The sequence below is a fragment of the Uranotaenia lowii genome, chromosome 2 (genome assembly GCF_029784155.1).
Source record: "Uranotaenia lowii strain MFRU-FL chromosome 2, ASM2978415v1, whole genome shotgun sequence".
Taxonomy (NCBI): domain Eukaryota; kingdom Metazoa; phylum Arthropoda; class Insecta; order Diptera; family Culicidae; genus Uranotaenia; species Uranotaenia lowii.
In genome coordinates this window covers 274,328,015-274,400,103 of record NC_073692.1, presented here as the reverse complement: position 1 = coordinate 274,400,103, position 72,089 = coordinate 274,328,015, and the positions used below count along the sequence as shown (strand labels likewise).

The 72,089-nt window shown below is 35.7% G+C and overlaps 1 protein-coding gene across 1 annotated transcript; it reads right to left on the bottom strand.

Moving 5' to 3' along the window:
• Positions 1 to 13,521: 13,521 nt before the first annotated feature.
• LOC129742673 (uncharacterized) lies at positions 13,522 to 18,828 on the bottom strand. Its single transcript, XM_055734599.1, has one exon. The coding sequence runs from the start codon at positions 18,826 to 18,828 to the stop codon at positions 13,522 to 13,524; it is 5,307 nt and encodes a 1,768-aa protein (XP_055590574.1).
• Positions 18,829 to 72,089: the final 53,261 nt, after the last annotated feature.

The window sequence follows — 72,089 nt, the reverse complement described above, 5'->3', positions numbered from 1 at the left end:
AAGCCGAACGGAGAGATCAAATTGTGCACAGTTTTCTTGAAAATCCATTGTTGTCGGCATCGAAGCTAGCTAAACAGCTTAAAATGCCCAGAAATACCGTATGGCGTGTTATCAAGCAGTACAAGGGAACATTGACGACGGCTCGGAAGCCGCATTCGAAGCGTCGGAGTGAAACTGTCGACCGGAAACTGCGTGGGAAAGTCATCAAGGCCGTCAAGAGGAATCCCAATCTTTCAGACCGCGATTTGGCCAATAAGTTCCAGGCCGCTCACAGTACGGTGCGACGAATTCGTCTCCGGGAAGGAATAAGGTCATTCCGAGCCAGCAAACAGCCAAATCGGACGCTGAAGCAGAACAATGTGGCCAGAATCCGTGCTCGAAAGCTGTACGACCAAGTGCTGACCAAGTTCACCGGATGTAAAGTCTGCTTCATTTAATATTGGAACACAAACAATTGCGTGTAGTTCAGTCATTTATTAACGAATTCATAATTTGTTTTCCATACAAATGTAGCATTTTCTTTACTCTTTCATAAAAAAAAATTAAAAAAATTACTCATTGCTGTTTCGAAGAAATTCTCGTACTCCTACTCGTAAGAAAACTGTGCACAATTTGATCTCTCCGTTCGGCTTCCATGGCGGTTGTTTACAAAATGCTATCGTTTGGTGTTATGACATAAATACATGGTGAAAGGTAATGAATTTCCCAACACGTGGGTGAAAAAAGTTTCCAAATCCGTCCACTAGGAGCGCCACAATGAGCAAAAGAATTTGTTCCAATATTAAATGAAGCAGACTTTAACATGTTTGAAATCTTGATTAAATCATGCTCAGCTTCTTCAACTTTACTACACTATAAAAACGAGTTCAAATACGAAAAAGATCAGAATGAGGTTCCAGATTCTTATCCAGATACTGTTTCAATAATGAAACATGCTTCAAAATCTGATTTTAACTAAAATTTTTAACCTCTCTCTAAATTTTTTTCCGGAACAAGATCACGATCCTAATCTATATCTTGATTCAGAACTTGATTTCCATTGCGATGCTCAAAGCTTAGTTCATTTAGAAATGGGGCACTTTCTTTTGCTTATAGCTAATTTCCTTGTTATCGGACATACACAATTTTGACAGCACTTTTAAATATTAAAAAAGATCTATCCAACTACGTTTTTCAAAATTTAAAATCTACGCTTTTTTGAGATACTTATTCCGCAAGAGAAAAAGAAAAAAACTGCACAGCTTCCTTCATAACCAACCATAGAGTGATGGAAAGGAACGAAAACGCTAATAAAAATGTCCTCAAAGTTCAAATCATGCGTTGGAGTGAAGTACATTATAAGGTCACGGCTCATACAAAAAAATTTATTTTTTAATAAGCGAAAGCTTAAGTGTAGATCGCTGAAATTCCCCGCGATTTTTCTCCGATAAGCTAAAGCACAGACAAACGGACAGGACACTCTGAAGAAAATCCGTTATTTTTTTTTCGCAAAGCGACTACACTACCACCTGTTGACGACATTGCCAACCAACATCGCGATTCTTAAAGCTATAATAACATACAAGCCATGACATCTTGGAATTTAAAACTGAGGTGAAAAAGAATGATGTAATAATTTTCTAAGAAAATTTTGGTTTTTAATTCACCGTGATTGCTGTTATTAAAGTCATAAAAACAGGTTGACCGTCCCGGAGATCACAGGTAACGATAATGAAATTCATAAGAGAAACATATTGATAGTACTTTTATTTCAGCGTCTGAAAACAATTTATTCATGAATATCATTTAAATTCGAGCAGAGGGAAAGATGCATAATCAAAGTCAGCTCCAACAAGCGATTGGAACTTTTCAATGAATCGGAAGTGAATTTTTTTTGTGCATGAATACTATGTTGAAAAAAAAACAAAATGGTGTTTTTGATTTCCGTGCATTTCCTCTAGTTTTAAATGCTCGGCCAAAACTATTCGGGATCTGTGTTAACATTTCATGCAAGAATCTCAAACGTGTTTTTCCAAACAATTATGTTTTTAAAAAGTAATTATGCAGGCCACATTTTGAAGATTTTAAGATTTCATGAAAATAAATTGAAACTCACATTTTTCACAATTGTGTATTGATGGATTTGGTTTTTTTTATTTTACATAAAACTTTATTTCAAAGGTTTATCACATGTTTTGAATTCTTTTCCTTATTTTCCTGTTGAATGATTCCTATATTGCTCGAATGAAATCAATCCGCCTTCTGGTAGCAAGTACGGCTAAAAAATACTTCGCGCCTTGCACTTCACGAAGCAGGCCCGTGCGAAGGACCTTTCAAAGGGGGGGGGGGAGGAGGGAGGGGTTTCGAAATTCAAATTTAGTCAAAAATGATAACAATTCCAAAAACACACAATAAATAAGGAAATTTATTTCAAAACCGTTTTCGCACTTATTATTATTCCCGTTGTTTGATCTACTTTCAAGACTGAAAAAGCAAAAATAAAATTACCATTATTATTACACAAACTCAAAAATAGTGATTCTACTGATAAAATAAATCAAAGTTCTCAAAACAACTCAAAATGATCGTTTCAAATCAATGCTATTTCCGGTAAGTCATTGATAAATTATTCAAAATAATGTTGCTAATCCTGAACTAGAAATTAGCTTGAAGATAAATTCTAAGCAGTCTTGTTTTCAAATTTAAAACTTCGGACATAAATGGATTCTTATGAATTAATATTGAATAGAATTCATAAAATATATTATCAAATTAAAAAAAAAACTGAACTCACAAATAAATGTCGGATCAGGTTAAAAATTGGCCATGATTAAAAATTGTTTGAAAAATGATAATGATTGTTATTATTAATCACCTAATTTTACATTTCTTTTCTTAGTTTTCAATTGAAGAATTGATTAAAAAATGTAATATCATGAATTTAAAAAAAAAATCATGATTTAAAGTGTTAATTCTCGATTAAGAAAAATGTTTATATTGAAGTTAGAAGAATCTATATAATAGTTGATAATTAAATTTTATTTGATAATAAGAAGAAAATATTTAATTATATTTCAAGAGTTCAAGTGATCAAAGTCACAGATAAAACCTTTTTCTATATTTAAATTCTTCCAGTTATTAAAATAAAAGGCTGAAGAAGTTAGGAAGTTCAAAATAATAACTTTATGTATTAATGATACATCATGTTCAATCAGGCCCGTGCGAAGGACTCGTCCATGGGGAGGGTTTTCGAATTTCAAATTTAGCTAAAAAATATAGCAATACCAAATATAAACAATAAAAAAAAGGAAAAAAAAACTCTAACACCGTTTTTCACTCATGATTACCACACAAACTAAAAATAAATTGGAGTAATAAAAAAATAAATCTTTCAAATCATACCAGAATGAAAGTTTTAAATTTTTGGTAAGTCATTGATTTTTTTTTCTAAATTTTGTTCTTTATTCTGAACTAGAGAATTGTTTCAAAAGAATTTCTAAGCACATTTAAAATAAACGTTTCCAAAACACAGAGCTTAAAAGAAATCTGGATTCTTTAATAAATATCCAATCAGTTAAAAAACTTACCATGATTAGTTCTTAGGAAAATGTTAATAATTGTTAATTTTTATTCATCTTAATCAAAATTCTGTTCTTTATTTTCGACTGAAAGTTGATTGAAAAATTCAGCTGTAGTTTTTTGAATTTTAACAAAAAATATTCATCCCCCATAAAAAATGTGAATTTTTGATAACTGAAAAAATCAATTCGAACTTTGGAGAATTTATTCAATTATTGATGGTTTAATTTAATTTGATAAAAAGAAGAATAGATATATTTATTATTATTTGGAAAGTGCCAGTGAAAGAAGCCAGAGAAAAAAACCTATTTTTGGAAAAATAAATAGCTTTAATAGTTCATTTTTGAAGTTCAAAATAATAACTTCATGTTCAATTAAACTTACAAGGAAACGTTAGAAAATGGGTAATTTCATGAATGATCAATGAAAACTGATAAAAATTGAAAGATAAGAAGTTCCAAGTTACAACAAATATTGTAAGAACAAAGCAAATACAAAGTTAGTTAACATATCGCATTAAAATTAAGATTAAAGTTGCTACTTACTTCAAAGCATTTTTCAAACTTTTAAAGATAACCTTATTAAAAAATCATGATTGATTCATAAAAGACGATTTTATCTAAAAAAAAAATGATGAAAAGTTTTTAAATTTTCAATCACAAGTTTTAAAATTTAAAATTACAACCTTTGAGTATTTTGTCACTTTCGATTGAAATATTGGGTCCTGGAAAGAACAGAAGGTTGAAACTTTGATTTTCTTATTGAAAATTAAGACTTAAGGGCTTATGCGTCAAGTACACTAAAATTCAGAATAAATAAAAAACAAATTTGTTAAAATTATTTTCTAAAATATAAATATTTCGACTAAAAAATTCGGCAACTTAAAAAAATAATTGGAATTAAAAACTGCACTTTAAAATTCCGTAAAGTTATTGGAAAATTCAAACAAAATATGAAAATGAAAAAGATAAGTTTTCTAAAACATTTCAGGAGGTTAAAAAAAACCTATTAAAAAATTTAAAAAGTTGAAAAAATAAACACGTTTCACCATAAGAATTTACATAATTTAATTTAAACTCAAGGCAACAGCATTTTGGTGCTTTTTTTAAATGATTGATTTGGTAGATTTTAGGGTTATGAACTCGAATCTTTTATCAAATTTAGTCTAACCCGTTGAATTTTGGTGATAAGGGGTTTTAAAATGTATCAGCCTCTGTGTAAAAAATCTGATTCTTATTCTGTTTAGCATACTTCATCCAATTAAGGTATATTATTATGATGAAAATGATGCATGATCTAAAAAATGTAAAACTCAACAATAAAAAAATAGAATGATATTATCACAAGTACTTTTAACATACTGAAGAAAGTGTAAACAAAATTTGATTTCATTTAACAATTTTTTTGAAACCTGCAAAAAGATGTATTCTTAGAAATATCTAAAATTCAGTTTAGTTTAAAACTTCATAAAAATTTGATAAATGAAAAAAAGTTAAAAAAAAACATAAAACTACTAAATACTTGAATTCTTGAGGAAAGTTGATAATTCATTAAAACTTTTAGTTTTGAATGATAGGTTTTTGATATGAGTTTTGTAAAATCATTGCAGAAATTTCTCATATACTTTTTTTCTTATTTTCAAATGTCATTTTAATAACAAAAGTTGAGAGAAATATTGCATATTCAGATTCAAGGTACCGAAATAAGTTTAAATTACCTTTTTAATTTATTGCACCTCCGAAAAATGTAAATTTTGTGGCTTTTTGTAAATTACCAATTAGAAAAACAAAAAAAAAACACTTAATAAAATTTAGTCGAAATTGGTTTCATGAAGAATATTTAATATCAGCATAACATTTGTATTCAAATAACGTTTTCTTTAAATAAAAAATGGTTCGTTTCAAGCTCTGTTCTTATTTAGTTACACTTCTTAATCAAAACCTATTTTGAAGGGTTTTTGTATGTCAAGATTTGAGTTCCTATACAAAAGAATAATTGAATTGCAATTTAGTACTGAATTTAAATTCGTAAACGTCGAATAGTATCGTAGATCGAAATATCTCAAGCCAAGGGTGATTTAAGAATAAATTCCGCCGGAGGCGAGAAAAATTTCTGACTTGCTTGTTAACACTTATTTTTAAATACATTTTTACATCCAATAATTTTCCATCACTTCGAAGAAAATTTTACTTGGAAAAAATCTTCATGGGGGGGGTTAAACCCCTAAAACCCCCCCCGTTCGCACGGCCTTGTGTTCAATTACACTGGCAAATTACAGATTGTTAAGTGACCAATGAGAAACTAAAATAAAAAACAAAAAAATCCAAGTATTGTTGTAAAAATCTAAAGCACAAAGATAATAAATATTAAGTTGCTCCTTTGAATCATTTTTCGAACTTCTAAAGATTAACAAAAAATCATGATCGATTAAAATGCATGATTTTATACGATGAAAATAAATAAAACGTTTATAAATTTTCAATCGGAGGTTTTAAAGTTAAAGCACTGAATATTTGTCGCTTTCAATTGAATTATTTGGTCCTTTTAAAGAGAGAAGGTGGAAATTGTGGTAAAAAATTAGATTTAAAGGCTTCCAAGATTACGTTTTCAGAACAAAAAATTCAGAGTAAAAAAAACAAACTTTTTAAAATATTTCAATCAACTTAAAAAGTTAGATTCGAAAATTCGATAAATTTATTTGAAAATTAAAACAATATACGCAGATGAAAAAGATTCTATTTTTGCTTTAAAAAAGCTAAAACTTAACTTGGAAAAGTTAACAAATAGAAAACCTCTATAACTTTTTTCGCAGAACTCAAAATAATTTGTAGTCTTGATTTAATACCTTTATTTTAAAATATTTTTTTTGTTTAAAAGTTTTGTCAAAAAAATGCAGAAATTTCTTCCATACTTATATCAAGGGCACCTAAATTAATCAAAATCAGCTTTAAAATTTTTGTGAATTTTGTGGCCATGTGCAATTTCTCGAAAGGTTTTCGAGTGTGATGTTGAGCATTTAGAAGATCAAGAAACACAAAATAATATTGAGAATGGAATTGATCTTGAAGAATATATAAGGACGATTTTTTGTAAATCAAAATTTTTAGTAATAAAGTAGAGGATACAAGGTTCAAGATTTTGTTTTGCTTATTCTGATGACCATCGTGGGTGGGATACATGGCTTCCAACTTGTTGATGTAAAAATTAGTTTTCGTATTAATTTTGAAGTTTAAATGGTTGGTCACCAATTCTGAATCTGTTTGGTTACACTTCTTAATCAAAACTCATTCTAAAGGCGAGGTAGAGTTTTTGTATGTCAAGATTTTAGTTTCAAAACAAAAGATTGATTGGAATGCAAAAATTAGTTTCAATTTGTGAACGACATATATTGATAATTTCCGGAGGCGAGAAAAAAATTCTGACTTTTTTGTTAACACTTATTGAACACCTTTTAAGATCAAGTAATTTTCCTTTACCACGTTGAAAATTTTACTTGGAAAAGATATCCATGGGGGGGGGAGGAGGTTAAACCCCTCACACACCCCCCCCCCCCCTCCCCCCCCGTTCACACGGTCTTGTCACGAAGATTATATTTTCTATTTATTTTTTACCCGATGGAAATTCCCTCAGCAAGATTGCGAAGGTTGACTATTTTAAAAAGAAGAGCCCTATTTTCACTCGCAACCCTTTGACACAACTCGCAGATAGTTTCTCCAAAAATGATTTTTTTTTTAATCTTAAAACTTTAAGTCTTCTACGACTCTCGGGGGACTGCGCGGGTTACAGACATACATAAAGCATGCATCATCCAAAATCTGGACGCTTTGTTTATTATACCATAGCGCTCCTAGTAGTCTGATCAGGAATGTTTTGACAGAACTTTGTTTCGAAATGTTTCCTCTATCAGTGCTGAACATTTCATAACGATTCGTTTTGTTCCAATAAATTTACACGTAATGGAAGCCGCGAGGCGAAAATTAATATTGGACACCCACGTCAAAAACCCGACGTGTTCTGATTAAAAAATCGTGAAATCTGATTTTGGGCGGCTTCCTGGCAAAAATTTTACAAAGCCATTGGTCAGGGTGATGTCCCCACCAAGTTCAAATTCGTTTTTGCCGATAAGTTGGCAAGAAAGCGCTTGATCTGGCAAGGTATTTGCAGCTGCGGACGAAAAACCCCGGTTTTGTGAACCAAAAAACAAATATTGGAAGATGGGAATTAATGTACCGTTTATATACTTTATTTTATAGAATTATTCGATAAAAAAATACTTGATTTATAGATTTTATGCAATGATATAGTATGCAATTTTGTTGCATGCAAGCTTTCGTGCTTTTCATTTGTTTTTCGCATTATTTTTTATCATCCCCACCCCTCTCGCCATGTTCCAACTCCCAGTGACAAAAGAAGAATTTGAAATTTGTTTCGGCCTTAATATTTTTTTTTATTTTTTCATGAATTATAACAAGATTACCTTCATTTCCTTTACATAAAGTATTTCTATCTAATGAATAGGACGTATCTTTAAACACGCATTCGTAAATGTCCCATTTCTAAATGGACTAAACTTTATTCTGATTCTGATGCTGATCCTCATTCTGAGTCCTAAGATTGGATTCTGATTCTAGATTGATTCTAATTGACTCTGGTCCCGGACCCTGGATAATGATCTCGGATCCGCATCGAAAATCTTTGTCCAGGATCATTTTATTTTTAATTTTTATCTTTTACGCTTTATTTATTGAGGGATGTACCGTTAGTTTTCACCCTAAGTATGGAATTTACCATAAAGCGTTTCCTTAAGTTGGTCATGCAAGGCAGTGCAGTTAACTTAAGAAACTTCAAAACTGTTTTCTCACTTTCCTTGTTGTTTTTAGCAGATTAACGAGTCCTTATTCGAGTGAAATATCTGGTCTTTGGAATTTGAACTTTCTACAGTCTAGAAATGTGTTTAACTGTTATTTTTACACCGAATGCTGTACCTGATGTGGTTTCAGTTAGTTCTTGAATGTATTTTTGGGTAATCCTGGTGTGCACATTTCTAAACCTTGTGAGAAATTTTTGGTCCTTCTTCTGCTCCACTCGCGTAGTATCGTTTCTTGTTCGTTTTGTTCATGTGCCATTCACAGCTGTTAAGGATGATGATTTCGGATCCTGCATCCGGATTCTGACCTAGGATCCTAAGCGTTTTCTTTCGGTACATTCCCCAACGTTTTTTACAGTACGAACTATTAAAACGGAAAGTCGGAACCGGAAATTTATTTTGTTTGTTTTTTAATTGACAAACGAAAATTTTACGCTATTTTTTACAGGCATTTTTGGTTATTTTCAATCACTTCGCATTTTTATCTCTTATCTCTTTTGTTAATCCATCGGCACAAAATTCGCATATTTGATCTCGAGCGGAACTAAATAGCTCAATTCGACGCACTTCGGAACAGTTGATCAAGCTGTTTGAACATGGGTTATTTCCAACCAATTGTTTTTTTTTTGTTCAGTGGAAAGATCTTGGTTTCTGCTTTGAATGATGAGCTGTTTTACTGACTATTCTTCGTGTAATTGTGAAAACTTCAATTAAATGTTATAAACGGTATAAATTGGCCAACAGAATTTAATTGTTTAAAAATAACTGGCTTAAATGGTTACCAAACGTTCTCTTAGACGGCAAATTCAAACGCCAAACGCGAAATTTGATCAGCCTAACCTGCGTTTGATATTTAAAATACATAAATAGGTAAGCAATCAAGATTGCAAGGATTTTAGGGATGAATCATCCAAAAGGATAAAAATTCCAGAAAAAAAAATTGCAAGGATTTATCGGGGCTTGCCCGGTTTTTCAATAAAGAGAGCAATTTTCTGGCCAACTCCTTCTCTTCTCTTTAGAGAGAACGACTTAAAACGCCTGACAGAGAAATCCGAACTGATAAAAGTGTGATTCGCACTCTGTTCTGTTCTGTTTGCGAGGTGTACAACGACCCTTGCTGGGTTGCATAGCTTTGCTTTCTGCGTTTCAATAAGATAGAAAAGCAAAGCATTGGTATGACATACTGACGCTATGAATTTCACTACGACCACTTTTCTACATCTGAGAATTCTTTGGATCGTCTCTTTTTTTTGGGAACCATTGAGAGCTTACCAGACTAAGATCCAGATTGCGAGAATGCCGGATATACATCAGACAAAATTGCTTTTTTCGCGGGAACAAGAATTCATGAGGATTTTCTCACCGATTAGGATATTATTTAGTTTATCATCACTAATATGAACGGACCTTCGAATTATTGTGCTTAAAATCCGAAATCACTGCTTCAAAACAAGAAAAACAATATTCCTATTGGATATTCAACTTGTCAAAGCACTTTGGCATCAGTTTTGTTGTGATCTGCTGTACACGCTCCTTTATTTTAACTTAAAATTAAGTTAGACCGAGGTTCAAAACATAGTTCGATTCTATGAACTTAAAGTTAAGTACCCTTTTTCCTCGAACTCAAAATTGATCCCTTTTTTCCTTCAGCGAGGGAGCAATGCTGAATTCGACCTTATGAACTAGAAATTGAACTCTCTTTGTTGGACTGAAAACACTTAGCGAGTTCATTTCAAACCGGAACAGCAACCAACGAACACGACGCAAATTTTTGTCGATCCGGAACAATTACCGGAAGACTGAATCTTCACAATGGAATGTCCACCGTGTCACGGATGTTATTTCCTTCCCGTGGAAAGTAACATCCGCAAGTTTTCTTTGACCGGGAGTGTCAAAACTTTTCACCGGTCTGTAATTGTAATGCAATGTACCGGAACAGCAACATCCGGGTACAAAACAAATTTAATCATCCTTTAATTCCCTGAAAATAAGCAACCCTCAAGTAAAAAGGATAATTTTGAGTTCGGCTGCCGAACTTCCTAATGAGTATGCCTATCAGAACTTAGTTTTGCGATTGCCCAGACAAACTCAAAGTTGAGGGCTGCCACTGAAGTGCTGTATTGAACCAAAACTACTTAATTTTTTATTTAAAAAAAGGAGCGTGTACCAACTTACCAAAAACAGGGATGCAGTTTTGTATGTGTGGTGTGGAGCACATCTCTCAGATTTAAGCTTTTTTTCCTCAGATTTAAGCTGTTTTAAGATTTGAGCTTTCATCTCCTATGCACTCAAGGCAAAAAAAGCTTAAATCTAGATCGTAGATCTACGGATTTTAAGAATTTCTACGGAGCTACGGATCGGATTTCCTACGGATTTTCTGCGGAGTATTGAAAAAAATTCAAGGGATTTGCGGATAAATGAAACTTCTACCTGGCGACAAAAAAAAAATAAGGCATCAAGTTTGATTTTGCCCAAAATCAGTACATTTTGAAATATTCGTCAAATCTACGGATTTGAGCGGTTTTAAATCTGGCATCGCTGATGTCAGATCTGCGTTTTTCATGGAGAGTAAATGAGAGCAGGTCTCGAGTGAGGAAGCAAACCAAAGCAATGCTTTGTCGCCTCTGTATATTAGCACTCTTATAGGTAACATGACATTGAGAATATGATTCTTATACCATATTCGTTTTCTCAATTCGCTTAGTTTTGAACTCTACCATACAAAAACGAACATAACTCGTCGACAGTGCCTATATCTGTATGTATAAATCTGAGGAAAAAAAGCTTAAAAACGAGATTCACCAGCACTCATTTAAAAGATGTTGGTCATACATAGACAAATCCTGTATCGTTGCCGGGGCCTGACCCCTGCACAGACCTCTGCATTGATACAAGATTTGTCTATGTATCGTGTGACCAATATCTTTTAGCTAAGTGTTGGTGAATCTCGCTTTTAAGCTTTTTACTAGAGATGTACCGAATATTCGGTCGGCCGAATATTCGGCGCCGAATACCGCAAAAAACTGTTAAGCCGAATATTCGGCTCACCGAATAGTTGAGCTAAGTATTCGGCCGAATAGGCCGAATAGGCCGAATATCTACTACAGACTTGTAAAATTTTCCAAATGATTTTGGATAATTTGTAAAATATCCAAAAGTAATGTTGTAAAAGCTACACAATCATTTAAAACTTATGGTTTCAGCAATACATCTAAGGTAAATCCGCGTATCTTTCAATCGTACAGGAGAATGCTGACAATTATCGCTTTATACTTTGATTATAGTTTATTCCAGATTTTCTGGATATATTCAAGCTTACCCATAAATCCAGTAAACATTACAGATAAGTCAAATCTGGCCGGGATGTCCAGATATTGTTTAAAACTTCCCGAATTTTGCTCGGTTTTATTCAGATTATTTGCTATATAAAATAATTTTTTATTTAAAATTTTAGATTTTGTGTTCAATAACAATTTTTCAAAAATTTCAAAACAAACATAAATTTTGCCTTTTTGAATTTTTTTTTTCAAAAATCGTCCTGAATGCCTGACCGTGTGTATGAGTGTGGTTGAAATTATGGTATGCTTAAGGTTAAAAATCATCTTTCTTTTCAACAACTATTTTGAAGATATATTGCTCAAATTTGACCTTCATCTAATTAATATCAAAGAAGCAAATTCAAATAGCTTGGCACCTGTTTCGACATGTTTTGTCCCAGATTTATCAAGAACGCAATCTCTTTGGGGATAAACGCCTTAGAAGCTGCTAGTCATCTGATGTCTTTTCAGTTATTGGTGACATTTTAAAAAATGAGAAAGATCCCTACTTAAAAAATATCTTGTTATACATCATCCGATAATATCATCTGGTTTGAAATAATCGACATGAGGGGCGTTAATATAGAAGAAATAGAAAACATTGAAATAATCGCTAAAGTTTTTTCATTAAAAACTCAATAGAATATTCAACCGAATATTCGGCCGAATATTCGTTTGGCCGAATAGTTGAAAAGGTCAATATTCGGTATTCGGCCGTTCGCCGAATACCACTATTCGGTACATCTCTACTTTTTACCCTCAGATTTAAGCTTTTTTGCCTTGAAAGCATAGGAGATGAAAGCTCAAATCTGAGAAAAAAGCTTAAATCTGAGGAAAATAGCTCAAATCTGAGGAAAAAAGCTTACATTTTTTTTTATTATTATTATTTTTATTTCAGTGTTTCACCGTCCATTTCCAGATCAATTCTGGGGCACTACTGATGCAAAACTGGGCGCATGAACAAAAAAATTAACAGCAAAATGTGCAAAACTGGTAGTGACCAAGTGAAAACCTGGACCTAAACGAATGCGCTATAAGATTATTGGATGAAACTTAAAGTCAGTTTTGCTGCAAACACTCTTCAAAGTACAAAAAAATAGTTTTTTGTCTGCTTTGTTATATACTTTTTGTTGGGTACCTGAATCCTTGGATGGTTCGATAGCTCAGGTTCGGAGCAGGCACCAACATCGACCGAGTGGGGATTTTGAGCAGTGGTTTTTTGTGCACTGTACAGCACTTAACGGCAGCCACAGAATGTTCGGATTCGTTCAGCAATAAGTCACACGGGTTTAAAAACTTAACACACGATTTAATTACAATAAATGACTTTAATAACCACAATTTACATAAAATCACAACTCTTTAATTTGACTTAATTTATTACAAGCTACTATCTAAACATTCAACATAGATCCTTAATACTACGTCCGAGATTGGAGATGGCCCAATCGCAACTAACTGATCATCTCCTCTGTTGACTACCAGCATCCCGATGGCCTGGCTGTTGATCGACGTAGATGACGTCATAGGTCGTCGGGTCCAGTTGAGATGATCGCTACTATTCCGCTCTCTTATCAGTTCTTGTTATCATCGGTATTCGCTTTGTCCGTCATCGCGGCTATCGGTTGATATCTCACGGGTGTGAGATGTGATATGGGAACCTCGGGGTGATATGTCCACTTCGCTCTCCAACATCCTCACCCACCCAGAAATGCAGTTTCTGAAAATAGAAGAAAAGAGAACCTCTTTGGGCGGGATGGGGGTGGATTCCGGGATGGACTATGGTTGAATCTGCTTTGGCTCCTCCGATGGTGTTGGGTGACCCGTTTCCTCGAATTTCGGCAATATGCAGACTCTCTCGATCGGCCGTTTCAATAATCCATTCGCAGTCCTGATGGTCACGACTCGTATTACACCGTCTTCACCTGGGTGTACCTTAACGATTCGTCCCATCTTCCAGTGAATCGGTTGTTTGTTGTCATCGCAAATGATGACAAGCTCATTCACAGCTATCGGTGTGGATGGTCGCCAACGTTTTACTCGGGCCTGGAGCTGGCACAAGTACTCGCGTTTCCATCGGATCCAGAATTGCTTTCGTTGCTGCTGGATTTGCTGCCAATAATTTAGCCGATTTATCGGAATTCCGTCGTGATCTGGTTCGGGTGATGCTCTCAAGGAAGACCCGACCAAGAAGTGTCCCGGGGTGAGTGCTTCCAGATCGTTCGGGTCGTCAGAAAGTGGTGTGATGGGTCTCGAGTTCAGGCATGCTTCAATCTGAACGAGAAGTGTTTGCATGTCCTCGATCGATTTTGGTGTGTCTCCGATGACCCGTAGCATATGGTGTTTTGCCGATCTAACCGCGGCCTCCCAAAGACCGCCAAAATGTGGACCACCAGGTGGGTTAAAGTGCCAATTGATTCCTTCCGAATCACAAAACTTGGTTATGTGATCCCGATGTTGTTGTGATTTCAGCTGCTGCAGGAATTCCCGCATTTTGTTTCGTGCCCCGACGAAATTGGTTCCGTTATCGGAATACAGATCGGAGCACAACGAACGCCGCCCGATGAATCTCCTCAGTGCCTGCAAAAAACGATCGGTGGACAAATCCGACACCAACTCCATATGGACCGCCTTAGTGCAAAGGCAAATAAAAATAGCTACATAGGCTTTAGTAGCTGTTCTCCGTGGACCTGGTCGGATGTAAATAGGGCCAAAATAGTCGACCCCAGTTTTGGAAAATGGACGAGAGATGGTAACCCTAGATGCCGGAAGATCGCCCATGAATTGCTGAACCGGTTTAGGTTTGGCTCGGAAGCATTTGTGGCATTGGTGTACGATCTGCTTGACGACATTTCTCCCTCCCAAAGGCCAGAACCGAAGGCGAATGTTGCTGAGCATGAGCTGAGGACCCGCATGAAGCAGCCGAAGATGATATTGCTCGAGGATCATTCTGGTGAGCCGATGTCGCGCTGGTAGCACGATGGGGTGCTTGGATTCTTCTGCTTCTTCCGATTTGCTGAGTCGTCCACCAATCCGAATCAGGCCACTCTTGGAAACGAACGGATGAAACCAACGCAGCTTGGAGCTCCTAAGAACAGTTCCATCCTTGGTGAGTGATTTGAACTCTTCAGCAAATGTTTCTTGCTGAACACCTCGAATAATTTGGATTTCTGCTTCTTTCAGCTCCATCAAAGTGAGTGGTCCGCGCACCGTCTGCTGAGGAGATTTTCTAAGAATATTCATAAGACGAAGCCACACTGCAGTGCTTCGGATGAGTTCGTTATAAGAAGAGAATTTAGCAATAAAGAACTCGTTAAATTCCCCCCTCTGGGCGCATGCAGCTGCATGGGCAGTTCGGCGCCTTTCCTCATCTCCTTCCTCGCCCCTTACATCAATTGATTTTGGCCAATTTTCAGCTTCCTTTTCCAACCATGGTGGACCATTCCACCATAAACGATTATGCATGAGCTCATCCGGTGTGATTCCTCGCGAGATGAGGTCCGCTGGGTTATCCGATCCTGGAACGTGACGCCATTCACATCCCTCCGTTAAGTTTTGAATTTTGGCCACCCTGTTGGCCACGTAGGTTGACCATGTGCTTGGTGTCGCTTGAAGCCAGCGCCAAACGCATGTTGAGTCGGTCCAGAAGTAAGTCGATGCGTTTAAATTGAGAGCATGTTTCACCTTGTTGTACAGTTCAGCAGCATGGAGAGCGCCAGCCAATTCCAGCCGAGGAATTGATTGACACCGTAAATGGGAGACTCTAGATTTGGAGGTAAGTATTCTGGTGAGAGTCTGTCCTTCAGCGTTAGTACTCCGGAGGTACAAGCAGGTTCCGTAAGCCTTCTGAGATGCGTCGGAGAAGCAGTGAATTTCCACATTCACCGCGTTGGGAATTATGACGCATCGATTGATCCGCAGTTGATTGAGGAGAGGAAGTTGTGAATGGAACCCTTTCCATTCCTCACCCACCGTCGATGGTAGGGGCTCGTCCCAGCCCAAGCATTCGTCTTGATTGTTTTTTAGAGTCCATAGAAGCTGCATGAAAATTTTAGCCTTGACGATTGTTGCTCCTATCAGACCAAGAGGATCAAAGAGAGTTGCGATAATTGATAACACGCGCCGTTTGGTAAGTATGTCGATCGATTCAATAGCAGGAATTTCGAAGCGGAAGCGGAGCTCATCAGTAATTGGCATCCAAGTTAGTCCCAATGTGTTGACCGATGGATCCGGATCAAGAATAATGCCCTTTTCAATTCGAATTGCCAAATCATCATCCGAAAGTCCAACCAGCGCTTCTAAGCAGTTCGAGGCGTGCTTGCGTAATCGAAATCCTCCACGGGCTGTGAGATCCACCAGTTGCTTCCTTAGTATCGTTGCCTCCTCCACCGTGTCCGCCCCGCTGATTACGTCGTCCATATATGTGTCCTCTCTGAGAGTCTTTGCTGCCAATGGGTAAGTATTCTGCTCATCTTCCGCTAGCTGCTGAAGGGTGCGAGTAGCCAGGAATGGTGCTGGTTTCGTGCCATATGTGACGGTGTTTAGCTCGTAGGTGGAAACTTCTTCTAGTGGCGATTCTCTCCAAAGAATTGACTGAAGAGGTTTGTCCTCCGAGAGTATATTTATCTGACGGAACATTTTCTCAATGTCCGAAACCAACATAAATTGTCTGGTACGCGAACGTAGAATGATGGAGCGTAAATCCTGCTGTACGACCGGCCCAACAAGAAGGGTGTCGTTTAGAGAAATACCGGAAGCCGTCTTACAGGAAGCGTCGAACACTACTCTCAGTTTGGTCGTGGTGCTGGATGATTTGATTACCGGATGGTGAGGTAGGTAACATCTTTTGACTGCAGCGTGGGGTTCAACCTTCTTCATGTGGCCCATTTCCTCGTACTCGCGCATGAACATGGCGTACTGCTTGCGTAGTTCCTCGTCGCGTGCCAATCGACGTTCGGTAGCGTAGAGGCGCCTCAGAGCGATTTCTTTTGATTCACCTAGGGTTTTCAGTTTTGAATCATCCTTGGGTAAGCCGACACAGTAGCGACCGTCTGGTTCTCGTACGATGGTTTTGCAGAACATTTCCTCGCAACGTGATTCTTCAGGTGAGTAGTTGTTGGGAAATTCAATTTCTTCGCAGGACCAAAAGCGAGAAATCAAAGCGTCTAAGTTCTCAGTAGTTGAAACGTTGCAGTTGATGCGTAGAGGCTGACTTGGATTTGAATTACCACCGCTGATTACCCATCCGAAGACCGACTCGTTTAGTGATGGTAAGTTGTCGCCTAATGAAAGTTTTCGACCCGTAGAGAAGAAATCGAAAAATGCCTCTATTCCCAGGACCACATCGACGCTCGACGAGAAACAAAATGTAGGGTCAGCCAGCTCTATACCTTCCGGGAAATTCCATCCTTGTGTGTTGACATTGGCCGTGGGAAGATTGACGGTAACCTTGGGTAGAACTAGGAAGCTCATGGTGCGTTTGAAATCGGTTGTTCGGGATCGAACGATAGCGTTAACCTTTTGCCTTACTCTCGTGCCTGTTTGCCCAATTCCCAGAATAGAGATCTCCACCTTTTGTCGCGGAACCTGAAGCAGTTGATTCATTCGTTCGGAGAGGAAGTTGCTCTCAGAACCCGAGTCTAAGAGTGCGCGTGCCGGAAATTGATTGCCCTCGTCGTCTTGGAGTAGGATTACTGCCGTAGCCAATAGAACCTGTGATGAAAACCGTTGCGATGCAGTGTTAGCCGTAGAATCAGAAGCCGCCAAGTTGGCTGTCTGATTTTGGATAACGTGTAATCCTTCCGCTTCCTCTCGCCTCCTTGGTTGTTCCCTTGACGCCTGCCTTGCCTCCCCATCGGATTTAAAACAGACCATCGAATGATGTCGAGCCTTGCAGTAACGACACGAGAATTTGGATTGACAATCCTTCGCCTGATGACCTGACCGGAAACAGTTCCTGCAGAGCGCGTGTGAGCGAATCAAAGCTTCCCTATCTGCTACCTTAAGCCTTTGGAAAGTCGAGCATGTGTAAAGTGGATGATGTGCGTTACATGCAACACATTGCTTCCCCGAGAATTGGACGGCGTTGTGACTAATTCTTGGCAGCAATCTTGGTCGCGATGGATTGTTGACCTGCTGAGGTACCCTTGGTTCAGCTTGTTTGGTGGGTAGTGCTTCCAGCACCCGGATGCGACGTTGAAGGAATTCCAATAATTCCTTAATTGTATCTTGTTCGTTTGATGACGATTGTTCCTCCCAGCCACGCCTCGTGGTTGGGTCAAGCCGAGAAGTCAGTAAATTAACCAAAAGAAGATCTTTATATTCGGTTGGCTGAACGATTTGGTCTAAAGTTTGGACTATGCGTTCAAAGGATTCAAATAATAAATGCAATTCCGAAGCGTTTTCCTTATTGAGGGTGGGAAGATTGAATAGCGATAAAACCTGGCGTTTCTTCAGATGTTTGTTGTTGTTGTATCTGCGCAGAAGTGTATCCCAAGCGATTTGATAATTGGCTCTGGTGATTTGAAGAGAGTCAATTAAATTTTTGGGTTCCCCTTGGAGGCAGCCTTTGAGGTAGTGGAACTTTTCCACTTCGGGAAGGTCCGTTTTCCAATGGATGAGTGACGTGAAAAGGTCTCGAAAGCTGAGCCACTCATCGACATCCCCGTTAAAAGTTTGGAGTTTAATTTGCGGTAGGCGCACATGGTCTAGCGAATGATGAGCAACCGTTTCGTTAGCACGAGCAGATTGATCATGACCCGATAGTTCTTGCTTCATCTTTATCTTCTCCATAAGAAAAGATTTGGCGTGGTAGAATTTATCGCTGAATTCGAGCCGTTCGTTTTCGTACGCATCGGCTTGCGCGCAGTACTCCTCGTGAGAAATTATAGAAATTATGGTCTCATTAAAACTCTCCCACAAACCATCAAGTTTTTCGAGACGAACTTCGATCGAGCTGGCCGTACAATCCTCGTTAAACTTCTCCACAAATCTCCATATATCGTTAAAATTGCATCGAATAACATTATATTTAGTAGTGAGCACCTCGAGAGGCACTGGGGCAACCTTCTTCGATGCTGCAGGCATTGTAGTTCGCTGTGTCGACGATTCTTACTCGCTGATTAATTGGCACGACGTTCGGTTCCGCTCGTAGAAATTTCGGGAAATGGTGAAAGGAATGATGTAGTCTCCAGAATATTCAACTTCGGCTGACATATACTGTGCAGCTTACCTACGAAACTATTAACGGCGCAAAACAACGTACTGTCTCAAAAAATCAGCGTGGAACGTCCTTAGCAATCGTCGACTCAAACTCAGGCAGAATGTGTGGCGAGGGTTGTAGGAAGGGGGGATGACCATGTAGTACCAAACTAATAAAGCTTCGACTGGGCATATACTGCAAAGCTTACCTAGAAGACTATTGATTGCAACCAACTTCCAGAAAGCAATGAAGACTTCAGCCAAAAAGAGTTGCCTCGGCAGGCAACACAGGGATGCGGTGTGTAGTGATTCGAAGAGGTTTTAATTTTAATTTAATTTTGTGTATATTCTGCAAGCTTCGGTGACATATACTAAGTGTAGTGATTAATTTATCACTCACCTGAGAAACCTTTAATGGCGCCTCCTCTTCGTCTCAGCACACCAGCGGATTTCCTCAAAATTGTGCACCCTAGTGCAGCCAGTCTTCGAAGAATAGTGGTGGGCACCGCCACTCGTTTTTCGGATAGTTTATCGTTGATGATGATTGTGCTCCAGTAGCACGAAAGCCGGGATGGGATGTCGAAATAAGGTGTTAGAATTGATCTGGTTTGCTTCGACTGGTCATATACTGAACATGTGTAATTTATTCATTTACCTTACAAAACAGGTGAATCCGCAGGTTCAGTGTCCAGATCGAAAATCCAAAACCAGATTCCAACCGACCGATGAAGAATTCTTCCAATTCTTGATGATGATGATGAAGCACCCAATCAGCAGTGTGATGGCTTCACAATAGCACCTTCAGTTGCGATGGCGCCAACGCGTGGATGATGCGACGCCAACTTGGAGTTGCTATGGAGTTGCGACGAAAATTGTTTACAATAGCGCCGCTCAAGTAGAATGGCGCCCAGACGGAGATGATGCGACGCCAACTCGGCAGTGCGATGGCGTCGAGAGTGATGAACAATACCGCCGTGCAGCAGGTGCAATGGCGATAGGGTATTGTAACCGTTTGATGAAAAGCGCCCTGTGCGCTTTTGAATTGACCGGGACGTAGGATGGATCTGGTGGCGATTCCGGATGTTCCTGAGCCGTGTCAGGTCCTCATCCGGTTCGAAGGACCAAAATGTTGGGTACCTGAATCCTTGGATGGTTCGATAGCTCAGGTTCGGAGCAGGCACCAACATCGACCGAGTGGGGATTTTGAGCAGTGGTTTTTTGTGCACTGTACAGCACTTAACGGCAGCCACAGAATGTTCGGATTCGTTCAGCAATAAGTCACCTTCGGTTCTGGCCTTTGGGAGGGAGAAATGTCGCCACTTCGCTCTCCAACACTTTTGTTTCTATGTTGTTAGAAGCTTAGAAGGAGAAGCGCTCGCAGCCTGTATGTGTGAGTGCAATTGTTCGACCATTGAGATTTAAAGAGAAATTTATTGTCATTATTTGTTTCATAGCTTTTAAAGAAGTTTTTGGCTCACTTCGGTGTCTTCAGATGAAAGTTGTATCGGCGATAAAGACGGTACTTGAAGACATCAACTTTCAAATATTTTATTTGAAAAGCAAATAAGTTTCAATGCGTTTCGATGTGCTATTTTATGGTTTCAGATGAATAAAACCAGAGTTAAGTAGCTTTGAAATATAGTTTCATTTTATTTACAAAAAAAATCTAACGGAATCTAACTCGAAAAATAGAAATTTTGGAACTCTGGAAAAACACATGTTTTTTAAGTCAGTTTTTCTGCCGCAGCCCGTGGTTTAGAGGATAGCCTTCAAGTCTTCTAAGCCAACGGGCATGAGATCGAATCCTGGTTACGGCATACCTAGTACACTTTCTGTGGGTTGGTGGTTTTAACATTTGTAAGATGCTATCCATATCTTCTAAAGTTGTACGCCTAGAGTTAAGTGAAAAAGGAATCTCTTCGAGGAAACATCAAGTTTCAATGAGATCCTGAGTGTTTGTGTTCCTTTAAAAAAAAGGTCGTAAAAACGAATCAAATTCTCAATTTAAGGGAGGATCTTAAACCCCCGGCGCAAATTGTCAGATAATAAAAAATCTCCCACTATATGTTTGCCTATTGTTTATTAAGAATGAAATTTGTAAACGAAAGTTTTCAGCTTGCGCAATATTTAGTTTATTATCAATAAGGTTTTAGGAAATTCTAAAATATTATGAATCCATCTTATTACAGTATTTTCTTGCCGCGAAGGAATGTGGTCCTGAATAGTAAGAGTAGAAACTATAAATATTTTGGCATTTCATTCTCTGTCTGTAACAATCACTCCCACACACTGGAGCATCTGGTCTAGATCACATTGCTACAACCTTGATGACCCCCGCGAACAAACCGACAAAGTAGCTACCTTACTACCAGACGGTTCCTTATTTCACCTGTCTGAGGACTGTGTAAATACACCACGGACAAAATTAAAAAGTGTAGTAGCAGCGTAACTGAGGCCGCCGATAAGAGGAAAAGCGACGACGAAAGCAGCAGCCACAAACGAAAACTCGTGAACTCGTGAAGCTCTTTAGTCTCAGGGAGGTCAAACGCCGTGGCAACCGTCAGCCGGCAGCGTTTGTCTCGAAAGTCTTTCCTTCGCCGATAAACAGAACACCGAACACTTTCCCCCTCCGCCGTCATCTTCTAATTCCTCGACATGGCATCCAACCAAGGTTCGAAATGAATGAACCCGATTGCGAGAAACACTTTAAACGATAGTGAAACGATAACTGCTACCGATCCTGATGCGGTGAGCACGCTGCCTCGAGGTATGTGAGAAATCGAAAATAGAATTGAATACTTGTGTCGAACATCCCCGAAGAGCTGCTGCTGGTGGACAGTTACCTTCACCCAAATCCCCCCCACCTTCATCAGCGGGCGGCACAAGGCTTCCTTCCAGTAGCGCACACCGTAGATACTTATACAGGTTGAACGATTGCTGTTCCTTTCTCGGGTTACACAATGTCTCCCTTTTCTGGCAGGGGGTTCCACCGAAACGCTTTCTCTGGCTGCCATATTATGCACTTAGCAATCGCCGATATACTTGCTTGTAGCACCTTTGACTACCGTTTGATGCAACAATGGGGCACCGTTTCCGTAGAAAGGCTCAGTAAAAGGCAATCCATTGCATCAGAACTCATATTGTTTATTTATTTGTGATTTGACAAGCAAAGCCGACGGGAGAATCGACAACATTCAATAAAACAGCGACAGCAAATATTTGAACCATTCTAACCAATCAACCGTCTGGAAGACAGCCGTGCCAGTTCCTTATGGCTACCCAGTAATCAAACATCAAACCACCTCCACTCGACGACACGACCAGGTGGAAGGATCCAGGGCGAAGCGTTTGTGTTTTTTTTGCTGAAATTTTCAATCGAAAGAAACTCGCTACTCGATTGAGAGTTGATGGCGGAGTTATGCATATGGCAGCAGCTCCTTGTTTGAACGACACTGCGCTATGGAAACATTTTTCCTGCGGCCTCCTCCACGTGCCTCGAGAAAAATTTCACCTAAGGCCGCGCGTCACTTCAACCGCAAGCAAATGTGTAATAGGATGGCTTGTGGGTTTGATTCTTCCCTAAGTATTATCACCATTAGTTTATAACCGTACGCAAATGAGGCGGATAACTTTATTTAATCAAACTATATCTTTCAAAGAATAAGTGAATAACAGATTCCTAAAATAACTCAATCCTCAATCCTCAATCCTCAATCCTCAATCCAGGAAAAAAAAGCGAAAGCTTGAAATCACAATGTAATAGGAAACTTCCAATTATGAGCAGTACAAAATTTGAGAGAAATAGCACGAAATAGTTTCATCATTTAAAAGCCAACCTTGAAAAAGTCCAAAAAATTCAAACATCTTTCATTTGCAAACCATCGATAAAAATTTCGTAGACTTGGCATGACTTAATTACTTAAAGTATCTATTTCTAGTAATCACCACTTTATGATACACTGAGTTGAAAGAATAAGAAGGTAGAGGAAACATTTTTTAAGTTACACTTTATGCATACTTAACCCTGACATTTCACTGCTTTAACTTACATTTAACCCATAAAAATGAGAATATTTTTAGCAGTCTGTTTTGGGATGTTTATAGTTTTTTCATGATTTTTTATAATTCTTTTTTGTATAGGGGAACTGGGGGTAAGACGAATATATAATAACTCATAAATGAACACATCTTAATCGTTAATTTTGGAAGGCATTCTAAAGTATGCTTTCCATTTCTTTTGGGGAAAAATGCACATATGTGTGTACCCAAACGCGCCGGTTAACGTTTCAATGTTTTTATTTTATTCAAGTGCCTCTGAAAGTTTTTGCAAGGTAGAAACACTTGTATTTGACTTCACAAATGCAAAAATGTACTGCTACAAGCATTGCTGCCAGATATACTGAAATTCTTGTAAATAGTTTTTTTTTTAAATAAAGCATGGATCACCCAAAATCTGGACGCACTGTTTATTACACCATAACGCTCCTAGTTGTCGGATCTGTAATATTTTCACAGTACTTGGGTCGGAAATGTTTCCTCTATCAGTGCTGAAATTTAACTACGGTTCGTTTTGTTCCAAAAAAGTTACACGTGATGGAAGCCGTGAGACGAAAATTAATTTTGGACACCCACGTCAAACGCCCGAAATCTGTAAAAATGGTCAAATTGACCCTGTGTAGCGTTCTCAAATGGTTCCGTGAGATGCGAACTATCGATCGGCAGGTTCATACCAAGCGCTATAGTGGACCTGTTCAAAACGTAGGTTTCAGTGGTGAATAGAGTTAATCTTTATTCATTTTGTTCGTCAAGTCCTTGAATAACTACTTATAACATAAGCAATAGCTACTATTTACATTATTCACTGAAGTGATATCATCACTTATTAGTTTTCTCATTTTCGTGTGATATTCTGAGCTAACCACTCAGAATATGTGGCAACACTGGTGAGTTACCACGAACCTAAATTGAGTTGTTTGGCTTCACAGTGTGATGATGTAAACATTTGTACCGTGTTTACCAGCTGTCATCATCAATCAGCACCGCTATTGTTTCAATTGCGAATTGACTCAAAGCATGTGGAACCAAAACAAACTGTTTAGGTTTCGCCGACGGAGCGGCAGATTTCCTCTGCCGAAACCGTAAGTATCAACACCTCCCCTCAATTCGCAGGTTGAGAATGCTGAACAGCATCGCGTGCCTTGCCCTTGGTTACGCGTTCGTGAACGCATCAGCTGGCTGATCCTCAGTAGAGATGTCTGCATATATAGCTGACCGCTTCTCATGATGTCTCTGATGACAGCATACTTCACATCCAGATGCTTCATCCACTGATGAGTCCGCACCTCTTCCAGATACTGGATGCAAGGGATGTTATCTTCCATTAACGTGAAAGGAGTGCTAACCACACCCAATTCACCAAGGAAGTTTGTTAACCACAAACCTTCCTTCACTGCATGGCAAAGGGCTCATAAGGGGTCGACGACATACTAACCGTCTGCTGATGTTTCGTTGACCACGAAATAAGATTCCCGAAGATCTTGTAATCGTAACCTGATACAGATCTTCGATCATCGGAGTCGTTGGCAAAATCTGCATCAGCATATCCGATGAGTGGTTCCGATTTCGCGTCTCTGAGCTCTGCGGAATACCAACGCTGTATCGGTCGTACCTCGAAGGTATCGCAGAATAGGCTTCAGGCCTTGCCAGTGCCTATCTACAGATACTTGCTCAGTGCGCTAACCTCAGCACAGATATCTGGTCTCTAAGATGTCGCCAGATATTGTAGACAACCGTTCAATTCTTTGAACGGTTGTTCGGTGATAACCTCACCATCGCTCAGCTTCGTCCAGCGAACGTTTGTGTCAAGAAACCTGTGACCTAGAGTAAGCCAACCGCCTCTCATGCCGCGTACTTCTCCAAGGCTGCTATCTATTTTTCTCTCGCTTTCATCCAGGGCTGCTTGATAGTTGCTTAGTACGCTAACCGCAGCACTGATTTTCGGCCTCGTAAACAACCGATCAAATCGTTGAACGGCTGTCTAGTGATAACCTCACTTCGTTCAGCCCGAATCTCGTTCTCTTTCATGGCTGCGGTGGTCTTCCGGAAAAAGCAGTCCCTTTGGCCCTTGAGCTTGCTGACGATTCGAAGTTGCTCTTCCTCATCATCAGCGGCTACGTTAGCCACGTAGCGTTGATTAGCTTCTTTTTTTCGCTGACTGCGTCTCTAGGCCGATTCGGGATTGACGGAGTCTTGATCATCCTCATCATCTTCGCCATCGTTACTCTCGTAGTCGCTCTTGTCTCACGCCCTATGCTGACTGGCACCGGAACCGATGATTCGTTGATTCCGGTGGCTGATAACTCCAGCACGCGAACTAAAAGCATATTGCTTTCTCGAACGTTGTTTTCTGGTAACCCCAGATAAACAACCTCTTGCCGCTTTCTTCGCGTTCCCTCCCAAAGCCTTAATTTTGCGATGACTTCGAGAATATGCACTCTCGGCAGGAATCCGCAGAAAGAACTGGTTGACTGCGCTAGCGACTAACCGTCGCCAAAACCACCTCCTCCGAAGCACCCGAAACATCAACCATCCGCCGAAGACCTGATTTTGCCAAAGCTTAGGGTACTCTGATAAAAGGATCAAGTCTCATTCAAAAATGAATCAATTATCCTTTAACTTTTAAAATATCACATTTTTGTAGTCCCTTGAAAACGCTTTTAGTTCTCTTAAGGATTCATGCATCGATCTAACTTTGGCAGCATATAAACTTGAAGTTACACGCTGTTAGAAAATGCAAAAGACGGTGATCTGCACTTTTTTTTCCAAAAACATATGATAAATACAGTAAAGAGGTTCAAGTATTCTCATTCTTCCCTATTTGTAGTTAAAACTGAGTAAAAAAAATTAGTTTTTCGTCTTGACATACATTCATAACAATCATACTCTTAGTTAAACATTTTTTAGAATAAATCTGACTTCTGTTTATTCTTTGATAGGATTTGGTTTTCAAAATTGATTGATTATTAAAGTCACCAATAAGTGGAAGAACCTTGTAGCCAAGGTGTTTATATATAGGAGGAGTTACCGAATATCAAATTCCCGATACAGCCATTTTTGTTATGTAGGCTATGCAACTGCGGAACTTGTGGAGTTTGTTTACCAACAAACCACAGAAAAACTGAGCAAATAATCTTATGTTTGTAAACAAACTCGTTGAGAGCCCCGCTCATCCCTCGCCTACTTACTGCCAAAGTAGGAAAACCTCTTGATTAAAAAAAACCTTGCTCGTAGCGCCGATGTGGTCTAGCGGATACGCTGGCGCGAGTCTGGTTTTGGTATGCCAGGCGTACTGGGTTCGATTCCCGGTATCGGCAAGAAACTTTTATGTTCAAAACCCATAAGTGGCCGACAGGAAAGATGTGTTTCCTCATATAACTGACTATATATTAAAAATGATCAATCAGTTGCCAGCTCGCCAGGTATAAAAGTGGATGCCGGAATAAATGTAAGTTAACTAGCCCACCTGACCTGACTGACTTGTCCTTTCAAAATATACCAACACCAACACACGCAATACGTTCACTCCATAACAGTTAATACGAAACCATGGGGTCCGGGTATGCTGTACGCGTTGCATTGGAGATTTGTCGAACTTTTTTTTTTATTTATTTATAAGGATTTTCATCCATTTAGGATGATTCATCCCTTTTGTCGAACTTAATAATCTAAGAATGCATGTGAGCACATACTGTGTACTCATGGTGGATAACTAACATACCTTCATACATACAGTAAGTGAAAGAACCTCGTAACTCAGGCGTACTGGATTCGATTCTTGGTATAGGCAATAAAACTTTTGGGTTCGAATCCCCTAAGAAGTTGCCGACAGGCAAGATGTGTTTCATTGTATAAAAAACTATATTTGATAAAAAAAAATCTGCGGCTAATCTGAAGAGATTATTGCAAGCGGAGTGGATTTCCAATCATTGTAGGTCAAGAAGGTTAGATGCCTTCTCTCGACGAATCATCGGCCGTGGAAACCTAAGAAGAAATTCTAAGGCCAAGCCACACAGCCATAGGCTACACCTTGCTACCGATCAGATGGCGGCAACGTTACACTTTTTTTTTTTTTTTTTCTTTTTCTCGGGATTTTCATCCCGAAGGATGATTCATCCCTCGGCAACGTTACACGATTTGTCTATGTATCATGTGACCAACATCTTTTAAATAAGTGGTCGTGAATCTCGTTTTAAAGCTTTTTTTTCTCAGATTTAAGCTTTTTGTGCCTTGAGAGCATAGGAGACGAAAGCTTAAATCTGAGGAAAAAAGCTTAAATCTGTCAAAACGAGGGGAAAAAAGGGGAAATCTGAGAGATGTGCTCCATACGGTTTGAATAGCGTTGCCGCCGCCTGCTACCGATTGGGGAACGTACATGCGTACATACATACATCAAAAAGTGAAAGAACCTCGTAATAACAAATCTCTTTGAAATAATGAGATGTTTGAAATAAACAGTACACTAAGAATAGTGAACGAGACGATCGAGCTAAGTAAAACTAATTTTAAAACGTTTTATGCATATTTTTCACTTAGATTGACCGAGTTAATTCAATACTTTTCACAATTCACAATAAGACCGGTACAAGCTTTGTATGAAAATTTCAAATTTATAAATTTTTACGCCTCCCATAACTTTTTTTGGTTTTTATTTTTGTCGAATAAAGTAATTAAATATTTTGGAAGCAGTTAACTGAGTTCCTAACGAGTTTAATTAATTGTGCAAATTTGTGTGTAGGAGGTCAAAATTTTCATTTAATATTCACCAGAGATGTTCTGAAAGATCAAAACAATACAACTATACTTTTTATCAATTTTCAAATTGTTATTACAATATGCGTAATTCAAAAATTGAAAGAAAAAAAACGAACAAGCACCAGCCCACAGAAAAAGTGCTACGTATGCCGTGTCCGAGATACGATCGAATGGTATCCTCAAGGCCACGCTCAGTGTTCAAAGAATTGATACACCAAATTCTCGATACATGCGTTCTTATCCCAAAGTTGAATTTAAATTTGTATATAATTTTGATTGAAAAGTTTAAAATGAAAGTTTCATATTCAAGTCACCCTAATGGTCATACTTTTTTCGGCCCGATTATGGTAGCGTGTGTGGGTTGTGAGCTCTGGATGTCATGTGAACTGAAATAGTTGGACTCGGGATCTCTCGGATCAAGGAAAAAGCGGGGGCAGTAGCATATGCACCGAGCAGTACGTCTACTTCTACTACTGTCTACTGAATGCGGGAACCTATGCACTTACTTATGCATAAATGCTGATCAATTAGGAGCACTATCGGTAATTGCAATTGTTATCCAGATGGTATGACAGGTAGCGTATGCAAACATGGATGAAAATAACTGCAAAACGGCTCTGAGGCCGAAGGAACGTTCGGACGCTGTCTGGCTGGCACATTTTACTTGTTTTCAATTACACATTGATTGTATTGTGGGCACCTTTATGTTATTCCTGGAGAAACGGATGTGTTATGTAACATATAGTTCGAAAGTTTACTGTTTCAAATACTGCCACTCTGTGTTCCATTCTAGATATGCATAACAACAGGTACAAGTTAAATAGAGTGTATTCCGAGAATTTGATGATTATCCTTGCTTATGCCATTGGGATAGTGACACATTGCCCTTTTTTTATTCCCTCCACCTAGTCCAACAAGAATGAGGCCTTAAGAATACTATTGAGTTAAATTGAATCGATTGAATCATCGAACGAACTATTGAATTTTATTGAATCTAGTCAAACGATTGCATTTTAGCATGTTTATCATCATTGCAAACTAACTCTATACTATGGATGTATGTAACTCAGAAATCCCATCACCTACTTTGGTTTCTTGTCATCTGATTCGTAACGTCCTTTGATGACAAGGGACACACATCACATGACACGTCGCTGCCTGCCCATGTTGTGCTTTGTTGTCTTTCAGCTGTCCCATACTACGAACTTCCGGGGACTGAAATAGCGGTTGTCCTGTAGCGAATTCGATGCCTGATGATGGTGACAAAGGAGAATTCGCAATTGGATAGCAAACAAAAGGCAACGTTTTGGTGCAGCGCAGAGTTTGGCATCACCGTCGTCGTCTCGCTGGCTGTCGTATGCAAACTGTGAGCGTCCCCGATAGCAGCTCAGTGAAGCTTTCGTTCGGCAATCCACGACCACATTTGTGGACCGTTCGAGCCCTACGGATGACCTTGGTCTCTATAATGTTACGGAAAGCTAATTACTGTCTATTGTTTAAGGAAACAAAGGCCTCGGCTCAGAACTCGTATAAGATTTGCTAGCCTACGGAAAACAGATAATACACCTGACTGAAAAGGACCATGAATCAAATTATAAACTGCAAACGAATCACACAAATTTGTCCAGAAAAGTGGAAATGGGAATTGGAAATTTATCAAGAATCAATATGAACGCTCAGCTGGCCAGAATTATCTAGATTCGCTGATATATTTATTTCTAATGACATTTTAAACATTTTGAGATGGGCAATACAAGAGAACGGAACATTTTCGTTCTAAATTACAGCTCAAGAAAAAATGAAATTTTTAATTGGAAACTCTAAAGAAGTTTGATTTTTACAAAAAAAAATTATCAAAGTTAAGGTGGCGTGCTGAATTATAATTTGAATTTAATTTATATAGATAGTAATATATGTGCAATTTGTTAGGCCTAAAAGAATCCATGGATTTTTTCACCTAAAATCTATCTTTCAGGAAGCGGTCATAAAAAAAAATATGAATTAACTAAGAAAACAGACAGAAATCTGTGCTTCTCGAGAGGAGTATTGCGTACAAAAAAATGTGTTTAAATATTTAAAAAACGACAGAAATCCACTAGTATACAGACAAATTTTCCTATTACACTGAAAATTAAAGTAAAGAGCCATGCTTATAACATATTTCCAATTTATTTTCTCTTATAGCTGTGATTTTGTAATTTTTATTCGACCGCAAACTTGTACAGATTGATAAAAATCGCACGAAAGTTGCAGTTATATTGGATATATTCTGCTATGCGAATGAAGTGGCTCGGAGTCGCATTAGTTTTACTCGAGTGACTTTACAGTGAGCGAAAATAGAACAGTACCACTGTGTGTTTTGCTTGTTAAAATATCAATATTGAAACTTGAATTTCTGCAATTCAACTCAAATTATTCAACGGATAAATCAATCCTGCAGTTATGTACTGGCAATTTCGGATACACAAAAAAACCAAGCGAGATTTGTAATTGGATCTTCGAATTTTAAAAATGAATTAGAATACTAAAAATCGGTGAAAAATAAAAAAAGGGGTTTTCAAAAAGCAGAAAAAATGCAAACGTGTAAGAAAACTTACATTATTTAAAAAGTTTCTTGAGAAGCTTGTAATCCAGCCAAAAAAAAATCTCAGCCAGATGACAACATATTTATCAGAAAGAAAGTTCTGCCAGAAGGGGCATCGGCCTGTCTTCGCACGGAGAAAAAAGTATAGTATTTCCAACAATAATCCAATTATATTTAATCACTAGCTGTTCCCATACGAACTCCGTTTCGCTTTCAACTTAGAATATGTTATGAACAGTTTGTATGAAAGTCAATAGCCAAATATTTTCCTGATGCATTTCCGAATTAATTGTTAAGTTACAATTGCAAAAATATTGAACGAACACCTCTTCTGTCGTCTGCTACTTCATTTGAAATCTGGAATTGATTGCCCGTGCCAAAAAAAAACCCCGTGTAAAAATTTCGAGTCGACCGTCGCATAACAACGCCATTATTGCCAAAAAGTCAAACTCCTTTTGGAGGCCTCTTATACAATCTTTGATATCTGAAGTCGATTGTCCATCTCTGAAAACTACCGTGTGCAAGTTTTCATCCCAATCCGATGTATAATAACAACGATATTTCAAAAATATTGTAAGGTTAATATAGACGACTCTATTGCCAGCCCCTTACGCTGAATTCAATACCTGAAGTCAATTGACCGTCCCTCAAAACTCTTGTGTACCAATTTTCTCTAAACAGATTTATAATAACGACAATATCGCCAAAACAGTGAATAGTTAATATGGACGACCCCTCAGGCCGACCCCTGACTTTAATTTGGATAAATGAATTCAATTGTTTGTCCCAAATAACCCCTATGTGCCAATTTTCAACCCAATCCGATGTATAAAAACAGCAAGATGACTAAGATATTGAAAACTTAATTTAGACAAACATCATTTCTTAGGAAGCTTGGATAGATTTGGCCTAATAGTTTTATCTTCAAAAGATTAAACTGCTTTTTTATCTTTTCCATCCCTTATCTAATGAAAATATCTGTTGAAGATTATCCCACTTTTCAATATGGATGATTTTGTTGAGCATGTTGAAAACTCCTTTTGCATGTTTTCAACTGCATGTGTGAATTTTTTTTAAATTTAGTTTACCTTAAATGTTGGAAGTTCTACTAACAGCTTTTTGAAGTTATCGAAAACAAATCATTTCGAAAACACTATTTCTATAACTCAAAAGTTAGAAGTTGGCCAGTGAAATCGAATTGGATTAAACTCAAATCTTCAAATTTTATTATCTTATCAATTTTCTAATCCCCCATCAAAATTCCAATTGAAGCATTAAAATCGCAGCCTTGAACTTATAAACTCTGAATCTGAAAAAATTTTCTTTCTCTAGGAGGAATTCCAAAAATATAAAAATGGTTGACCTTCAAAGCCCCCCAGCAGCGGTAAAGAGCACTTTGAAAGCCACTACTTTTCTAGTCAATATATTCCTAATAGGCTAGTTGTATTTTTCAATCAAAATGTAGGCTTATAATTGTATCCAAATATCTCGTACCGGTAGCATGTGCTTTGAACAGTAGAAAGTACAAAAAACACCCGCCAAAATATTCACTTTCAAATTTTTCATGCTCAGCAAGCGTCGCCCATGGTGCTGGTGAAAATAATCCCGCCAACGAAACGAACGGAAACGAAAGTCGGTTCACAAAATGGGTGCCATGACTTTCGGTTCGGGGGAATAAAACCGTTGTTGTACGGACGACCGCCTTCAAAAGGGGTCATCCGAAAATCTAAAAACATTTTTCATCATTCCTGGTCCTAATGAGCACCCATGCCAAATTTCAGCTTTCTAGCTCTTAAGGCAGCTGAGCCTATTGAAGACAAACATACAAACGAACAAACAAACGGAAATTACTTTTTATATATATAGATATATCTGATTGTTTCTCGGCTAACTATAATTATGAAAATTTCAACAATACATATAATAGACAATCTTATTGATTTCGTACATTCAACAATGTATATAATACATTCAACTATAGTTGTATGATTAATTTGGTGCATTCAACTATAAATATAATGGATTCAACTATAATGCACGATTGATGTCATACATTCAACAATAATTATAGTAGAATCAACTATAATTATATAATTTATTTAATTATAAATATGATAGATTCAACTAAAGTCTGCTTCATTTAATATTGGAACAAATTATTTTGCTCATTGTGGCGCTCCTAGTGGACGGATTTGGAAACTTTTTTCACCCACGTGTCGGGAAATTCATTACCTTTCACCATGTATTTATGTCATAACACCAAACGATAGCATTTTGTAAACAACCGCCATGGAAGCCGAACGGAGAGATCAAATTGTGCACAGTTTTCTTGAAAATCCATTGTTGTCGGCAACGAAGCTAGCTAAACAGCTTAAAATGCCCAGAAATACCGTATGGCGTGTTGTCAAGCAGTACAAGGAAACATTGACGACGGCTCGGAAGCCGCATTCGAAGCGTCGGAGTGGAACTGTTGACCGGAAACTGCATGGGAAAGTCATCAAGGCCGTCAAGAGGAATCCCAATCTTTCAGACCGCGATTTGGCCAATAAGTTCCAGGCCGCTCAATAAGGTCATTCCGAGCCAGCAAACAGCCAAATCGGACGCTGAAGCAGAACAATGTGGCCAGAATCCGTGCTCGAAAGCTGTACGACCAAGTGCTGACCAAGTTCGACGGATGTATTCTGATGGACGATGAGACCTACGTGAAGGCGGACTTTGGGCAAATCCCAGGTAAAAAATTTTATTTGGCGACGGCTCGGGGGGATGTACCTGCAAAATTTAAGTTCGTGTTTGCGGATAAATTCGCCCGCAAGTACATGATTTGGCAGGGGATATGCAGTTGTGGACAGAAAACCAAAGTCTTTCTCACTGACAAGACAATGACATCAGAAGTCTACAAAAAAGAGTGCCTACAGAAACGGATTCTGCCGTTTATTCGTGCCTACGACCGTCCAGTAATGTTTTGGCCGGACCTCGCAAGCTGCCATTACAGCAAAACGGTTATGGAATGGTACGCAACGAACGGGGTCAGCGTAATACCGAAGGACCTCAACCCCCCAAACTGCCCCCAGTTCCGGCCGATAGAGAAATACTGGGCAATCACGAAGCGGAGGCTTAGGCAAAGGGAAAACTTGTTGGGAACATGACTCAAATGAAGAACTGGTGGAATTAAATCGCCAAAACGGTGAACGAAAAGGGTGTGCGCCGCCTAATGTGCCGTATTACGGGAAAAGTACGAGAATTTCTTCGAAACAGCAATGAATAATTTTTTTAATTTTTTTTTATGATAGAGTAAAGAAAATGCTACATTTGTATGAAAAACAAATTATGAATTCGTTAATAAATGACTGAACTACACGCAATTGTTTGTGTTCCAATATTAAATGAAGCAGACTTTATAATAATATAATTGATTTAATTATAAATATGACAGATTTAATTTTATTTCTATGATTGGTTCACTGAGGTCAACTATAAATATTGTACATTAAATTTCTGTTTGTATTGAAAAATATCATATCCGTGACGTCCGTGCTTCTGCACCCGGCGAAGATTGACCTTGTGGGGGGAAATTTTGTATTTGTATTTGTTTATTTATACATGACGTAAGATAACATCTTTTTAATTGTCACTTTCAGAATTCTCTACAAATTTCAACTGTTCTCATCTGTTCTAGCAACCATTTACTTATTTTCACAAAAAATATAATATTCAATATGTCCTATTCAAATTGAATCTTTAATTATTATTAAAATGTGTTTTGCAACCGACTTATTTTAAACATTGCTTCCGACGTTTCATACTTCAAAAAATTTGGCAGATTGTTCCACAACACCACACCATTAACGAACAAAGTACTGCCGTATGCCGCTGTTCCATATACCGGTACTGTTAGGTTTCCTGTCCGCTGTCCTTGTAATCGAATTAGATACGCATGCAGATATTGCGGTTCACGCCGTCGAATAAGTCTATGGAGAAAAATGCAACAACGCATTTCGTAGAAATTCCTAAAAGGGCAGCCCAATAACGTAACGAACACAGCTATTTAGTGCGACTTCTAGTTTAGATTTTTCTTCGTTGCGCATGCCTAGTTGGAAAACATCACCAAAAATGAAGTGAGGCAAAATCAGCGTTTTGAACAATTTTTATTTGGTACTCCGCGGCAAACCTCTGGCTATTCCATTCAAACTACGAAGGCAAGCATAGATTTTTCCGACTTGTGAAGAATTCAGTTTGTCCCACTTAAGATTGTTTTGAAACACGCCTCCAAGGTTGTTTGCTGAGTTTACTGGAAAAACAACCTGATTTCCAATGTTGATGTCTGGCAATCCAGTGTTAAATTGGTTCCTTCCAAAAATCAGGACTTTTGTTTTGGTGTGATTGATTCGAAGATAGTTTTGTGCCGCCCAATTACTCACTTTGTCCAAATCATTATTCACGAATGTCAGTAGCACCACAGAGAACAGACGTACAAGCTAGCCCACGAAACTTGTGTAAAAATCCCAACACCCTTTTTGAACTAATTTTTGTTTTTTGGCTACGATTACGCCTTTTCGAAAACTGGGCACTTTAAAGTTGATTTGTAACTCTTGAACGGCGCAATAGATGGCACTGTTTGCAGTCAGTTTCTAACGTATTTTTTTGGTGATAGCATTTGAAATTTTACACACTTTTTTGACGGTTTTTTGTTCGAGCTTGTACGTCTGTTTTCTGTGGTAGCACTTCCAAGGATTTCCTAGAAGCGACGAAAATAAGCTGAACATCGTCGGCGAACATTTGCACTTGGGAATACTGCAGAACATCAGGGAGATCATTAATGTACATCGAGAATAGCAGAGGTCCCAGAACAGAACCTTGGGGTACTCTCGATGAGATAAAAGCCGGTTGAGAAATTTGTTCAACACAAGAGACCCACTGCCATCTTTCTGTTAGGTATGAATTAATAAAACTTAGAGCTGCATCTGTGAATCCAAACAACCTTTGTAGCTTGTGTAGCAGCCAAGAGTGTGATATAGTGTCGAATGCTTTCGAAAAGTCCAGGAGTACTAGCACAGCATTATCCTTACGATCCACGGCACAGGCGACGTTGTTGTGTACTCTTAGAAGTGCAGTTTTTACTCCTTGACCACGTCGGAAACCAGCTTGATTGACAGATAAAAGATGGCATTGATCAAGGTGTGTAGAAACTTGAGTTTTTACCATTTTTTTCAATACCAATATACTAATTGGACGAAGATTTTCTATAGTATTTAAGCGGTTATTCTTCTTCATGGGTATAACTTTTGCATTCTTCCAGCTTGTAGGGAACTTTGATGAGTTTATGGCACAATTCATTAGATGTGTTATGTGCTCTAAAATGAGAGGAGCGATGATTTGAATAAAGCGTATGGAAACACCATCCATACCTATTGCGTGCGATTTGACATCATATATTGCATTGACCACTTCTAAATCATGAACTTGCCTAAATTCAAAGCTGAGAATTGCACGTTGCTCAAGTCTATCAGGCGTACAAGTAACTGTGTTGAGATGAGACACAAAAAAATTGTACAATTGAGGATCAAAAGAACAGCTTTCATTGTGCTTAGCTTTCCCTATTCCTATCACATTAAGCTTTTTCCAGGTCATTGATGCGGTGATTTGATCGTTAAACTGTCGATTAAGAAAAGATTTCTTTGCACGTCTTATCAATGAGGTCACATTATTACGAATAATTTTATAGTTCAGCCATTTTTCATCCTTTTGGTTTACATTTGCATGCTTCCAGTCTTCGTAGACCAAATTTCGATCAAGTATATCCTTTCTTATTTGGTCGTTGAACATGGATGATGGGCCCAACACGTTTAGCTGTACGTGGAGGTATACACGAATCATGAATAGCATTGATGTGGGAAGAGAAAAAACTCGTAGCAGAATCTACATCGTGCAGCTGATGAAATTACTCAACTACTTACTGATGATTTACTCAATATCATGACATAAATCTATCATTCGCTGACTTACCATAATGCTAGTTTCCTGTGGGATCCTGCCAAGATCGTTTAAATAAACGTCGAATTCCCGGGCAGCCGGAGTAGGTGTACTTTTCCCAATTCCAGGAGCTGTCAGCCTTCTACACAACCGCTGCCAGAAACTGGTAGAGGAAAATGTTTCCCCATCACCGGAGAGCGCTTGCGTTTTGCCACCGATGTCAGGTTTTATCGGCTGAGCCCTAAAAACAGCGATACGATCGCTACAGGGAACACGTATTGGGTCCCACACTTACTTTTTTTTTTGTTTTTACTGATGAAAACTATAGTATTTAAGAAACACACAATCTGTCATAACAATATAGTTTTATTTACTATATTTTTGGTTCAATACCTAGAATCAATCATATATTTGTAGTTAAATCTATCATATTTACAATTGAATCGATTATACCACTGCAGTTGAATCAATTATACCACTACAGTTGAATCTATTATATTTATAGTTGAATGCCTAAAATCAATGATACAATTGTAGTTGAATCTATCATATTGACAATTGAATCAATTTTACCACAACAGTTGAATCTATCATATTTACAGTTGAATCAATTATACAACCACAATTGAATCTATCATATTTATAGTTGAATGCCTAAAATCAATGATACAATTGTAGTTGAATATATCATATCTACAGTTGAATCAATCAATTATACCATTACATTTGAATCAATTATACCATTACAATTGAATCTTTATATTCATAGTTGATTGCATAAGGTCAATCAGCAGTTTGTAGTTGAATCTGTTAAATTTATAGTTGAATGCATAAAATAAATCATACAGTTAAATGCATTATATAGATAGTTGATTGCGTAAGGTATTTCCATGAAAGGTCGTACTGTAATTGTGAGAACATCGTATATTAGAATTAAAACAATCTATTCGTACTTGCCATTCAAAGTCGCTTATTGTGATAAACTTAATCGGTAAATAATTATTGATAATGCAATTCCTATGCTAAGTAATATCGTAAATAGCTAGTTTAGATTGCACAGCGCTGAAAAGTATTATTTATTGTAATAGAATCGTCTATGAGATAGGTTAAAGGTGTATATCAAAAAACGGCATCTATAAATAGATTTGGAGTCCAAAATGATGCAGTCAGTGGTATATTATACGATCAACTGATTTTTAGACGGAGCTCTCAACTGTACATGAACAAATTTGCTTGTCTGTATCAACATGAAATGGCACCGAGGAAGTATCGAAGGACAGGGATCGAAACGTTGTGAGTTCGAGACTGAGGAAAGGTATAGATAAATTTGTATATGGTTCAATTTTTTTCGCATTAAACACTCAATTCTATTGCATCTGTGTTCACGGCGATTCATAGTAAAATCGTAATAAGGGAAAAATATAATTACTTTGGGATACAGTAAATAAATTGTATTAAATGGTGAAGAAAGTTGTGCAAACCTCAGGCTACCTGTAAAAGGAAATTGTAGTCAAATTGTGAGACAGGCAATAGAAAGTTGTAAGTTGTACAATGCTAAGATTTTGTGCAAAGCAAAGTTGCTATCAAATTGTTGAAAACGCAATACAAAGTTTTATATTTTCAAGGTGAGCAAAATTTGGTCCGTATATTGGCTCCACTTTGGTACGTACAGGCTCATATAGAATATTCTATACAACTTTTTAAGATTGTACAAAAGTGTGTATATCTCAGAAACAACTGAAATACCGTCAACTGGGGCAACATGCATCACTTTTCAACTTCAATGGCTTCTTAAATCATAACACTTACAGATAATCATACCTCTTGTACATCAATAGTTTTAAGATTGATAAGACACCAAACTGACGTAGTCAGAAAAATTATTGGTTTTACCAGTTATTTTTAAATTTACAAAAACATGCGATTTTAACCCTACTATGAAAAAGGGGTAATTTGCAACAAACTCTGCAATTAATAAAAAATCATATGAAAACGTTTGAAAATTTATAGTTTTTGATACATTTGTGATGTCACAACGCATAAAGCACCAATTGCAGTAATTTTTGGTATTGTTCGAATTAAATTTAACATTTTTTCTGTAAAAACGTTTTTAAGAAAAAAAAAAGTGTTAATCTGCTGCATACATTTAGGGTAAGAAATACTACAAAATATTCTTTTAGCTTAAATCATGAAAATAAATCTTAGGATGGATGAAATTTTAATGTTAACGAACGCAAAATGCAAAAAAAAATCATATCCCAGCATATGGAAACACCATTTATGAGATTTATTTGTGATTTGCATTTTGTTGCATTTTGCCCCAGACAGCTAACTGAATTATAAAAATATTTATTTAATAAAAATTGATGGTTGTCCGAAAAATTTTTGTACACCAACAGTGTCAGTATAGGATAATGAAAGCAACATAAAGTTTGTAAGCCAATCCGTCATACAAGGTAATTTTTTTTACAGCATCGAAAAATGTAAAAAATTGTATATTCATTGCTCGATTTTTTAAATTTTTTATGAGAATCAAAAACTTTAAAAAAATCTTTCACGATGTCAAAAAATATGTCATCAACAATTTGTTATCATTCAATGATATGTTTATTACAGTTTATTGAATTAAAAATTGAATGACTGTTGTGTTATACAAATGTTTCATCCAACCCTGCTTTTGCATGATGCCCCGGTTGACGGTATACGCACCAAAATGTTCACTGAGCGTTCATTTATTGATCGAAAAAGAGTACATGTACTCTTAAAGAGTACGTATGGTAACCCTACTCTAAAAACCAAGTCACTTCAAGTCACTTGCCTCGCAGAATAAGCCCCATTGTAGAAAGTATGCCATATTCTAGATCCTGGATTGCAGGGTTGAGTAATTTGTACGATAATAATTTTTTTTAACGATATCCAGCCTTATCGATTTCACAAAATCCAAAACTGCATACAAATTAAGTCACGATGAGTTAAGAATGTACATTATAAAGTAATTTTCAGTTAGTTGTGACAAATTGAACCTCAAGAACTCTAAAGGGACCTTCTGTAAAAAGTGTGGATACAACTTTAAAAAATTTCTTGAATCCTTAAAAACTTTTAAACGAAAAATCTTTTTTCGATGTCTTTAGAAAAGTTGCAAACCACTCTAGATCGGTATGAGTAAAACTAAGTTAAATTTAACCAAATTTCTCTTTGAGGAAAGTATATGGCCAATGACAATTGTTTTCAGTTTTAAAGGATAATATTCTGAGATATCTCTAATATCAGACCACAAGTCTTTGTTTTCCGTAGAAATTTCCAATGTGTGTGTATGTATGCATCAAGTAATAATCTTACCTATAGGGAGCTGAGCTTTACGTAATCTAAATTCTCCACAAGCTGCAGCTTATCGTAGCTCTTACATACAAATTTACCCTTCCTTCGTGCCAGCAGAAGATAGCTACGCAACCGTGATATAACCAGATAGAACTCCTCCACTTTATATTTTACGTCAATGTTCCATTCACCCAGAACATATTGGGAGAAGCACTATTATCGATAAACGGATCATCCCGGCCTGTTCAAACAAACAAGTGTAGATGTTGCCGTAAAACGAAACTGTCGGTCGCCTACAAGCTCTTCTCTGAATCTATACTCACGGATGGCTCCTGGTCAACTGCCACCATGTTCAACGTTTAATGTCCTCAATGAAATGGGGGGAAGCCCCAGCGATTTGCGGACAATCCATAAACTGGAAAGGCAAGGTGAACTTGGAAGAAAGGGCAAGAGGCGGGTTTGTGTGTTATGATTTTTAATGCGTGGGAGCCAGAACATCTAAAGCAGAAGCAGTGTTTCATGTAGTCTACTATAATGCCAATACCGAGAAATCAAACCCAGATAGCAAGGTACGATCCATGGGAAATTGGATGATGACAGATCGGTCGATTCAATCCAGGGTCCAGCGAGCGAGCAAGAAAAAAAAATAAAACAAAATAAAATGGTAATGCATTATAAGTGCCGGCATCCCCCTCGGATTTCCCCACCAATCCAAAACGGAACGAAACGATACGATACAAACGCGTCATCGTCGCTGCCAAGAAGATGCCGCAGCGTGAATTATGCTGCTGGTAGCAGCAAAGTAACATGATACAGTTATTACATTTATGCTGCGTTGTTTGTTTCGCCCACTCGTCCTCCGGAAGGTTGGCTGGTTGTTGGTCTTTGATGATGATGGCGATGGCGATGGCGATGCTGAATGGTCACCAAGTGCTGAATAATGGTCCAAGTCCGGAGCTCCCGGGCTGCGAACTCGATTACGTTCAAGCCCTTTGATAAATATGATGCGTTACTGAGCCGCGCTCCGCTATTTTTCGAGTCGGGTTTGATCTGTGGCCGATCGGGAAAGTCGCAAGCTGTGCGGGTCCGGTGCTCGTAATTCGGTTAAGTGAATATTAATTCTGATGGATATAATACGGTCGACACCCTTTGACTTCTGTTTCTGTTTTTTCTCGGAATTTGCATGCAAATGGGAAATATGTATGGAGGTAGGATTGTCGGGGTTTGGTACTGAGCTGAACTGACTGAGTGAATTGCTTTTCAAGCCATGGCGATTGGACGGCGTAGTGGGTTGAATCTCAATTTCAATGCACAAGATTCTATGAAGCACGGGGCCGCCTCTTGTCGTCGTCACATTCTCACGAACGAAATGAAATAGAATAGATATAATGTGATGACTCGACGAAGTTCTCCTCCTTAGACGAGTTGAATATTAATTTGCCCGGGTGCTGCTGCTGCTGTGTGGCGAACGAGCAAAACACAATTCGTTCCCAGCATGAAGTGCACGCATTCGGCCACTTGAACTGAGTAAACAGCGGAATGTAAATTTATGAACTCGTCTGGCAGTGTTAATATGAATAGCAGACACTCTTTTTTTCCTAAAATGTTTGAAATAAGAACATCATTGAATATGTGAAGGTTTTTAATAAAAAGCATTCCAGTATTTACTATATCATAGTATTTAAATTGCTCTCGGAATCATTGTTATTGAGTTGTTTGAGTATTGCGATATACATTAGTACATCAGGACTGCCACACAGTAACCAAAATCCTAAAAAAGCTGACAAAAAGTGTGTTTCTATTTCAAGAAAATGTTTCTTATTCGCTGTGATTTGTTTCACATTCTGCAAAAACCCAACAAAACATCGCATGGATAGGAATCTAAAGTTCTTTCGCGAAACCTTGGCCTTGTTGTGAAGGATTCAATTTCTCTTTCGAGTTTCCGTTAAAGTAGTACGAAACATTCTTGAACTGGAACAAAATTATATAAACACTTTTATCGTTATTATTTTTGTCAAGTAAAACATAGTTTCTAACCTCTTTAAACCATAAAAAATTCTTAAAGTGTTTGAGTCTTAAATTTTTACAGACTTTTGTACAGAGGCGAATCTACCAAGCAAGCCTCTCTAATAAAATAAAATAAAATAAATAAAAAGACTTTTGTACCAGCTCAGGTATATCAGATGTACTTTTCGAAGGAAACTCGAAACATAAATTGAATACTTTACTGACAAATATTAGGCCAAGCTTACAAGAATCCTTGTGTATTTGTTTGGTTAAATTGATGCAAAATATGACATATAACACATCGAATTACGAACCATTCACTTGAAATAAAAAATTTTACCAACTTTTTTTTATGGATTTTGATCACTGTGCGACAAGAGTAGGGGAGAATGAGGATACTTGATCCCTGGGGATACTTGATTCCTTAGCTATATCTCGAAACTGGAATGTCTTACAAAGATCAAATGTTCTAGAAAAATGTGCCAAAATGAGCAAAATAACAATGCTTGTAGTTTAAAAATTTTTTTAACAAAATAATTGTTTGAGTTATTGAACTTTGTTTGAAAAATTTTACAAGATGTAACTTGAAGATCTTTTTTCATCACTTTAAAATGTTCTTTACATTGGAAAATTATGAAAAAAATATATGTTCCAATGTATCAATCGTTCGAGCGTAAGATGAACTTCATAATGCCATATTTTCAAAGCAATGGAAAACTCTCAACTTTTTTCAGAAAAAGTTTTCTAAAATGTTGATTATGGGTACAATTGATCCCCTAGAGTTGGGTACAATTGATCCCCCTTCCAAATGGCATATTCTTCTTCTGAATTGATCGTTATGATTGCTGATTACGAAATTACTAATATTTATTCAAAATTAATATTTATCAAACAATTGTCTGAAGAAAAGAGCAAAAATAATTAATTTTCTCTAAATTATAAAAAATAGCGCCTTTAAGTATGCAATGTTATTAGCGTTGAGACAAAGTTATAGAATTTTCTTCTTATGTCTGCTATGAGTTGTGAAATGAGAACAAACATGACCTAAATAGTCAATTAACATTCTATTTTCGGGTTTTGTTTGATTTTTATACAAGGAATAGCTGATCCCATACGAACTCCGTTTCGCATTGAACTTGGAATATGTCATGAACAGTTTGTGTGAAAGTCAATTCCCAAGAATTTTCCAACTGCACTTCTAAATTCAATATAAAGTAATAATTGCAAAAATATTCGATGATCATTTTTTCTTTCGTTTGATACTAAATTTGAAATCAAGAATTAATGAACCATGCCAAAAAAAACCCATGTATTAATTTTGATTCGATCTTTGCATAACATCGCAATTATTGCTAAAACGTTAAAACCCTTTTGGTGGCCTCTCATACAATCTTGATGTCTGAAATCAATTGCTTCTCCCTCAAAACTCCCGTTTGCAAATTTTCAAACCAATCCAATGCATAACAGCTTCAATATTGTTAAAATCAGAAAAAAAATCAACTTTTATGGACGACTCCTTTCGTCGACCCCTGGCAAAAAATTTGACTTCTGAAATCGATTGCTCGCCCCTGAAAACTATCGTGTGCAAATTTTCATCTCAATCGGATGTATAATAACGACAATTTCACAAAAATATTGAAAAGTTAATATGGACGAACCCCTTTTCCAGCCCCTTACACTGAATTTAATACCTGAAATCGATTGCTCGTCCCTCAAAACTCCCGTGTACCAATTTTCATCTCAATCCGACGTATAATAACGACAATATCGCATTAAAAGTAATAAGTTAGTATGGACGACCCCTTTTGCCAACCCCTGCTTGTAATTTGGATAAGTGGAATCAATTGTTTGTCCCAAATAACTCCTATGCGCAAATTTTCATCCCAATCCGATGCATAAAAACGTCTATATTACAAAAATATTGAAAAGTTATTATGGACGACCCCTTTTGCCGGCCCCTTACACTATATTTGATACTTCAAAACGATTTCCCGCCACTCAAAACTATTGTGCTCCAATTTTAATCTGAATACGATGTATAGTAACGTCAATATCGCAAAAACAGTGAACAGTTAATATGGATGACCCCTTTGGATGACCCCTTACACAAACTTTGACACCTGAAATCGATTGCTTACATTTTAAAACACTCATGTGCAAAATTTCAACACAATCCGACAAAAAGTACCGTCAATATCGCGAAAACAATATTTGCCTTGTATGGACGACCCTCTTCAGAAGGGGTCATCCGAAAATCTGGAAACATTTTTCATCATTCCTGGTCCTAATGAGCATCCATGCCAAATTTCAGCTATCTAGCTCTTAAGGCGACTGAGGACAAACAAACAAACAAACAAACAAACAAACAAACAAACAAACAAACAAACAAACAAACAAACAAACAAACAAACAAACAAACAAACAAACAAACAAACAAACAAACAAACAAACAAACAAACAAACAAACAAACATACAGAAATTGCTTTATATATGTATATATAGATTAGGGCTTCCTAAATAAAAGATCAAGTCTCCTTCAAAAGGGGATCATGTCTCCCCTAACTTCAGAAAAATCGCAATTTTTTTTACTCCCACGAAAATGCTTCTAGTTCATCAACGGGTTCATGTATCGTTCTAATTTTTGGAGCATAGAAACTTGAAGTTACAAGCTGTCAGAAAATGTCAAAGACGGCGAGTTGCTAAATTTTTCCAAAAAGATATGGTGAAAATAAGAAAAGGGGATCAAGTATCCCCACTCTCCCCTACTACTTGGGGAGGAATTTTTACCGATGTTTCATTTTGGATAACTTGGAAGTATTAATTGTAATGTACTTAGTCAGTCCTATTGAAATGGTTACCAAGAATAACAAATAATAAACTTTAAAACATAAAATCCTCATAATATAAAAAAAATCGGAATTTTATATTAAAACATGATTTAATCAACTGCCATTAATCGTCCACCTTTCAGCCAAGTAGAAAAAACGTAATTTAACACTCAAATCAATGAAAATTGTGATAATGAACCACTATAAATAACAAATTTGTATGTTCAACTATTAAATTGGACTAGAAAACCATTTTAAAAAAATGTTTCAATGTCCTTTGAATTGCATAAACAAATATTACTTGTTCTCTTTGTATTAATCGACTTTCTTAAAATTCTCTGTATTTCCGTTTTTTATTAGTCTTTTAGGAAAACTTAAATTTTCTGGGAAATAAAAGGAAATTAACACGTTGGTCTTGAAAGCCGATGATTAAGTTGTTCAAATTCTGCATAATACAGATATTAATTTCCTAATTGTTTAATTTTTCAATTAGGTAGCCTACTATTGAAAATATCTACAATTTGTTTATACCATTTCATATCGCCGAAAGTTCAATTACGTAACGTGACTCAAATTTAATTCTCAGACAATATTCAGCTACAATCATTAATTCTAAAATTAAAGTTTTTGCCAGAACTTTAAAAAGTTGACAGCCTTGCGTGAATTTGAAATTTTTCTCCATTCAGAGCCTTCCGTTTGCATTTCTTTCATTTCCTTCTCTCACTCAATAACCCAAGTAACCATAAGCACTAAAAACTAGCACCAATTCTGCTCTAACGTCAGCTATAGAGCTTGACGCTGTGCATCATATTAGCCATGTGAGCCAAGTTTGGCGAAATTAACTGCGACTTTAGAGCAGAAACTGGTATAACCCTATAAAAGCACTGTGCTGTGCTAAGTTGATGCTATAGCGTTGGCGGGCAAAATGCTGGGAAAATGCAAATGGCGTTCAAATGAGGTACAAACCATGCGGGTAAAAAAAATTTCGATTTTTGTTTGGCTCCATTTTTCTGCCATGATAATGAAATTGTGTATATGTGGATTTTCGCTTATGCATATTGAGGGGATCTCTCGGGTTACAGTTTTTACATGTTTCTTTTTTTTTTATTTTTCGGGTGAAGATGACCTGGAATCGAACTCATGACATCTATGGCTCTGACATTTGACATTGACTCTGCTTGTGAACCTATCAGGTCCGCGCTAAATCTTTGAAAAAAAGCTCTATTTGAATCAAATTTCTAGCAACCAGTGCCCAAAATTTGCATAAATTCAGCATCAATGAATGGTTATGTGCTTTGGCCTCATGCCACTGTAGTGCTTACATTGTGCAAAAAAGCATTAAACCAAGCTTGTGTGATGCCAATATAATGCTTAGAAAATATAGCGTTTTTTATTCTGATTTGGAGCTACCCGATCAGGAGAGCATATCAAAATAATAACTCAAACATATCTCACCAAGATATTTACATCTGATTCAGTTATAATTAAGTACTCCAAATTTTCGATTTTAAGTTTCTCCAATTCGAATTATATCTTATTCTGATTGACAGACTTGATTGGGGTTGAGCTCATTTTCAACTATCAAGATTTTTTTCTGATTGTCTTTAAATAAAATGATTATATCTTATTTTGATATACGTACAACTTTTTCTGAAACACGGACATCGAAGTCAACGGCCCAAACCGTACAATAATGAATTTCCTTCAACAGATCCATAAAATTGAATCCAATTTTGTGGATCCAAAAATGGGGCATGGTTTTAGCAAATAATGTGGTTTATTTACATCCCACTAGAACATTTTCTCGTAGCACTCATATCTTGATAAGTTATAATTTTGATAGGTTTTGTTCTGTATCAAACTATGCTATCTGAATGAGATATAATCTTGAAAGGAGCATATCTAAAATTGATATAATTTAGCTATGATCGCAAAGATTTTTTGATATAATTTGAGATATTTTAACATCCTACGGGTACTGAGTAATAACTCATTTAGATAGGAAAAAATTAGTATCAAAATATCTCTTCTTGATATAATTTAGTTTTTCTCTCCTGATCGGGTATGTTGCATTTCAAAAGCATTGTGCAAAGCTGATAAAATGCTAGTTGCATTTTGAAAGAGTGGTATAAATCTAATATGATGCAGCATAGCACTCGAAGGGCTGTTGTAGAGCAAAATTGCACTTGATGTGCTGATATAGTGTAATTTAGCACTTGAATGCTGGTGTAAAGCTAACAAAATGCAAAGCTTTAGTGCTTATGGTTACTTGGGAAGCTCTCTCTGACTGACAGCATTTACAATTTTCTATCGCTCATCTTCTCATTCGATTTGAACAAAGGTCACAGTCACTTCGAGCCCATGACTGTGAGCTTCAGTCATTCTGATGTTGAATGAATGGAATCCGTTTGAGACAAGTTGGACGTTGTTTTTTGATTTCCCGGCGCACAAAGTGAAAAATGGAAAAAAAGCGTTTTACATTGATAGCGGCTGAACAGTAAACGATAGAAACTCAGTGTCTTCGAGGCAATTTATGTACACATCAAGGTCTTTCATATTTTATTAAAAAATAAATTTCGCGTGGGCTTTCATTACGTCGTATGGAACATTTTGAGAATTCACAGAAAACTGCTGAAAAAGTTATAAAAAAAATTTAGAATATGTTGTCCAGGCTACAAATGTTCTAAATGCAAAGGAAGTTGATGTCAGTTTTTGTATTTTTTCGTAGTGACATTACATTTTGTTAAATAAGTCCCCGTCGCCCGTTTATAAGTCCCATGGCGACGAACGTAGATAAAACAATAGTTTTTTTTATAATACTTAGTTAAGACAGTTGATGCATTGAACAAAGTTGAAGGTTGTGCCATTTTGAGAAACTGTGTGGAGGAAATCATTGAAATTGAATGAAAAACAATAAGTTATGAGCATTTAAAAAAACAAGACATAATTTTTTCAGGTTTTTTTTATAATAAAAAATTGTTTAAATTGCAAAAAAAAACAACAATGTTGAACATTTTATGCCATCGATCCGTCGATTGGCAAACGAGAAGAAGAAGTAGAATATTTTGAAGATATATTTTATTTCCAGTCAATTCAATTTATTAGTTTTCAATTTTCAAGTTATTTGCTTTCAAATGATTTTCAAACAAAACAAAAGACATCATTTGATTATTCGGAAACTTTCCACCCAGATTGTGTTTTTTTTTTCAAAAACAGTGAATAAATATCGACCATTCATTAAATGTTTGTAGATTAAAACACCAATTTTGATTGGAAGTTTGCAGTAACTATAATGAAAATTAATGTTTCGTTTCTACATCCTTTAAAATCTTATTGCTTGAATAAAAACATTCAGTGTAAAAACATACGAACCAGTCGATCATTTGAAGTTATAGTTCCATGGCATGTTTATTTTTAAAATGCTTGTTACTTTCAATGTTTCATCAAGCATTTCCTCGACAAAGTTTCTTAGAATTGCACAACCTACAACTTTGTTCAATGTATCAAGTGTCTTAATTGAGTATTATTAGTAATAATGATTTTATACCCCATCTAAGTTAATTAATCGTTTATTTTTCAATAGTATATGAAAGATTTTGTTGCGTAGATAAATTGTTCCGAAGACATCAAGTTGCTATCGTTTACCGTTTAGCCGCTATTAATATTGATCGCTTTTTTGGTGCATGCAAAGTAACCTAGGCGAATATGATTGGTTCACACATTTAAAGAAGGCCGAGCTGAACGATTTTTCAAAGTTTGATCCTGTCACGACTTTGCGGATCGAATGAGTATGGAACGAATGGTGAAAGAAAGGAGATGACATTCACAATCACTATGAAGCTCATCTTCTCCATACTGAGTATATTTCAATGACTGACGAAGGAGACGAAAGAGACAACTTTTTTCTCTCACATTCAATCCGCTTTCTGTCAATGACTTGTGATTGTTTCAAGCTCTGGTTTTTGCCAAAATTTTGAGGCCAGAAATCAGGGTGCTAGCTATATTACGGACCATAACTAAAAGAACATTTAAAAAAATACTTAAAAATGCAGATACGTGCAACACACCATGAACTGCAGCACTTAGATAAAGACGAAGAAATTTAAAAAAAATGTTTTGTAAAGTGTTTGAAAAAATATGTTGCATGTTGTATCGAAATATTTCTAAAAAATAAACTGAATTGGAAAGTTTTCGTAATTTGTCATATTATAACATTCTTAGATTTATAAAGTACGAAATAAATTTTTTTTGACAAATTTGATCAAATAAAGCTTTTTCGATTTTTTTCTTATTTCTCATACAATTCCTGTTATTTGAACGATTTTTAAAAACCACGTGGAACCACCAGGGTGAAGTGCGCCATGTCCTTTTATCTACAAGCATGTATCATATTTGAAATTCATACAAAGTTTTCATCACAACTTTTTCATAGAAATTTCTATGTTGAATTGGAAAATTTTACTTGAATATAAACGGAAATAAATTGTTTTCCTGTATTTCATATAGATTTTATTAACTTTTCACAGAATGTCAGTATATCTGGTAGCAATACATTTAAACGTCTGTGAGGTAAAATGGGTAAAATAGAAGTGTTTTTTTTCAGTAAACACTTTCTGAGGTACTTGAGTCAATAAAACACTTCGGAAACGTTAACCAGTGCGTTTGGGTGCACAAGTATGCGCACTTTGCCCCGAACTATCGAAACGGAAATCATGCTTCAGAAAGCCTTCGAAATTTAACGTTCGTCGCCCAAAAACAATTTCAGAGCGTGGAAATAAAGCGAAGGAGCTCCAGATTTACAAAGCATGGCAAAACTGAGCGGCTATCTTGCGTAAGAGAGCCGTCATCCGTATATGGGTCCCATGGTGACAATCGTGTTAACCCTAATCCGCTCTTGAGTGTCAATAGAACTCTATTATAAGTTGGGCGGCTCGGCTACATTACTCGGGTAAATCCAAATAAAACTTTTTTTTTATAGACGCACCCTTAAAGCCCACCTTGATAGACCTTGAGTATTTGACACTCTTCGCTTAAAACCGCTGTATCTCTTTCATTTCTAAATCGATTTTTACAATCAATTTTTACAAAATTTGTATTTATAAATAAACTTAAATATGTTTTTCAAATAATATTTACCTACAACACTTAATTATTCAAAGTCTAAGAAAAAAAAATCAATAAAACATGCTTCGGAAAAAATACTGTAGGTTAGCTACGAAATGCTAAAAAATATACTTAAAGTCCAAGAAAGCTGAAATCAGGAGTGTTGCACATAAAGATTTATTTTGTGAAGTTTCTCAGCGCTTATTTATTTGCACAACTAGAATTGATATGAAATTGACAATTTATTACGGAAATCTTGAATAAGCATACTCAAAATTCAGTACAAAGTTGAAAGTTGAAAAGTGCAAGAAAATCTCAGAAATTGCAAAATGACAAAAAGTTACAGCTACCTTATAAAATTCGTCAAAAATTCTGTGTTTCGTATTTTGACAATCTTAAAATGCAAAAATGTGCTAAATTACGTCAATATTCCTATCCTATTTTGAAAATTTATCTGATGGGACTCAAGGAGTTATGACGGTTCATCGATTGAAAAGTACAGTTTTTACATCACTTTTTACATTTTACCCCGTACTATAAAAAATTCGAAAAAATATATTCTTATATGCAACATATAGCTTCTTATTGAAGCTTTCTTGGAACACAAGTGAATTTTTTTTAGCATATAGCTGCTGATGTCTAAAAAATAAATTTGAGTTACATTACGAGGTTGTAAAAATCTGTTAAGAAACAAGAGAGACATATTGGTTTTAGTCAGGAGTGTCAAATTGACACTCCAGGGACTCTAACGGATAAAAATTTCAGGGCTGGATGAGGGTTAAGACGTAAATCATTGATCGAACCTTCCAAAATTGTTTGCAAAATATCCTTTTCGAGGAAGTTTGACTTGTAGTTCGTTGGTGTACCCCTGGCCATAAATATTAACTGATTTTGATGATATTAGATTCATTGTGTAGGTAGTGTGTTATAGTTTCTTAACATTTTAAAATAGAGTCAATATTTAATTCCGGGTAATCAGAAGCTGTTTCAGAATGAAAAAGTCCGAAAAAACAATTTTATTTTGAAAATGCTTATAACTTCTGACAGCGTTACTGAATTGAATTGATCTTTGATTTTTGGAATTTTCAAGAATCCGTCGATGTAAAAGTATGTAGGGGAGTCCAACGAAAGTGTTGACCGTTATCTCGGATCTTACGGTAGAAGAACATCTTGTTTTGAAAAAAATGTACGTTAACTTTGGCTTTGCTTCGTTATATTTCATTTCTCAATGAACCGATTTTGTAAACCCAAATTCGAGTCATATCGATCCGAAGCTTTGGAAGGTTAAATATTCCTGTTTGTTTATTTCTGGAGAAGAACAGTCCCCTTTCCAAAACCATTTTAAAATTTACTGGATTGCATTCTCTATTTAAGGGTTATGAAAGATTCTTCTGAAAAATATAACAATGCAAAAATATTTGCGTTTTGAAATAATGTCCTGAAGTAAAATTTTCAAAAAAAAATTATACTTGATTTTATCATGATATAAATTTGAAAATACGTCATTTGACTCACATAAGTATGTCTAGTGTTAAACTTAATCCGAAAACTAAATGAACCCAAAAAAAATAATGAAGAAAAAAATATTTACTCAACATTTTATCTAAATTTGGATTCTTATTAACTGCTGAATGTTATCAGGAACCCTATTGAACCCTATTTAACTCTATTGAACCCTATTAACCATCCTCGCCTGTTTTGAAAAATCTTTAAATTTCATAATAAACGGAACAAAATATGGCCTGATTCTATGTTACTGTCATCATCGTCGCTATGCGTAAGCTTATAGTTCTATATGATGTTGACTTCTGTGCGCATCATATGTTTCTTTTATTTAACTATAGCTAAAAAAATTACTTACACAATTTACCAAGTACCCACAAATTGCATCGGTGGGAAACCTGAAGTTCATTACACAAATATGCTCATACGCTTATGGTCTATGGGGCATCTTAATTTTGGTGTTTTATAGCCTCATCCATTGTCTCTGTTCTATTATTTTTTTTGATTTAATCTTCTCTCACCACTCCTACAGAAAAAAAGCGAAGTTAATGGGCTTTTTTTAACAAATGGTGAAAAAATAATAATATATCCATAGAGGTAACATATTGCAACCGTAAAAAGCTTTACTTTGAAGAAATTTAAAATGATTAAAAAATTTTCCAAGCAAAGAAAAATTATAAACAAAATTCTAGCGTGCCTGTGCCACAATTTTTAACAGAATTCAAAAGCCATTGTTTTCACGATGCAGCAAATTATGTTTAGTTTGTTGACAAACTATTCAGGAATGTTTCCCATTTGCACCGATTGAACTGGGAAGCGAATGATCTATTCACTACATATATTTACTCTGCCTATCATTATGCTTCAACAAATTCTGGAAGCGATATCGTACACTAAACCAACACTATCCTCGCTTGCTAGCCATGCTAAAAGCAACTCAACGACATTGTTGACTTATTCGTGGTCTCTCCCTCTTGGTTTCGGAAGATGTCCGGCTGATCCAAACCGTTTGAGAGGCCATCTGTGGCGTATAATCCGAAACTCAGCAAGCTCCACCGAGATTATTGTGCCTGCTCAAAGGCGGCATTTGGCTTTGACTCTATTACGTACAATTTCCGTGTTTGCGTCTTCCAATCCGGCAACAAAACGGCCACTATCTATATCAAACGGTTGGGGGATGTGGAGTCTTGACATTCCCTGTATGGGGAAAACTGATATCTTAGATGGTCGATAATCATCTGCTTCTTACGTTTAGACAGAAAAATATTTACACCAAGGGGGCATTTTGAACCGAAGTACTCTACCAAGGAATGAGTGCTTCCACCTCTTCCGTTTAACACCCGCCCTAGTAATCCCAGATAACTACTTACGTTTGTATCGTCATACCATGGATTTGAACCGGGTTTAGAATCTGTCGCACACCGCTGCACTTTGGGTGTTGGCCGGCTCATTCGGCGAAAAGCACGCGATGATCTCAATTGCGTATTTCCTGTCACTGTCCCCAGATTGTCATATTGGTGGAGTAAGGCGCTGCGAGTGCTTCAAAATTTCCTCTCTACTAAGTCTTGACGAAATGCTGGACCGATTCAAAACTAAAAGTCGCTTTTTTATTAACTGATTGCTTATAAAATATTAATTTCAATGGAATTTTTAAGAATCATCTACACCATTTACTACGAAAAAACAAACGTAGTAATGTGTCAATAATTAGAAAAAAATCCAATGCTACCGACATTATAATATTTCTTCTTCAAACCCATATTTAACAATGAGTTGCTTGATATCTACAACTTGAAATACTTGTAAATATTTGGCACCTAATATTGTATATATTTTGGTTATTTTTACAAATTGGCCTTGTATAATAACGATTCCAATATAACTTGACGGCTCTTTTATGATAAAAAAAATACCAAATTTCATACGCCAGGTTGTCTCCTGTAGTAAAATGTTAATACATGGGCCCCGGAGAGGCGCAAGATATGGGTTAACGTCCTACCGGGAGACAAGGCGAATTTTTTCGCATGTTTTTCAACATTAATTTTTATCTTGTCTAGTCCCCAAAAATTTCAACTAACACATTTGGATTCATTTCTCTACAAAAATACCAAAATTTCAATCATATTGCACTGTAAACATCTTATAAAAATGAAGCAGCTTATCACTGTATTTACTCTAAATTGTGTTTCTGGGGTATAGCTATGCAGCTCATATTTGTAAAGGGTGATACAGTCAAAATTTGATCAATATGTATCAACTTGACGTATTTCTTTCAATTTTGCATTTAAAAAACCTGTAAAATGTTGCTCCTATTTTGATTTTGGAATTCACTCTTCAGTTGTCAAAATGCCGTCCAAGGAAGAAGAACAGCGTATCAAAATTTTGCTCGCGCATCGTGAAAATCCGAGCTACTCGCACGCAAAGCTGGCAAAATCGCTAAAAGTTGCCAAATCAATTGTTACAAATGTAATAAAAGTGTTTGGGGAACGTTTGTCGACAGCCAGGAAGTCTGAATCGAGGAGAAATCGAAAACCGGAAGCCGCTGAGACGACAAAGAGAGTTGCCGGTAGTTTCAAGCGAAACCTTTATCTCTCTCTCCGAGATGCCACAAATAAGCTGGGTGTATCGTCTACAACCGTACATCGAACCAAAAAACGAGCCGGACGCGATGATAAACAAAATACGACGGCCAAAGCGCGATCCCGGAGGCTGTACACGACGATGCTGACGAAGTTTGACTGCATGGTAATGGACGACGAAACCTACGTCAAAGCCGACTAGCAGCTTCCGGGATAGGAGTTTTATACGGCAAAAGGAAGGGGAAAGGTAGCAGATATTTTCAAGCACATGAAACTGCAAAGTTCGCGAAGAAATATCTGGTTTGGCAAGCCATCTGTACCTGTGGCTTGAAAACCAGCATTTTCATAGCTTCCGGGACTGTCAACCAAGAAATTTACGTGAAAGAGTGTTTGAATAAACGTCTGCTGCCTTTCCTGCCACTACGGTAAAAAGGCCATGGAGTGGTACGCCGCCAACAACGTGCAGGTGGTTTCCAAGGACAAGAACCTTCCCAACACGCCAGAGCTCCGCCGAATTGAGAATTACTGGGCTATTGCCAAGCGGAACCTAAAGAAGACCAAAAAACTGCTAAGGAAGAGCAGCAGTCCAAGGCAAACTGGCTTTCTGCGGTGAAGAAAGTGGACAAGGTGGCTGTACACAATCTGATAGCAGGGGTTAAGCGTAAGGCCCGGCAATTCGGATTTGGAAAAGGGGAAGCCTAACTGAATATTTTTGCTGAATTTTATAATAATTAAACATGAAAAAGAAATTTATTTTGATTTTTTAAATAAACGATTTTACCGATTTACACGCGTTTTCCCTTGACCAAATTTTGACCGCATCACTCTTTATTCCAAATACAAACAGCTCAAGTGCCATGTGTGCATTTATTAATATGTGCATCAATTTATCTGTCCAAAATCTAAAAAAAATCCTTCTTTGTAGGTTTTAAGAAAATCTGTGATGATGAGCTTTTTTCGATACACTCATCATACGTGTTGAATGTGTATTGTAATGCATTTTTTGCAAAACTTTTGCAAATCAGGGTCATTTTTGTCACATTTATCACTTCTGTCCTTTATGTCATTTTTGTCATCTTTGTCATGTTTGTAATTTTTGTCATTTTTGTCATTTTTGTCATTTTTGTCATTTTTGTCATTTTTGTCATTTTTGTCATTTTTGTCATTTTTGTCATTTTTGTCATTTTTGTCATTTTTGTCATTTTTGTCATTTTTGTCATTTTTGTCATTTTTGTCATTTTTGTCATTTTTGTCATTTTTGTCATTTTTGTCATTTTTGTCATTATTGTCATTTTTGTCATTTTTGTCATTTTTGTCATTTTTGTCATTTTTGTCATTTTTGTCATTTTTGTCATTTTTGTCATTTTTGTCATTTTTGTCATTTTTGTCATTTTTGTCATTTTTGTCATTTTTGTCATTTTTGTCATTTTTGTCATTTTTGTCATTTTTGTCATTTTTGTCATTTTTGTCATTTTTGTCATTTTTGTCATTTTTGTCATTTTTGTCATTTTTGTCATTTTTGTCATTTTTGTCATTTTTGTCATTTTTGTCATTTTTGTCATTTTTGTCATTTTTGTCATTTTTGTCATTTTTGTCATTTTTGTCATTTTTGTCATTTTTGTCATTTTTGTCATTTTTGTCATTTTTGTCATTTTTGTCATTTTTGTCATTTTTGTCATTTTTGTCATTTTTGTCATTTTTGTCATTTTTGTCATTTTTGTCATTTTTGTCATTTTTGTCATTTTTGTCATTTTTGTCATTTTTGTCATTTTTGTCATTTTTGTCATTTTTGTCATTTTTGTCATTTTTGTCATTTTTGTCATTTTTGTAATTTTTGTAATTTTTGTCAGTTTTGTAATTTTTGTCATTTTTGTAATTTTTGTAATTTTTGTAATTTTTGTAATTTTTGTAATTTTTGTAATTTTTGTAATTTTTGTAATTTTTGTAATTTTTGTAATTTTTGTAATTTTTGTAATTTTTGTAATTTTTGTAATTTTTGTAATTTTTGTAATTTTTGTAATTTTTGTAATTTTTGTTATTTTTGTAATTTTTGTAATTTTTGTAATTTTTGTAATTTTTGTAATTTTTGTAATTTTTGTAATTTTTGTAATTTTTGTAATTTTTGTAATTTTTGTAATTTTTGTAATTTTTGTAATTTTTGTAATTTTTGTAATTTTTGTAATTTTTGTAATTTTTGTAATTTTTGTAATTTTTGTAATTTTTGTAATTTTTGTAATTTTTGTAATTTTTGTAATTTTTGTAATTTTTGTTATTTTTGTAATTTTGTAATTTTTGTAATTTTTGTAATTTTTGTAATTTTTGTAATTTTTGTAATTTTTGTAATTTTTTGTAATTTTTGTAATTTTTGTAAGTTTTGTAATTTTTGTAATTTTTGTAATTTTTGTAATTTTTTGTTATTTTTGTAATTTTTGTCAATTTTGTTATTTTTTGTAATTTTTGTAGTTTTTGTTATTTTTGTTATTTCTGTTATCTTTTTGATTTATCTAATTTTTGTTTTTTTTTGTAATTTTTGTAGTTTTTGTTATTTTTTTTTGAATTTTGGTTTTTTTGTGATTTTTGTAATATTTGTCATTTTTTGTAATTTTTGGTTATTTTTGTAGTTTTTGTATATTTTGTAATTTCTTTATTTTTCGTTATTTTTGTAATTTTTGTTATTTTGTTATTTTTGTTATTGATATTATTTTGGTTATTTGAGTTGTATATATTATATTTGTAATTTTTTTTTTAATTTTCTGTATTTTTTATGATTTTTGTAACTTTTTTTTATTTTAGTTTTTTTTGTTCAATTTAAAATTGCTTTTACTTTTCTTTGATTCAGATACTTATTTGAAACAGTTTATTTTTCTATTTTTCTCTGTGGGGTTTTTTGTATTGCGTTGAACAATATTGATCGACTATTCTTCCTACTATTCTCAAAAAGATACATATGCAACACCATTTCAGCATCACACCATATTTGTTAAGATCTTCCCTCGGTACCGTTCTAAAATCGCGCGGGCCCACAGCAATTCATCACCGCACACAAAACCTTTTCTCGGTCTTGCCTTGGAAGGGAACGCGCCTCTTTGAAGAAGGTTTCATCGTGCCGCCGCTATTTGCTTATTTTTTAACACCACAATTCAACTCATCAAACAGACCCACCCACGAGCAAAGAAAAAGGGGGCGCGAGCGACCGAAAACCTTCTTTGGCATGATTCCTACCTTGCTGTTTGTTTGCTGACTGACGAAGTGCTGGCGCGTTTCCCAGAGTACGCACCTGCCCGCCAAAAGAACATCCTGTGCGGATTTTCCCACACACGTGTGGTTGATTCCCCCCAAAAATTCGGCGGAATCTCGGAAGAAGGTTGGGACCATCACAGGTTAACGGATTCGAAACTGAATTAGGAATTTTTGTAATGAAACTGGGAAAAATATAGATTCTTTATTCGAAACATTTTAAATCTTTAAGTTTATTTTTGGGTTAGCGATCTATTCAAATAGACTTTTGAAGGATAGCTTGGGGAAAAAAATAATTTGAGTATTTTCTTGCATAATAAGACTTTAAGACCCAAGGTGAAAATCAAGGCGATTCTAAAAATTCAAACAGTTCTAGCTTGACAAACACAGAACCGATTTTACAAACTAATTCAAGTAGTTGAAGCCTCTAGTTTTTGTAATGAATATGAAACTATGCCCAATAAAAAAGTCTCCAAAGATTGATTTTATTTGATCAAAAATTAAAAAAACGCGGTGGCTCGCCGTGCGTTGGAATGTCATCCGTAAACAAATTTCACTACCTGGGTGATCAACCAATAAAAAATACCTGAAGTCTCAAACATTTGTTTGAATCCTATGCCTAAACTACATTGAAGCTTTTCCAAGTAATATTTGAGACGTTATTATTTTCTAATGTGAATGTTAAGTCTGAATATCTGTGCCGTAGTTTGTAACTGTACCAACCCGTTCGGAATGAATAATTCGCACCAAAATTCCACCTCGAAGGATCCTACAAGCCTCCACGCTCCGTATTTTTTTTTTATTTCGTTGATGTTTTGGATAATGAGTCTGCCACACGCAACGATAGCGGGCGGCCATCGGTTTTGATCCTGAATGCCATGGTCATGCTTATTTGCTGACAGTTCTTGTTAGCTGGCCCATCAGGATACATCTCGCTGAACCGCCCATTGCCTTGGGGCCTGTCGTGTGCCTCGGGCATGAAAAATAAAGTTCTAATAAAGTAGTCTGACCTAACGGAACTAACTAGAAAAGGCCCCAGGGAGCAGCCAGACGGAAGTTGAAATCGATTTCTCCCGACGGAACCTACAACGTGTTAGGCTGGGAGCCCGTCAAATTCATCATCTCACGCCCATGCTGGCTGGCAGACTTCAACAAGCGAATGCCAACACAAACGGATACGCAAATTGACAGCACCCGGGCGTGCCATTTTTTTGGGGAAAACTTTTGCGCCGACTTTCCACAGCTGGTGTATTGATCTCTCGCAGCTTCGAATGACTGACTTCCGCTTTTCGCTTGTCTGCCCTCTTCCGGTGTGGAACGCTTTGGTGGATTCCGTCGAAAAACTCCTCCCGATATCGGGTCACATGTTGCCACTCCCATCGAGCATTAACATCAACTTGATATCGATTGATTACCACAATCTGCATGGACCTGTACGGGTGTGCGTTGGTAATCGAATAGGTAATGTTCATTCCTTTAATTCGAAGGATGCTAAGCAGATATTGTATTGATTTTATCGCTGTGGCGCATGAAGTACTCATTTACTTTAATTTGACAGAGATGTGGTTGGGGTTCAGTTGCAATAATAATTCGTTGTAAATTTGTTCATTTTGAAACGGAAAAAATTTATTCGGCGTATTTTTCAAGGAAGTTTTTCGAAGAATGTTTTGAAAAAAAGGTTATTGAATGAAAAATATGTTGCTTTACTTCTGAACATATTTTTAAATAAGGTAATCGAATCGTTTTTATTATGTATGTATGTATATATGTATGTATTTATGTATGTATGTATTTATGTATGTATGTATGTTGATTATCCACCATGGGTGTACGGATTCATCGCAGTTTATGCCTTAGTATGTCCTCACATGCATTCTTAGATCATTAGGTTCGACAAAACTCCAATACAACGCGAACACCATACCCGGACGCCATGGCTTCGTATGAACTGTTTTGGAGTGAATGTATTTGTGTTTATGTAGGTTTATTAGGACAGTATAAGCACCATTAATCGGGGCAAAATGAGCGTTTTCTGCCGAGGAATAAAGCAGCGATGAAGTCAACTGAATAATAGAGCTACAGCTTGACTTGTTTCTTCTGACGATTTGGCCTATTGGTAAGGTGTCGGAGAGGTACTCAGTAGACTCGGGTTTGATTCATGGTCAAGGTGATTTTTTTTCATTTCTCATTCATGATCGATGCATTTTGCACTAAACGGTGAGGCGTAGATTCATCAAACAAAGCAATATCAAAATAATCCAGGTCTGTTTGTAGAATTCAAAGAATTAACACATGCTCATACATTATGTTTCTGGTGTTTTGTTTGACGGATGATGCTACTAGCCGCATAATGTAACAATAAAAAAAATCAATCATGAATGGTAAAAATCCCTTCAAACAGGAATCGAACTCGAGTCTACTTTTTACCTCTCTGACACCTTACCAATAGGCCAAATTGACAGATAAAACAAGTCAAGCTGAGGCTCTTTTATTTAGTTGACTTCAATTCAGTTGAATTCACTGCTAGATTATACGGCAAAAAACGCTCATCGTGCCCTGATTAATAGTGCTCTGTTCGCCCCAGGTCAACACATTTATGTAAAAACATGATACCATTTAAAAAAATTGTTTATAAAATTTAATTAACAATGCTTCCTTGCATTGTAAATTTGTCGTGCCTAGGTTTTAATGGTTGATTTAGAAGAATTCAAACTCGAATCGCTTTGGTGAGATGGAGTTCATCATATTAAAAATGAATCAGATTTGAGTGAAATCAATCATTGATAAGTGAAGAATTTATAAACCTATTTGAAAGGGAAAAACTTATTCTGAATTCAATTATAATACTTCATTCCATGGCCATAAGAACGGGGAGGGGGGGGGGCGAAGGGTTTGGGAGTTAAACCCTCCCCTCATCCCATGAGGGTCTATAAAAGCAAGCGTGGTATTCTACTCTACACTCAAAATTTAAATTCTGAATCAAATTTTGATCATTGGGAAAGATTATTCATGAATAACAATCTTATCTCAAAAACAATGCCAAAACCTCGAAAACTAATTCCCGGTACAATATTCTGCTTGAGTTTTTCAAAAATTTTTTGCTTGCTGATTCAAATTTGTTTCTGAAAATTAAATTTTTAATAAGATTATTAAAATCAAAAGCTGTTTTCTAATTGATCAAATTTGGTTTTGCATTTCATTCATAATTTTCAAAACTCATATGCGTTTTCAAAATTAAGATGGTAATTTTTTCAAATTTTTAAAAACATATAAATTAAGAAAACAACTTAGGTTTTGATTGATTTTTAAGCGAAGTTTTTAAACTCAATTTTTAAAATTCCAATCTAGTTTAAAATTATTTCACTTGCTATATTCAAACATTATAGATCTTCAAACTGGCAATCCAGAATTGAAATATTGAATCAGATTCATATTTTTTATTTTTTTATTTTATTCACATTTTATTGCAAATTTGCAAGTCGTATGGAAGTAATAATAAAAATAATAAATTACTTTTGAGACCCAGAACATCAGAATTGAAATAATAGTTTCATGGTTGAGAGTCTAAAACAAATTCCAATTCTTGGATTGTAATGGAAATGCTGATTTAGAATCAAAATTTTGTAACAGTTTTTTTTTTATTTCAGAAACTGCATTGATATTCGAAAACAACTCTAAAATTCAAGTTCTGAGCTGAATTGCAGAGTGTAAATTTAGAATTAATATTCAAAAAATAAAATTATCAAAATGACTTCGTTGGGGAATTTATCTTGTAAGAGATCGTATATTCATATTTTGATTGTTATTTTAGTTTCATGAATTTCTTCATGAAGTCATTTTGAAAAGATAATTTAGTTAAAAATAACAAATTCAATGTAAAATTCGAGTTAGTTTTGTCATTTTTAAGCAAAATATAAATTTCATTTTTCTTAATATCATCCAGGATTTGAATTTGGGAATTGATTTTCGATGAAAAATATTTTCTGTTATCTTACTGAAAACGAATTGCAGGGAATTCAATATTGTTGTGTATTGTTTAACATTGCAGTTTCATTTTTTTTCAAAAACCAAATTTTAAACCAAAATCTAAAACTTGGGATGAGTTTACAAGAATCAGATTTGAACCACAAAAGTTTCTTGAAACACAACCTTTTCTATGCTTTAATCTTATGAGAAACTGGGTTCACCAGTGTTATTTTATTTAATTCATTTCTTTTTTTACTAAAGGGATCCTTAAATTATTACATAAGCTTATGATTTCAAAGATTTAAGGATGTATTTTCAAAAGTTTCTACTTTATACGAAAATCTGTTTATTTAAAGAACTGACAATTGAATAATCAAATATTATTAATTTTTTAGTATTATTCATGCATTGGTTAAGCAAAAATATAGTATTTAAAATTTCTTCATCAAAACTCCCTCCATGAGTCGGTTCTTCCTACGGCTCTGCTTAATTCAATCATACTTCATTTAATCATGGAAAAATAGAAAATAATTTGGCCTAAGATAGAATAGAAAGATACAAAAAATTATATTTTACACTTTAAAAAAAAAATTCTTTACAAGTATTTCAGACATGACTAAAAATGTTTTGACAAAAACTTTGATTTCAATTAACAAATTTTTAACTATTTATGGTTTTTGCTTTGAAAATTTTTTTTTAAATTGAAGGCTGAAACAAATATCAATTTCTTTTTTTGCAAATCCCCCCCCTCTTTCCCTTTTCGAAATTTCCAAAAAACCTGAATATGGAAATAAATAAATAAATTTGAAGTATTTTTTGAAAATTTTGAAAGAAAATCAGATTACAAGACTAAAAAACAAATTTGATATTATCGAAACTGTTTCACCTTTTGTATCCTTGATTGTGTTGATTTTTTTTTAGTTAAAACGTACTTGGTTAATAGGTTTTGTACAATGATATAGTATGCAATTTTGTTGCATCAAAGCTTTGGTGCAATTTATTACAATTCATTTGATTCGCACATTATTTTTATTGCAGCTCGGAAAAATGTGGAGATAAGCTTTAAGAAGAAAAAGAATCGCAACATAAAATTGAGGCTGAAATAGTTTTTTTTTTAATATTTCATATCAGCATTAAATTTGTAATGACATAAACGATTTTTTCTATCAAAGTGATAAGTAATAAAGTAAATGGACTCTAGGATTTGAATAATTTTTCTGCTAATTTTGTTGACTTGCATGAGCATCATTCCTTTTACATCAATGGCTATAAATTTCGTGATGTGTAAAATTAGTATTCAAAAATGAATTTTGCAAATGAAATGTTTGTTTTATTCTGTTTCACTTCCTTATAAAAACTCATTAAGAAGATTTTTTTATGTACGCTTTTTTTATAGAAATTAACCAAATGTTTTCACCCTCATTTTTAAGTTTGAACTTTTCTACATCATACTAGATTTCACTATATAATGCACTGTGTTTAAGAAATTCAATTAGTTTCACAATTCTTGTTGTTTTCAAGTTTTTTTTTCTAGTCCACCTTCTATTTCAAAGTTTTGTCGCTGGGTGGAATATTTTTTTCAGTCTATCAAAAGATGTTTCACTGTTATCACAACACCACAAGAAATACACGTAGGTTCTTCCCTCGCTTCCAGTATGTGACCGTGAGTCAACCTCGTATGTCCCGTTCTTAATCTCGTGAGAATCCTATGCTCCTTCCCGCTTTTGACGTCCGTCCATTTTCCTGTGATATATTTTATTTCTCGAAGTGCTGTGTCCTGTCATAAAGATGAGGTAAGGTTTTTGAGTGTGAAGATTTGAGGTTCACTACAAGAGATTTATTTAATTGCAAATCAAAATTTTTCAATTAAAATTAGTTTCAATTCATGCGTCGGAAAATAAAATGTCTTGAGGTTAAAGTAATACAGGACTAATGAACCCCAAAAACCTCCCCGGTGGGAGTTCAAATACGATGAAAGCCACATTTGCCGAAAACTTTTTTTAAAGAATTCTTTATTTTCGAAATTTACTTGAATTATTCAACTATCGTTATTTAACTGAAAACAACTAATTATTTCCGGATTTTTTTTATTCTCCTCTTAAGAACTTTAGAAATCTTAATAGCAAAGTAAGTAGATCTCTGTTTTAAAAATTTTATAAGAGATTGCTGCCAAATATCTCACCTCCTAGAAATGTTCATTGATTTTAAAATTTACATAAAAATACGATTAAAATAAAATTTAATTAAAACAGATTGACATGACTTTGCTCTAATGCTGAACACATTTTTTATTTTTTCATAAATAAATGAACCAACATAGAATTTTTCGTTGGATGAAAACTTTTAAGCTATTTCGCAAATACTGTTCAAAACTTTTAAATTAACCAAGATATGTTGGGTTTTAATGCATAATTTTGCCTATTTTTCACGTTTATTTTTATTTATTTAATGTATTTTTTGCGGAAATAATGATGTACCGTCAAACGGGGCATCATGCAACAGCGGGGATCGATGCAACATTTATATAACACTACATTGAATCAATTTTTAATTCAATGTATTGTAATAAAGTTATCTTTTAATGATAACAAAATGATGATGACATAATTTCTCGCTTCTTAAGATAGTTGTCTTAAGTATTTTATCTTTATGAAAAATTTGAAAAATCGAGCAATAAATGTACAAATTTTAACATTTTTTGATGCCGAAAAAAACTTTACCCAGTATTGACGGATCGGCTTGATAAAATTACCTACAAACTTTTTACAGGTTTCCTCATATTATACCAACATTGTTGGTGTAAAAATATTTTTCGAACAATCACCCAAATATTCAAATGAATATTTTTAATATTCAGTAAGGTGTCTGGGGTTAAATGCAACAAAATCCGAATCAAAGAAATACCTTGTAAATCTCGTTTCCATGTGTTGGAATATGAATGTTTTGAATCACGCGTTTGTATACATTAAAATTTCATTCATCCAAACATTTATTTTTATGATTTCAGCTTTTAGAATTTTTCGTAGTATTATTTAACCCCTAAATGTATGCAGCATCCTAAATTTCAGAAAAAATGTGAAAATTTGTTTTTACAGACCAAAAAACTACTGAAATTGGTGTTGTCATGCGTAATGGTCTTTAAGACATCGCAAATATATTAAAAATTATAAATTTTCGTACGTGTTCATAAGATTTTTCATCAAAAACAAAGTTTGTTGCAAGTAACCCCAAGTTTCTAATAAGGGTGAAAATCGCATGTTTTTAGAAAATTAAAAATAACTGAAGAAACCAATAATTTTTTTAACTACGCCAATTTGATGCCCCAGCATCCTTAAAACTTTTGATGCATAAAGGATACGATTAACTGTGAACATAAGTTTTTTAGAAGCTATTGAAGTTGAAAATTGTTGCATGTTGCCCCAGTTGACGGTACTCAAACTTCAGTGCAAAGTTGAATGTAAGCTGAATTGTAGCTCATTTTTGTAGCTGAAAACTGTCTGAAAAACGTTTTTTTGTTACATCACGAGGTTTTCAAAACTATATTTTTTTAATACATATCGGTTGAGAAACAAGAGAGATATAGCGGTTTAAGTCAAATTGTCACTCCAGGAACTCTTACGGGTAAAAATTACTGGAACGATTTTTTAGAAAAAATGTAAACATTCAGGAAGTAAGGGGTTAAAATAAATTTAAATTTCAAAGCTCACTCGAACTAACCATTCTGATGATTTGAATAATTTCAAGCTTAAATATTCATCTATTACCGAATGCTTCGCCACTGTCATGCAGATCTGAAGATGGAATGTTGTTAAGACGCTAGTGCTCCCAAGGAAGAGCCAATATTGAGTGGGATTTCCCAACTTGAGACGACAAGTGAGTGAAAGTGATTGGGAAAAGTACGACGTGACAAAGTAAGTAGTAGGTATACCGATGAGGCGAAAAGAAGAAAAGAAGGTGAAAGAAAAAAAAAAAGAACACGGAGATCCTCCCAAAAGCAAAGTACAAATGTTCATAGACACGTGACGTGGGTGTTGTTACCCTATCTCTCCACGTCACGTTTCTCCCAACGCATTTTGCTCGGCTGTCAGAGACCGTCTGTGCTCCGTGTGATGCTCCTCTTGAAGTCTTGAAAAGTGAGGAGCAAGAAAAATCCTTCCGAACCGAACGGAAAACTTCATCGATTCCCGAAATCCTCCGTTAGGAACTTTTTTCTTCCTCTGTCCCATGGAGCACGGACAAAAAAAAGGAAACCCAAATTCTTACTTCCAATATACGACAACGACGCCGACGAGCAAGTTTTCATTGTAAGGGACTTTGCAAGAGTTTTCCCACTTTTACGGTGTGGGCGAGAAGCGAGTAAATCTTCTTAGGAATGAAAATGAATAATCAATACCGGGGGAAAGTTTGACAAGTTTGGGGAGAAAATCGAAGTGGAGTGTGAATTGACAAGCGTGAAGAGACCCGGACGAAACTCATTGTTTTTATTCCAATTTAGCGGGTGCCAATGGGGAAAATGCTGTTCAATGTACTCGTGATTTCCGGTTTATTGTACCGACTCAAGGTTTCCTAATGAAACACATGTTGCTCATGATTTTCTTTGTTCGTTGGATTGATGTACCAAGTTAAAGCTGAGTTGAGATGTTGGATGGAATGGATTTAATTTCCTCCTTAAAAACGGTCAGCTTTGTGTTGGTTAAAAAATAAAAAAAAGTAAACAATTAAGTAAAACAAAAAAAAAACATTAGAAAAAATCTGAAAAGTAGATTTAAAGTATATATTCTAATATAAACTCAAAATGTAGATAAAAATTAACTTATTCAACTATAAGGAACTATAAGGAACTATAAGGAACTGAGTAAATTCTTGCGAGTTTGACAGCTGTAGCTTTGAAGCGAATTCCATGTGGCTAGAATTAGATTTTTCTATTTCTTGTGAATAATTTGAAAGTTAACCAATGTTCATCCAAGTAAACTCTTTTTAATGTTTTAAGGACTTTTTTTCGTTGCCCCTTAATTTTTATTGTAGGATCGATGATTTGCGTTTTTTTAGCTTAGCATGATCATTAGGTACTCTAGAAGTTGCATCTTCGTTTGATGTCATAATTGGCATAAATAGATGCCCGCAAATGAAAACCAAATATTGATGAAATTGGCATAGTGCAAGAAGGCCTGAATTTTTTCGTTCTCGAGTATGAAAAGTAAGAAACACAAATCCGAGAACGCTCTGTTTAGTTTACGGTACTTAGACAACCGGTCGAGACTATTTTTTTTTATTCAAAGTCTAGAAAAGACGCTTCATATATTATGTGTTTATATGAAATGCTCACAGATATTGCAGACAAAATCCTCTTTTGGTGCCACTGAGTATTTGAATTTTGTTTTTTACAACGAAGCTCACAGTTGTCGTCATTTAACGATTCTTACGAATCTCAATTCTGAGATTCATTCAGACACGGCTGTTGCTAACAAAAATAGATCAATATCAATAGTCAAAGTCAGTACTTACCTCTATTCTCAATAGAGACTTTTATTTACAGACTTATATTTCTCTCTGGAAAACAAATTTATCTTTCAAATATCCTTCAACATTATTTTACAATTCCACATTACAAACAATCAGCAGAATATGGTCTAAATTCTGCACTTCTTAAGCTAATCCGTCTTTTTCAACCGCAAGGCAAAATCAAAACAAACAATTAGTAGCAACATCCTTAAAATCTGCGCTTCTTAAGCTTATCCGTTTTCCCACCGAAAGGCCAAATCAAACAAACAATCAGCAGCAGCTGCCTTGAAATCTGCGCATCCTAAGCCAATTCCGTCTTAATCCATCAGACGGCAAAATCAATACAAGCAATCAGCAGAGGCAGCCTTAAAATCTGCGCTTTTTGAGCCAATCAAAATCTCCGCCTTAAAAATCTGCGCTTCCTAATCCAATTTCGTCTTTATCCACCGAGAGACCAAATCAAAACTAACAATCACCAGCAGCAACCTTGATATCAGCGCTTCCTAAGCCAATGCACAATTTTTCACCGAATGGCCAAGTCTAATCAATCAGCAGAAGCTGTCTTAAAAATCTGCATTTCCTATGCCAATCAATCTTTTTCCACAAAATCAAAATAAATAACTCACACAAGCGGCCTTAGATCTGCGCTTTCTAAGCCAATCCATAATTTTCCACCGGAAGGTCAAGTCAAAACAAACTATCAGTAGAAACTGCCTTAAAAATTTGCACTTCCTAAACTTAACCGTCCTTTTAAACCCGAAAGCTAAATCATAACAAACAATCAGCAGCAACAGTTTTAAAATTAGCGCTTCCTAAACTAATCCGTTTTTTTCCACAGGAAGGCCAAACCAAAACAAACAAACAGCAGCAGCAGCCTTAAAATCTGCGCTTCCTAAGCGTATCCGTATTTTTTTACTGGAAGGCCAAGTAAAAAAATAGGCAGAAGCTGCTCTAAAAACCTGCGTTTCCTAAGCCAATCCGTCTTTTCCACCCGAAGGCTAAATCAAAACAAGCAATCAGCAGCACCAGCAGCACCAGCCTTAAACTCTTTTTTCAGGGGCCTAATCAGAAACAAATTTGTTCGTAGCAGCAGCCTTGCCCTTGAACGCCTCCGTTCGGGATTTGGCTAGAAGCTGCACCTAAGCCGTAGTTTTGTCCAGAATGCCAAAACTAAGGCCGGACTTCGAATGTCCAAGGTACAAAAGGCCCCTAATCGCGACGAGAAGCAAAACAAGTCAGCCAGTCATGCCACTACTTGAAGGACGTGCTGAAGTGGTATGCGGACAATAAAGTCAATTTTCTTTACTTTCAGAAAAAAGCGGGACATTTCACGAAAAAAAGCGGGACGCAGCCGAAAAAAGTGGGACATTCAAGAAAATCTTAAAAAAAAAAGCTCAGTTGTGTAAGCAAGCTTTTAAGTTTACAATCAGCAGAAGTTGTTTACAGAAGTACATTAAGGTTTTTTTTAACGCAGATTGATTTTGCTCAGTTCTTCTTGCATGACTTCTATTTACAGGATTTTTTGCCAAATGTACCATTATTTTTCAAGGGTTTCGCGAATTGACACGTTATTTAAGAGATAATATTTCAAGTCGTACATGTAAACAGCGGATTTGATACCGCGTAAAAAAACCTTTTTTTTAAAATTTGTATAAAAATTAGTTTGTTTGGTAATTTTTTAAAAAATGTGAAATCTCAAGAAAATTTCCATCTTTATTCACTTTGGATAATTGAGTCGCCAAAGGCCGCCAGACCGTGAACAATAAATAAATAAAAAATTATCTCTATAATTCTATAATGTATAATTATTTGGAAGCAACTTAAACAATTTTTTTTTTCATACTGGTTGAACCTGCTCCAAGAACACTTTACTAAAGTATTTTCTTATATAAATTATGAACAATGCTGATTATTTTGAGAATCACAGAGAATTGAAATTGAGACTTAAGTTTCATTTTTTCCAGAGTGTGTCAGTTAACTTTGTAAAAGTTTTTCAAGAAAAAAGCGGGACATTTTGAGGAAAAAGTGGGACAGCGGACATTCAACAAAAAAGCAGGATATGTCCTGCTTTTGCGGGACGGATGGCAACCCTACTTAAACTGTTCAACCCTTCTAAAACTCCGCCCCATCGAGAAGAACTGGGCGATTATGAAGCAGCACCTTTTTAAACGACCTAAGGTAGTGACCACAGGTTGTGCAGAATCTTATGGCCGGGATTAAGACCAAGGTGCGGGCATTTGCGTATGGACTGTAAATAAAATACGAGTAAAATGTTAAAATGAAGTTTAATAGTTATTTTTCAAGCCCTGAAAATGTGATGGAAATCGGATGAAAACTCGAGTTTTTAGAATCAACTTTGTGTGTGGCAATTTCATCGGGTACACCCTTTACTTGATTCCTGTGGATACTTGATTCCTGTGGATACTTGATTCCTTAGCTAAAGTTTAACAACAATCAAGTGTTCTAGAAAAATATGCCAAATGGAGCTCATCAACTATTTTTGTAAGCTCAAAAAAACTTAACAAATTTACTTTTGAGTTATTGCAGTTTGCTTGAAAAATTTCATAAAATTTTACTCGAATATCTTTTTTCATACTTTTAAAATTATTTTTACATGAAAAAAAGGGTAACAAAAATATTCATTTAAATATGTCAATCTGTAGAGTATAATATGAACTTTATAATGCCATATTTTCAAAGCAATGGTAAACTCTCAATTATTGTCCAGTCAAAGTTTTCTAAAACTTTCATTGTGGGTTCAATTGAACCCAAGAGTTCAAAAACGTTCATTATTCATTTGAATGGATCGTGATCATGATCAAAGTATCGAATAACTTTTTTTATATTAAAACTAATATTTTGCCTTCGTAAAAAAGACTCAAAAAATGTATTTCATCTAAAAATTAGAATATAGCGCCTTAAAGTATGCCATGACTATTAGGATATATTGACAGTTCTACACGAACACCACCTTAGCAGGAGGCCTCAGCCCTAACCTCAAACCATGGGAGAACACAATCGATTTTTGAGAAGGGTACACGATAAACGCGATTTTCCGGTACTAATATCGACAAATTCGCCCTGTGGAAAAGCGTTCGTGTTTTGCTTTTTTGGGTGTTCAGGGGTGCCAAGTGCATTGATGTTTGGAAAATGATTATTTTTTAATTGTATTGTTATTGAAAAACCTTTTCATGAGTACTGAGAATTTGTAACTTTGCCGTAGATTTCTTTTCGAATGTGAAATTAAACGCATCATTTATCTGAACGAAATGACAACTTACTGTATCGTACACTTAAACGATGTAGCGAATTATGTGGATATGTTTAAAATAATCAGAGCATGTAGGCGATTTTTTTCAAAGTCAGCATAGACGGGACATTGATTAATTTAAATGTTTGTAACAGTGAATGATTTTGCATTCGTTTAGGATTTAGAAACACTTCTTTTTAAATCTACCAAGCAGTACATGAAAATATTTTTCACATGTTTTGAATTCATTTTGAAAATTCATTAACAAAAAATGACTTATCTTCATCCATTTAGAGTCGCCTCGTAATGAATTGAAACGTTTAGTTGTTGATAGTTAAAAAAATTTAATAAATTCAGAAATATTATAATTAGTTTTAAGCGAACAAATGTTAATTTTAGTAACACACCTAGCATCACTGGTGAGGCCGCCAGCAACTCAAAATTTGAGGTTATGGCTGAAGCCAATTTTTCGCCAATACTATCGTCCGTATATACCCTTATTAGGATATATTGACAGTTTTACACGAACACCACCTTAGCAAGAGGCCTCAGCCCTAACCTCAAACCATGGGAGAACAGAATCAATTTTTGAGAAGGGCGCACGATAAACGCGATTTTGCGGTACTAATATCAACAAATTCGCCCTGTGGAAAAGTGACACACAGATGCTCGTGTTTTGATTTTTTTGGGTGTTCAGGGCTGCCAAGTGCATTGGTATTTGGAAAATGATTATATTTTTTGATTGCATTTTTATTGAAAAACGTTTTTATGAGTACTAAAAATTTGCAACTTTCCCGTAGATTTCTATTAGAATATGAAATTAAACGCAACATTAATCTAAACTGAATAACAACTGTCTGTATCGCACACTTAAATGATTTAGCGAATTATGAGAAAATATTATAAATAATCAGAGCCTGATTGGCTATTATTTTCATAGTCAACATAGACGTAGCTTTCATTAATTTACTTTTTTTTTTGAAACAGCAAATGATTGTGCATTCGTTTAGAAGTAAGAAACAACTCTTTTTAATTTACCGAGAAGTACATGAGAAATATTTCAGGTGTTTTAAATTCACCTTGAAAAGGCGAAAGATGGCTTATCTTCATCTATTTAGAAACGCGCCGTAATGAATTTAAACGTTTAGCTGTTGATTGTTAAAAAAATTTAATCAATTCAGAAATATTATAATAAGTTTAAAACAAACAAATACTGATTTAAGTAACGCACCTAGCATCACTGGTGAGGCCGTCAGCTCATCAAAGTTTGAGGTTATGGCTGAGGCCAATTTTTCGCCAATACTATCGCCCGTATATACCCTTATAGGGTTAAATATACAATTTTAGAATACTCTTTTCGCACTTATAAATTGTGAAATGAAAACTTATATGCATCAAAACAATCAAATGACCAATCATATTTCGATTTTGTTTAATTTCAATCAAGGGTTAGGGCCTCCTGAATTAAATATCAAGTCTTCTTTAACAAGGGATCAAGTCTTCCTTAACTAAAAAATATAACTTTTTTATGTCCCACCAGAAGGTTTTTAATTCATAAACAGGATCAAGTATCTTTCTAATTTTTGGAGCACAGAAACTTGAAATTATACTCTGTCAGAAATTTCAAAAGACAACGAATTGCTAAATTTTTCCATAAAGATATGGTAGAAACAAGAAAAAGGGATCAAGTATCCCAATTCTCCCCTCTGCATTTCCAAAACATTTGATAAGAATCACTTGCCAATAGAAGACACGAATGCCACAAAGATGGTAAAGTGTCATTAATAAAACCATAAAAAAAAACTTGCCAATAGATTGAACTTTTCGACTTTCTATCGTATTTTTTCGATTATTGTGTATAGGAGCCCTCCCTGCCTTGAATAGGATGGAATCGAAAGTCCTTAGGTATAGGTAATTCTCTACTCAAACAAAAATTCGTCATGCCAAATTTCAAATCAAACGATCCAATACGTTCTTGAAGAACTCATGTAAAATTGTTCTCTATTTTTATAGAGATTTTGGCGATTTTCAGTTAATTTCATACAACGATTAAACGCTTAAATCAAAAAAACATATCTCCAGTTTTTTGATATTGTATGGATTGTAACAAGATCTTTGAAAATCAATCAACGAAAACAACTTCGACTTGTTCAAACTGGCACTATTAAGCTCTTAAAGAGTCATTTTCAGCACATAGGGGAAATGGGTATAAAATGCACAGAACCGACAAGATGCGCCACCATCAGTACTTTAAATAAAAAATGCATTTCTCAACATTTCTTAATCTGAAAATTCCAGTCTGTTCTATTTAAACGTTTTTGCGTTCCTAAACTTTTGTGGACCATCTAAGTTTCCTGTATTACGCAAATCAGACGAAAAATAAAAACAATAATTTTTAGGAGTTTTTCTTGCAAAATACCAACTTTTTGTTAGAAATAACGACATCTTAAAGCAACAAAATCACCTGTCATCTGTTCTAATGCTGAAC

What these genes read in the sequence shown, in the direction of transcription:
- LOC129742673 (XM_055734599.1), bottom strand. Translation starts at nt 18,828, where the DNA reads ATGCCTGCAGCATCGAAGAAGGTTGCCCCAGTGCCTCTCGAGGTGCTC.